General features: G+C 50.8%; 1 protein-coding gene across 1 annotated transcript; it reads left to right on the forward strand.

Moving 5' to 3' along the window:
* Positions 1-7,465: 7,465 nt before the first annotated feature.
* IRF8 (interferon regulatory factor 8) lies at positions 7,466-30,565 on the forward strand. The gene is made up of 9 exons (XM_028502163.2): positions 7,466-7,562; positions 11,147-11,321; positions 16,376-16,559; positions 19,319-19,407; positions 20,830-20,935; positions 22,153-22,200; positions 27,333-27,719; positions 28,463-28,578; positions 29,203-30,565. Exons 2-9 carry the CDS (start codon positions 11,148-11,150, stop codon positions 29,377-29,379), a joined length of 1,281 nt encoding a protein of 426 aa, XP_028357964.1. The 5' UTR covers positions 7,466-7,562; position 11,147; the 3' UTR covers positions 29,380-30,565.
* The last annotated feature ends 40,207 nt before the right edge of the window (positions 30,566-70,772 follow it).

Raw genomic sequence — 70,772 nt, forward strand, 5'->3', positions numbered from 1 at the left:
GGCTGTATGGCTCAGTTGGTTGGAGCATTGTCCCATACAGTAAAAGGATGAGGGTTCGATTACCAGTCAGGGCACATAGCTAGGCTGCAGGTCTGATCCTTGGTTGGGGAGTATATGGGAGGCAACCAATTAATTTCTCTCTCCCTCTCCCTCTCTCTCTCTCTCTCTCCCCCCTCTGTCTAAAATCAGGAAAAATATATCCTTGAGTGAGAATGAAAAAGAAAAGCCTCTTAGAATTCTCAAAATTTATTTTATTTAGAGGTAAATACATATTATTGCACTATTTTTTTCTGTGCTTAAGCCACACATTTGCTAGAGATTGATTGGCTGCATGTCTGCAAAGGTTACTGGAGATGGACATAGGTAAATTTATTCTGGATTTTTTGGCTTTGCTGTTAAGCACACAGATTTCTGAATCCTGCTGATTCAGATTTCTGAATAAGGGTCCTGAGTTACTTACACATATTAAAATTTAAAATATCTATGCTGCATATCAGAATTTACATTTTTGGTAAACTGGTATGTCCTAGCAGTAGCCCCAAATGTTGTAAATATCTTTGATCAATGCCTAGAATTTTACTCCAAGGAATTTTTCCCCTAGTAATAAATATGAATAAAAATGTACATTTTGAAAAGCCCAAAAAAAAAAAAAGGAAATTAACAAATGCTTAGGCAATTTTTCTTTTTTTTTCTTTTGTTTTGTGAAAAGGAAAGGAAATGTTTATTTAAAGCTATACAGACTTAAAGTAGTGACCCAATGTCTTCATTAAAATATTGAAGTCTTTTAAGATACCCACAGATGCACACAGTCCTTCCTTCTCCCTCTGCCCTTATCTGGGGTACTGTATCTCAGGAAAAATTGCAGAGCTGTGTCACTGTCAGGACCTCCAATTAATCCAAAGTCATGTGGCACCTTATCATGGCCCACCAGCAAAAGTCCTTGCACCCCTCTTCTTCTAGGCAAAGTCTCTCCTGCTTCCTAAGCCACGTGGCAAAAGGGAGCACCCCAAAGCCATGTGGTCCCCACCCTTGTCAAAGCCACGTGTTTCTCCAATTCTTTCTTGACATTAAAGTTTTACATGCTTGGGCCCTCCATGGAGGGCAGTAATGAGTTAGGTACATAGCACATTGCCAGGAATTTAATAAATATCCACTGAATGAATGAACAATGTGTTTTAAACAAAGTAGTGAACTTTAGTATATATACAAATGGAGACTTACCTCAGATTTTTAATTTATCTTTCTAGACTAGAGAAATAGATTAAGGCAATATTAACAGCTGGTAAATTATCATCTGAATCCACCTTGAACACCTAGAGCAATTACTTCAGTAAAAGAGAAACTATACCTTTGCAAATAGGTTCAAAGTCCACAGCGTTAGAATAGACAAGTTTTACCCAGTTTCTGAATATTCTCCTTTCCAAGGTTCTTGAGTCAGCCACAGTTCACCACCTTGAAGCAATCTCACTGGTGTCAGAATATAGCCTCTTAACGAGAAAAACTCGACACACTCACACCCATCCTGTGCGTTTAACTGCCTGATAAGCTGTAGCCATTTGTTCTGTGCTGAGTAAACTAATCAGTGGATCTTTTCCTTATCTGCCAAGTTAAACTGCCAACTTCCAAGTACAAAATGGTTCTCCCAGGTGAATCATATACCCTCCTGCCCCTGGGGGCCCCGGGCTGCCCATGTAGGTAATTGGGTTTTAGTTCCTGATCTGGTGAGGAGTATCAGGAGTCTCTGCTTGAGCCAACATCTTTCTCAGTTGCTTGCAAGTTGTCAGTTGTCTGCTGTCCTTGTACTGCAGGGCGCAGTTGCCACATACACACACCATGTATATATTTCCGGGTCAAGATGTAGAACTTTCCAGCCCTGGGAATACTCCCTGGTGGCTCATCCCAGTCAATTCCCACCGACCCCTGCCCCTGAAATGACCTCTACTGTGACCTTGGCCACCTCAGTTTTGCCTTCTTGAACTTGGTGTACACGAAGTCAGACTCCTACATGTTCTTTCGAGTCCACTTCCTTCACTCAGCACAATGTCTGTGAGCTTCAGCCTTGCGGTGGAGTGTGGCTCTGGTGTGCTTTGCATCGTTAAGGAGTGTTTCATTGTGTGCATGTAGCACAGTCGGTGGCCTCCAGGTGATTGATATCTGGGGCTATTTCCAGACCAACATTTGGGGTTATTAGGAATGAAGCTGCAATTATGTTTTCCGAGTATGTGTTTCAGGGGACTCCATGCACTCGCCTCTTTGCGGATGTGTTTAGGAGTGAAAGTTCTGGCTTAGGACAGGCATAGGGTTACCATACATTTTCTACAGCAATTGTACCAATTTGTACTCCTAGCAGCAGTGACTGAAAGTTCCCATTATTCTACATCTTTCCCAATACAGGGTATGGCCATTTTTTTTTACTTTCAGCCACTCCGTGGGTGCGTAGTGACATCTTACTGTGTCTTTTCTCTCTCTCTCTTTTTTACTATAGTTGGCATACAATATCATATTGGTTTCAGGTGTTGCTGCAGTTTTTAATTTGCATTTTCCTGACTAATGGTTTTCATTACCTTTTCATATGCTTTTTGGCTATCGGTTAGTGCAGTGACTGTTCAATCCTTCCCTTGTCCTTTTGTCTTGAAGCCTCACGATGTTTCTGGGTAGATACGAGTGCATGAAACAGGGCATGAGCGTAGCTCTGCAAGTTGAGCAGATTCAACTTCCACACTCTTGTAAGAGGGGCCACTAGAATTTGCCGTTTGTTCTGTACCCACAGAAAGCACTTTAAGGACATTCATGATCTCTCAAAACTACTCAGCTTTATGCTGGTAAACACATTCCTTTGAAAAAGCCTGAGGACCTCCTGGGCTCAAGATAGCACAAGAGATAGAAATACGGGCAATATACTCTTACGGCAATGCCCACCAAGGACTGTTGAGAACTTTTGTGAATGACCGAGTGGATAATTAGATACTGCAATGAGTCAAATATTACGGAGCAAAGTGCATTTCTATAGTAGTCATTGATCTTAGTGAATTTTCTAACTTAAAATGGTCTGTGATATCTGGCAGCGAAGAAGATCCATTTAATAAATTTTCTTTGCTTGAGAATTTAGGGTGGAATCTTGTTCTTCTTGATTCACAGGATTTCTTTCTAGGTTTCTGGATATGTCCTTTCTTGAAAATATATATTGTGAATATTTTCTCCCAGTCCTGGCTTGCTTTGCTCTCTTACTGCTATATTTTGAGGAATATAAACTCTTACTTTTGATGAAGTCCAACTTACCTATCTTTTCTTTTATGGTCAGTGCTCTCCCTGTCCAGTCTTACATCTTTGACCACCTACCCCCTTTATTGTGTTTTTTTTGATGGTTAGATTAATTCTTAGCAAATGTCCTGTTTTGTCTGCCCTGTACTTCTGATCTCTTACCTGCCCTGACTCTATCACGCTCTGTCCTCTTCAAAGCCTTTCTCATTCATCCAGGTTAGTGATCCGTGGACTGATAGATCTCTCATTATTTTCTGTGTCTTTAGTCTGCATATCCATTTTTTTTCCTGGTTTGCCCACTCAGTCCCAGCATTAGTACCACTTCCTACAATTAACTATCCTTTCTCTGATTTGGCATTCCTTTCTTGGAGGAAGACAATAGTGTCATTGTGTTGATGTGGTCTGGAGCCAAAGGTGTCTTGTGGAAATACACAGTCAGGAAAAATTTCAAAAATGTACAAATGTCCTTTGTCTGGAGTTGAACTGGAGTCAAGCTTGAGAAGAAGGAAAAACCAGAGAATCACTCTGGATTCCACGTGACTGGTGGAGCGGGGAGCCAGCAGGCACGCCGGAGTGTGGGCAATCCTGAGAGGAGATGCAATTGAGAACTTTAAAGCTGAAAAGAGGAAAAAGAGCTTTCATTCTACTTTTGGGGTTATTTGGTTAGGTTAGCATGAGCTCTGTGGCTGGGAAGAGCCGGGGTTTCCAGGTGGAGAGATCACTATGGAGGTGGCAAGCGGGTAGGGGGGTCCCTCCCTGGAAGACTCTGCCTCTCTCCCACCATCTTCATGCCTGTCCCCCTCTGAATGCTGGCATGTAGTGGTTTTGTCCTTAAGCATGGGTCCTTGGCCCCAGGGAAGCTGAGAAAACTCATCCTATCCCAGTTAATGACAGGCAAACATACCCACAGGCATTTTGGGGAGTGGCAGGTTTTGCAGGTAACCCTTCCTCCTGCCCCCCATAATTAGAAGCATGTGCAGAAAAGACTTAATATAGCAGGCCTGAGACTGTGGGCCCCAGGAAGGCTTCCTTCCAGGGTTGGCCCTAGGCTGGTGCCTGGGAACTTGGATTTTGGGGGGGGGGTCCCTACCACGCCCAGAGCTGATCAGAGCCCACACTGTTTGTGCAAACAGTGTGGATGATGCTGAACACCTGCTTTCCCCCTGGGATTCTGGGAATTTGGATTTGTGAAAGGCAGAGGGTGCTTATGTGGCGGTCCCCCAATAAAAACCCTGGGCACTGAGTTCCCTGGTGGGCACCATTTCACACACATGATTACGACTCACCGCTGGGGTTCAGAACATCCTGGGTGACTCTCCTGGGAGGGGACTCTGGGAGCATGTGCTTGGTTCCCCAGGACTTCACCTCCCACGCTGTTCCCTGTGCTGATCTCACTCTGTTATCTTCTCGCGGTAATAAATTGTGGCGGTGAGCACAGCTATGTGCTGGGTCCATGCATGAGTGCTGCCAGTGAATCACCAACCTGGGGTATTCTCAGAGAACCCCCAGCTCAGAGGAGTATAAAAAACAGCCCATCTCCTGGAGCACAGATTTCTTGGGAGTGAGTTGACACCCATCCCCTCAGCAAACACATTTCAGAGCTCCCTGGAAGCCCACTCAGGAAGCTTGGGTTAGGAAAGTGTGAAGGGAGAGGTGGGGACTCGGAAATGGGAAAGTCCTTCCCCAGAAATCTCTTCACCAATTTCCTCCCCTAGCCCCCAACCTCCCTACACATCTCACCGATCCTAAGAGGCAGGAATGATTAGGCTGAAGTACAATGAAACTGACCTTTCTGTACATCACAAACAATGACCTATTGGCAATTTCATATAATATTATCATCCACACCATTATGCAGGTGAGGAAACTGAGGCTTAGGGAGGTAAGTCATTTGTTGAAAGTCACACATTCTGTGAGTCAGAGAGGTTGGGTGTGAAGTCGGGTCTGACTCCACAACCTGCTATTCTTGCTGTGGGGGCAGAATGTTATCCTCAGAAACAGGGGTTTTTATTGGACGGAGGTGGAAGGTCAGGTTGGTAGAGTATGGCTTTGAGATGCCAGGGCAAGCATCTGGACCTGTTGGAGCAGCCATAGGGAGACCATTGCAGATGGAAAGGAATAACTGGAGGAGAAAGAGTAGGAAGAACAGGGACAGGATATAGAGGCAGGAAGGTGAGTAGGCTACTGTAGAAGTCAGCTGACATTTATCAGAGTTAGGAGATCCTGGCAAGTAGCTGGTGAGGAAGGAATGAATGACCAGAGAGACGTCTACTTTTCTGAGTCGCCTGTCCTTCACGCTGCATCTAGCACATAGTAATTGCTCAATAAATGTTGTGTAAGAACAGAACTAAACAGGTAAGACTAGAAATTGTTGCTAAGTGGTGAGGAATCACCACATTGAAAATACGGAGTTTCAGGATCAGTTTTAATGCAAGCCAGCGTATGTGAATGATTCCTGTAATGTATATAGTGACACCTACTGCCAATAACATATGCTGTGACCTGTCCAGAGCTCATGGCACTGTGAGCTTTGCTCCTGCCCTTTATCTAAGTGGTGTGTTACGTGGGGACTTGAGTGCCCATCTTTGTGCAGGGACAGCTGTAGGTATGGAAATCTGGGCAGGCTGAAGGGCACATTTGTGAACAGACACGAGCATAAACACACACAGCAGGCTGTTTTAAACACGTCTCATGTCCTAGGCACTCTCAGTTCTGAAAGCCCATCCCACAGCATAACAAATACATTAAACTACTCCCACATTAGCTAAATACTCTTAAAGAATTTGACCTTTAAAAAAACAGTTTTCATTTGAACTTATTTGGCGACAGGGAACTTAATTTATAATTGCTGTGACTTCCCGGCAATCACGGTATTAGGAAATTCTTACTAAGTGATTTCTAACTTACACGGGGTTATAATGAAATGTTTATCAACAAATAAATGACAATTATGAAGTTGACATGTTATGTTATGGGGATCTTTGAACACTTATGAATATCATATTTGCAATGAGCTTCTTGCAATTTGGGGCCAATAAAATTTTTTTTCAGCCTCAAACATTTTCATAGGTCCTTGAAAAGTCTATTGAATAAAATGGCCCAGTAAACATTGCTGCTTGTGTATGTATGATTGGCCAACTAGGCAATAAAAGTCAATCGTGACTCTCATTTGCCTGTACCCGAAGATACCCCAGAACAGAACAAGGGAAAGCGTGCCTCTCCCTTCTGCTTCCGGGACTTCTGTTTTCCTGGCTTCCAGCAGTGCTGTTTCACCACCCCCTCTCCCATACGCAGGATAAATGCCAGCCAGCGTTCAGGAGGGGCTGGAAGCTGAAGCCATACATGCACCGTGGATCCTTCCTCCACAAAACTGATGTTTTCTGGGGAAAAGAATTTATGATGAAAATTTTCCTAATTGGGCATTCTAGCACAAACATGCTAGACACTCCTGTTTTTTATTTCTGATCTTCAGAGGGCAGTGGTTTCAGACACATTTATTTATTTTTTATTTTTTATTTTTTAAAGCAAGGTATTTCTCTCCTGCCACTCTCGGTGGTCTAAGTGCAAGCAACTGGTTATCTAGAACCGGGTCTGTAAGTGGCCGGTCCTTTCCACATCTTAAATCGACTGTTTGTCACTGTCTGGATTTCACCAGGGGCTTCATCCAAATGGGGGATGCCTCCTAAACAGCTCTGGGAACTTTCGACATATTCCACGAGATGGCCTGGGTGGGTACTGGGGAGCACTCCGCGGGGACCACCGGCTGTCTGCAGAATTGACCTCCGCGCCCACACCATCCCAGCTTTGACCTCCACCTCCGACCGGACCCCTGCCATCTGACACCCACTCTCCAGCATCTGACTTCTGTTTCTGCCCTGACAGCCAGGCAGCGACTTGACCTCCACCTCAGACACCCACTATTCCCCTCCGACCCTGACCTGGGCCGGCGACTCCCCCGCGGCCCCTCGGGAATTCCAGCGGGCACGCAGGTCCCGCGCCGCCCCCGGACCCTCCGAGCAGAGCCCGGAAGACGCCAGGACCTGTTAAGTCGCAGTGTACTTTCATCAAAGTGATTTCTCGGAAGAAGGCCAGCCAGGCGGGTCACGCCCATTGGGTGGCTCTGGCGACCTTCCCGCGACCATTGGCGGAACGACCAGCACTAGCCTCGCGGGACACGCCCCACCCTTAAAAGGCTCCCGAGGGCAGGAGCCCTCAGCCGAAGCTCGGAGCGCGGCGGCGAGCGTGGGAACGCGGACGGCGGCACCGAAGGCAGGCGGCAGGTCGGGCGCGCACGGCGGCGGGTAGGAGGCCTCCGCGGGCGGGCGGGCGAGGGCCCGGCGGGCCGAGACAGCGGGCGAGTGGGACGGCAGCTGCTGCTGGTCTCGGGGCCAGCGCGATGGCAGCACGCCCCTCTGTTTTCCTGAATATAAACCGAAGGTTCAAGTTGTGTGGTTGATCATTGTGTGGTTGCCCCTAAAGATTGGCTGTCGCTTAAAAAAAATCTTATTTTCCTTCAAATCTGGTTTGCAGGAGCTTGACTTTAGAATGGCTCATATAATGAAGGGAAATATTTACTCTTTATTGTAAGACCTCCTCCTATCCCACTCAAATCCTGCTGCGTGGGATAATACTTGAGGCTCATTACGGTGAAACTGCCCCATAACTGGCAGTGCTTGTGTGGGGCGGCTTGTGGAAGGGGCAGACTGCAGTTTTTAATTCTGATTGATAATCATTAGGATTTCTGAGTGGGGTTTGAGGGTCTTTGCTTCCATCACAGCCTTGGCAAAGAAGTCTGTATGGGGTCACAGCTAACAGGACATTTTGGTGTAAAGTAACATATCTAAGGTGAGGTAGGTCACTTACCCAGAGCTCTGAAGTGCTTCATGAATGTAGACCGAATTTTCTAGGATTTTCAACTATTCCCCTACCATATGGGAGGAGGAGGTACAGCACAATTCTTTAAATCTAAGTTAGGAGCTGGCCCTTAAAGGACGGCTCTGAGAGTGTCCTTTGGCCTGTGGCAGGCTCCCCCATGAAAAGAATCAGGGCTGGTTTAGCCATTTTAGCAGGACTGGGCCAGAGGGAGAAAGGCTTTGATGCTTTTGGGTCTCGGGGCGATGGGGGTTTGTGGTGGCCAGGGCAAGTGCCCAGAGGCCCTGAGAGTTGTGGGAGAAGGTGAGTTCGGTGCCACCTCCCTGGCACATCCTGGACTCTTATCACCCGCCACCTGCGAAGCCTGACCCCCGGACCCATTTATAGGGTGCGAATCAGCTCCAGATAGGGTTTGGCCCATAAAGAGAATTATTACCTAAAAATCAAGGAAGAGGAAGTTATAAACATGTGACTGGGCTTATAAATTTTTCCTGGCTCAGCATTTGGTGGAATTAATTTGTTAGTGTTTAATGGATAATTATGGATCTCCATCGTATTAGACTCGTAGGCCCTCAGTGCTGCTTAGACTCTGGCGGGTGATCTCATTGAAAATTCAGGTGGGGCTGTCCATGTGCAAAATCTTACAACTTGACCATGTTTTCTACCTGCAGAGTGAGTAAAGAATGACCCCCCTGCTGGGTGTCTGGGGGTTGGGCTGCCTTCTGGGCCTCGGTTTTTTTCATTTTATAACAAAGAGGGGCTGGATTAGATGATTCCTAAAGTTTTTCCAGCTTTTATCTTCTATGACTTTACTCTTCCTCTTAATGCCATCTCTTTTACTTTTTTCTCTCCTCTTTCCCTTGTAAATCACCAAGATAGTTGTTCTTAACAATTTTGGGGTTACAAATCCATTAAAAATCCCCACAAGAAGGTGTTGATCACTTTCTTAAAAAATGCCCATACAAACAAAATATTGCTTTTCATTTCAGGATGCCCCTAGAACATGGACTCTAGTTCATGAGCCTTGTACCAAGGGGGTGAGCAAAATGCTAATGAGCAGGAACATGTCCTTTAGTTGACAGACCCACAGACACCCACTTTCTCTGGGGTTCTGGCCCCCTCTCCTTGTCCCCCACACAGCTCTTTCCTCAAGGGAGGGGAGTCTCCTGCTTTTCCAACAGGAAGGGCCCATAGGAGTCTCTGCCCTGCCAAGTTATTTCCTGGGGGGAGCTTGGTGGTGTCATTTCATTCCCCTCATTAGGTGCTCCTCCCAAATCTGTCCCATATCTATAAACACAAGGGGCTGTTTCAGAATTCTGGGACACTTGAGATCCATTCACTTTGCAGGTGAGGAGAGCCTCACAGAGAGGCTCAAGTGACCTAACCAAGGTCTACTGAGAGACCAGCCTCCGCTGGAGTCTACAGCTTTCAAATCCAAGTCCAATCCCCACTCCGCACACTTCACTCCTTGTAAATCCACAACTGGGCAGCTGGGGTTATGGGGTGAAAAGATTATTACATTTGGCACTCCCGGGCCCTTCTCTCTTTCTCCCCAGGACCCAGCTGCCCTCTCTGACCCCAGAGCCACCTGCAGGGTAGTTGGAGTTTTCATAACACCTACTTCTTGCTTTATGGACCTGCATGGCTCTGGATGTGACCATATTCCTGGGCATGTTATGTCTTGTCACTGCTGATTGTTTCAAATTTTTTTTTGCTCAAAGAGGTCACACTTTAATCAGAAGAGTAGAAACGCTGTCTTTTTTCTTTCTGGGTGGGCGTCTGTCCAACTGCCTAGGGGATTTCCACCCGGTTCTTGTAAATGTGAGCTGTGAGTCGGTATGGCACGGCTGCTTTCTCTTTTTCTCTGCGCTGCCGGGACAGCTGCCTGCTGTGGTGAGAGTGTTCTTCGGAAGGATGTCTCTGGGCGCCCTGGGATGGTGAGGTCCCCGATTTGGGTGCATTCTGGAGGAGTCTATCCGGACTGACTTTGTGGCCACAGTCGATTTCCTCATGCTAGTCTGCTACCTCTCAATTGGTTGTAAGAGTCCCCAGGTGGAAAGTTGGGATAATAACAACAACATCTGCTATTTAGAGGAAATCTTTGAAGGTGCAGGCACTGTCATGGATGATTTATACGTACTGTCTGAACCCGCAGTGGCAGTGGTAATTTTCCCAGCGTGGCAGCCAATGTGGCTGACACTTCAGAGTTACATGATGCTCCCAGGTCACCCAGCTGAGAGATGGCAGGATTTGAAGGGGATCCCCGCTCTGTCCTCCCCAAACTCATGCTGTCATCCCTCAACCAGCTGCGAAGGGGTAATCTAGGATGGCACTTTTCAACCTGTTTCATCTCATGGCACACGTGGACTAAGTACTGAAATTCTGTGGCACACCAAAATTGTACAAATGAAATAGGTACCATTTTGATTCATTCACACCCGACGGCTATTGTTGCGTTGGCTGCTGTCAGTTTTTATTTGACGGTCTAAGGGAAAAGAGGTTAGTGCCCCTGACTACACAGTCAGGTACTGTGTGTTTTAAGAAATCTTGCGGCACACCGGTTGAAAGTTGCTGACACAGGAGGATAGTCTGAGACTTTCCTCCTCCTTGGAGATCACAACTGTCCTGTGTGCTCACAGACATCGGTCAGGACCTGAAAATGTGACAGTGATTTTTCCCCATCTCATGTGAAAAATGGAATGGTGCCATTAGATGTGCCTGAAGGGGAACATGCTGTGAAAGCTGGAAAGGGCATAGCCAGGACCAAAGGTGGGGCCAACAGCTGGGTGCCGGCAGCTGCAAAGCCCCGGGCGTCTGAGGTCCTGGAGGTGGCATCGTCTCCTCTCGGCAGGTGGCCCGGGGGTCCTGGACCCCAGGGTTTCCCCCAGCTGGCGCCTGTGCTGCCGCCCTCTGATTTTCCTGTTAGCGTTTCTTGGCTATTAAGTACCTGGAATGCTGTGATGAATGAGACTGTATTTGTAATGTCTTAGAATACTCTTTTTTTCTTTCCAAGGATGTGTGACCGGAATGGCGGCCGGCGGCTCCGGCAGTGGCTGATTGAACAAATTGACAGCAACATGTACCCAGGGCTGATTTGGGAAAACGATGAGAAGAGCATGTTCCGAATCCCCTGGAAGCACGCTGGCAAACAAGATTATAACCAGGAAGTGGATGCTTCCATTTTCAAGGTAAAGACTGGACTTCCTTCCCCCTGGCCAGGAGTGGAGTTTCTGTCTTCCCTCACTGGCCGGTGGAGCTGTGGAGTGACAACTTTCTTACTTTCTTGAAAATTAACCCAATTTTTAAAAACAAACATTGACTGAGTGCAGAATGTGTCTAAAAAACACACTAGGTGATTTCATACCTATTATGTGATTTAATCACCGTGAGGTCCATTGTATAGCGGTGGCACCTTTTTTGATGAGATGGGGGGCCCTTCGTTCTGGCAAAGTTATTACTTCTGTTTGGCAATGCGGGCCAGCTCAGTGAGAGAGACACCAGCTGTCATTACTTCCGGGCTGGGTCCTATGGGATGTCCTGCAGCAGGTGTCTGCAAATAGTCTGACTTCCCTTGAGAATAGTGAGTATCTAAAGCATTGAGGGACTTGCTGTTTGGTTCTGCCATTTGCACTGTAGCTGCCCGTGTTGACTGAAAGTTTGCTCTGTGGCAGGCCTGGGCCCACAGGGTCTGTGTTTTCCTCTCACGCAGTCTTAAACAGGAGGCGCTGTCCTTGTCCTTTCTCTGCAGAGGCACTGAGAAGAGGAGTGACATGTCTAAGATTTCACAGCTCTTGGAGGACAGAGCCAGGGTTTGAACCCAGGCAGCCCAACCCAGAGCCCATGCTCTTGACCCCTAACAGTGCTGACAAACAGAGGTTTCTCGCCATTGCTCCTAGATTCGAGCAGGAGCTGGGGCAATGCAGCTCTGCAGCCCAGCGGGTCAGCAGGGTCTCCTGTGGGCTTTTCCAAGGCTCCAGAAGTACAGGCTCCACTCCCTGAGAGATCTGTAGCCCTAGGTCAGGGGGAGCCCAGGCTTCCAATTTTGCAAACAGGTGCACCCCGGGTGGTCTGACTTAGAGCCCAGGTTGCAAACTGCTGCTACGTGTGTGTACCAGTTCTGGGGGCATCTGGGGGCCCGGGACAGGGAGGGGAGAGTGAGTGGGCAGAGAGGAGGAGTGGGGAGGCTGAGCTGTGGAGGGCCAGGATCAGACCTGAGACCTTGGATGCATGAGTGGAGCCAAGCCCTGTGGGACCTCAGTGCAACAGGACCCTTAGCCAGGGATGACTGTCCTCTGACACAAAAAAACCCCAAAATGACAAAAGATCATATCTTTGCCTCAGAGTGGAGCGTGAGTAGGTCAGAGTTGGCTTATGAGGCATTAACCTCCTTCAGGTCTGTCTGACATTTGTGGTCAGGCTGTACCTGTAGCAGTTTTGTCAAATCTGTCACCTGGGGTCACAGATGTCTTTGAGAATCTGATGCCAGTGACTGGCCCTCTCCAAGAAGAGTAAACATTTGTGGGTGTTTTGCACTGACCTTCTAGGGGCCCCACGTGGCCTGAATGTCCAGCAGATTTTTCCCATCAAGGACCCCAGGTCAGAAGCCAGGACTGTGCCAGGTTTGTGAGCTGCTAGTGCCTCCTTTCTCATCCTTGGAGGAGTGCCGATTCCTCTCTTGTAGAGTTTTTTACCTTGAACATTATGGTGAGCTTCGTTTGGGAAGGACTCTAGCTAAATTTAAACAGTGCCCAAGGTCCATCCAGCCAGCTGGGAATTCTAGGTTACAGATGGCTGTGGGCCAGGGCGCCTCAGCCTTGGCACGGCTGACGTCTAGGCCAGGTGGTTCCTTGTTTGGGGTCGTCCTTTGCATTATAGGGTAGTCAGCAGCATCCTGGACCTCGATTGACTAGATGCCAGCAGCACCTGCCCCCAAAATGTGACAACCAAACGTGCCTCTGACATTGCCAGATGCCTTCTGGGGGTGTGCGCTCCCCTGCCACATTGAGAACCCCTCTGGGAGCTGACCAGGGCTGGATGAACAGATTTAGGCTGAAGTGTGGGGTGCTGAGGGCACAGATACAGGCTGTCCATCAGTAAAACCTCTTCAGGAGGAGTGTGGGTAGAGGGACCTGGGCCAGCAGGCTGCATGACCCTGGTTCGTGGCTTGCTGGTAGAGATGCAAATCCTCTCCCTTCACGCTGCTCCCTGCTTCTTATGCTCTGGGGGTAATGAAATAAAGCCCCAGATTTATACGTCTTATGCAATGTTCTTCATGGCCGTTTCAACAGCGTTGAGAAAAATGTGCAAGATTCCCAATGTTTCCGTTGATTACGCAGTCGCTCAATGTGGCAATCTGAAACTCGGGTACAATCTCAGCAGGAATGGGGGTGGGAGGGAGGCATGGCGCCCACCCTGAGCTGGGCAGCCCCTGGGAGGGCGACAGCCCCAGGCTGGCGAAATGCCGGTGGGAAGAAGCCACGTGGCAGTCTCTTGACCACAGCGAGCCCACGGCACCCTCTGAAAGCTGGAGCTCCTCCGCATCCACCAGACCGTCTGCCATGCTCACCAGACCGTCTGCTGCGGGAAGAAGTCTCTAGGCAGGCCTGGGTTAGAGGGAGCCGCCTCAGGGATTTTCTGGTGAAGTCAAGAACCTTTTTGTTTCACACATTCCAAGAAAACCTTTTAAAAATGTATGAGTTAAGAGAAATAATAGTGTGTTTTCTTGACTTAATAGGTGGATCTTAAGCAGCAGCTTCTTATACGAGAGACTCCTTCATGGTCTATAGGCACCACGCTGAGGTCAGCTTCGTGGTATGGACCAGAGACGGGAGAGTGAAAATGACATTTAGCTCACGTTGTACCATCCCTGATATACTGATGAGGCCCTGATATAGGCTCATATTTATTTTTAAAAACATATTCTGCCTCCTTTTGAAAATGTTGACGGGTGGGGGGAAGTTGAGTTAAAGTGGGGGTGTAGTTTATGATTCATTGGTTATTCTCTCGTTGACCAGGCATTGTGATAATCTTAAATGGGTTAGAAGTTACTCAATAGCACAGATACTTCAGATTCAGTAGGCCTTTGAGAAAAAAATAGCATTTGAGTTTTAAACTACAAGATGAGACAGTGATGGTGCATCAGGAAGAGGTCGCCTTCCTGGGTTTAATGCTGGCTGCCGAGGAGCATGGAGCACCTTGCAGACAGAGACATCAGTTATGGTGGGGGCTGGGCTGCCGTGGTAGCTCCAGGGGCTCAGAATCACTCTGTTCTGCCCAGGGATAGCTCCAGGGTCTTGACAGATCGGCCGGCCAGGTGATATTTGAGAGGTACCCTGAGAACACTCAAAAGGACTCAGTGGAGGCTGGGAGCGGGGTACCTGATGCCAGCCCCGGGCACCTTCTACCCATGGGCCCTGGAGAGTCTGAGCCTTGAATGACCCGGTGACCGTGACAGTGCCCCCTAGACGGTGCAGTTCTGCGTAAGTGCAGCTCATCCTAACATTGTCCCCAAAACCGTGCTCTTCACGATCCATGTGTAATATGGGTTCGCTGAATGGTTCTCCAAGTGTGTGTATCATGATTTTACCTCCCTGGGGACGCTTGGCAATGTCTGGAGACATTTTTGGTTGTCACAGTGGGGATGTGGGTCCTGAAGGCATCTAGTGGGCGGAGGCCAGGGTCACTGCTAGACATCTGACCATGCACTGACTGATCCGACCCCAAATGTCAATAGTGCTGCAGTAGAGATGCTCTGATTTAATGTAATAAATATGTGAAATTACTGTTCAGTGTGTACATAGTTTGCTCTTATATTTCTCCGAAAAAAGAAATCCAGGCATGGTCTGTCATGCAGTTAATAAAGGATTGAAGTCCACTCACTTTTAAGCAAAAAGGTGTTTTTCATTTATGTCAGAAAAGGAGGTGACTGCTCATGCCCACTTGTAGGAATGTTCTAACAGTTTCTTTGCCTCGGGCAGAGATGCACACTCTGAGCTCTGGACATCCACACCTTGGCAGTGAACTATGAGGTCGTGCCTACTGCGAGGAGAAAAAAAGCCATGACTATTTTCAGTGGAGCTGTGATTTGTGGGGAGCTTTGGGTTTCTGGGGTTCTGGTCTCCTGGCCTCCTAAGCCAGAATTACTGGGATGCTGGCTAAAGATGCAGGTTTGCAGGCTCAACCCCCACCAATGAATGAGAATCTTGAGGGGCGGGCCCAGGACTCTGCCCTCCAGGAGCGCCCAGGGGACTGGCCTTAAGCTGGAGAGTGCACGCTGCAGTGGGGACTCACTGGGTCGGAAGTCAGGGCGGCTGGCATTTAATCCCAGACAGGGTCACCTTGGGAACGTTAGCCCTTGGAATTGCATTTTCCTGAGTGGGGGTGAGAACTCCCTCTCAATCTGGTGTTCTTCTAGGTTGGAAGGTGTGTCTGAATACGCTCAACACCAAAAGTTATCTTCACCTGATGGTAACGGCCTCCTCATTGATGTGGCTGTCCCGTATTCCAATTCTGAAATTAAAACTCTGCCCGTTCACATGTTTGGTTTTTTTTAATGATGCCCCATTCTACATTTTGACTTTAAGTGTCCAGCTTTAAGTCTCTGTTTCCAGTCCAGAGTCTAAGGTTTGGAGAGGTCAGCAGACAGAGCTGTGGAAAACAAAAACCAATGGAGAGGGAAAACATTTCATTGTGTATTAAACAGTGCCCTGGGGAGGTGGGGGGAAGGGTAGAATAAATGCCAAAATGCAAAACAAAATTTCTGTTAAAAGTAGCAGGGCAGTGGACCACCACACTCAGAATTTTTTGCAAATGTTTCCTTTTCATGCTAAATGTTCAGGCTAGGGGTTGATTAAAGAAAAAAAAAAGCAAATTGTTCTTTGTTTTGAACATTCTAGTGAAACCAAGTGCACTCACTTCCTCCTTGTGCTGCTCGACCTCAGGCTCCTCCTGGCTCTCTGGTCCAGGGAAGGATTTGGGGGGGAGGGAGGAGCCTTGGGCTGAGTTCCAGTTTCAGCTCAGTTGGGAGTTCTTGGGGGACCCCTTCCTGGCCTGGGTCTTTTTACATTTATCGGAGAAAGTGGCTGGATGGAGGTCCCTGAGCCCTGAAATTCCTTGAATGAGGGTCGATGGCCAAAAAGGGACTCTCAGAAGGGTGAGAGTGTACCAGTCCGGACTGCAGCTGTGGAGGTCTGTGGTCGGGGGGCCGGCTGTGTGTTTCACACGCTTCTTTCTCTTCCTTCAGGCCTGGGCAGTTTTCAAAGGGAAATTTAAGGAAGGGGACAAAGCTGAACCAGCTACATGGAAGACCAGGCTACGCTGTGCCTTGAACAAGAGTCCAGATTTTGAGGAAGTGACAGACCGGTCCCAGCTGGACATTTCCGAGCCATACAAAGTTTACCGCATCGTCCCAGAGGAAGAGCAAAAATGTAACTATCCTCAGTGGGCACTCAGCCCAACAGAGGCTGCCCAGCTTGCAGCCGCCAAGGGAGAGCCTGGGCCTGGGGAGGAGCGGGAGCCCGCAGGATCTGCGACGAGTGGTTTTAGATAAACAAAATAGTTCTCTTCTTTGCATAAGCAGAGATGGAGCTCTCTCCCCACCTACCTCACCCACTGACCAAATGGCAGCTTCCAGCTGAGTGGGAGGTGGGTCTGAGGGGAGGAAAGGGCGGGGAGATTGGGTGGCAGGCAGCTCTGCTGCCCTTGGACCTGGAGCCTCTGGGGCTCAGGGATGAGGTTGGGCAGGAGCAGAGATCCTCTGACAGTGCGGAAGGAGTTCCTGTTGTTTTTTGCACTGCTCAGCACAGGCCAGGGAAGGTCAGGGGGACAGAAGGGATGGCTGATTAGGGTCCAGGGGAGAGTTCTTGAGTGGATTTGCAGATGGCAGTGCTGTTAGTTTCATTGCTGTAACTCCGTGTATTGTTAGGTCCTAATCATTGTTTGGGAACTCAGGATGTGATCGCTCCTGGAGTTTCTTCCCACTCTAAAATCCCAGGAAAGCATCTCTGAAGAATTTAAAGTGGGGATAGCAACCACTGCTGCACACCTGCCAAGACCAGACTCCCCACTCTACGCAGACATCACTAATCAATCAGGAAGCATGGAGCTCAGATCCAGCCCAGAACCCTTTTCAGAGTAGTGTCCTATGCAGCTGCTATGAATCAGAGTCCGCCCATGAGACACAATCTAATTGCCATCTCTGGTTTAAAACATTCTGTTAACACATTGATTTTCTTAGCCATCAGATGTAGCAATTCGAATGTTGTCACAGCATCCTTTTCTCCTTCGAAGAAGTCTGTTAGCCTGGTAAGGCCTGAAAGGAATAGAACCCCCTTCAACTATTTAGGGCCATGCAGTAATTCTGAGTTTGAGCTCCTCACTCTGTGGGAAGGTTAAAAATGTTGACGCATAATTTTTAAAAAGTTACAGTTGTAACCCTGACAAATGTATAGTGAGCCTGAGTCAGAGAGTGATTTGAGTCATTAATTCATGGGGGCGACTGGCAAGATGATGAAGGTTGTTGGGCAGACTGTGACTCGCTGGTGTGTGTGGGCAGTGCAGGATGGAAGGCTGAGCTGAACCGATGGGCATCTGACCTGGCAGTGCAACCCTAGTTCAGTTGTTACCTTTTCCACCGGTCAGTTGTAGCTTAATTGGCTATAAATTAACACCTGGGTTTACTGAGGCTGAAGCCTAGTCGATAGTCAGCATTAAGTCAAACAAACTCATCTTGCCCTGGAAAATCAGATAACCCTCCAGGGAGCCCTCTTAGATGATCCACTGGAATGGTTTTGAAAGGCCAAACAGTCAGCTTTCTGCTTTATCTCTCAGTTTTTGGATTTTTTTTTGCATTATCACAGAATAAATTGTGATTGGAAGGAATAGAGAAGTTTCCCTTACTCCCCTGCCCCCAGGATCAGCCAAGCTTGAACTGACAGGTGACCCTAACTTGTTTATAGCTTGGAGCGCAGCCAGCATCACCTGCAAGGGTGGGTGTTAAAGAAGCAGGTTCTCAGGGGGGCAAAGAAACGTTGCATTTGCATAGTGCCTACATGGACCCATTCCCCTCTGTACTTCAGTGGTTTGCAAGCTACATGGGGAGTGCCCCACCTGTCCCCTACTTCCCCCGTCAACAGCTTCTAAGTGAATTCTTGAATCTATCAAAATGGAATCAAAATTCAGCGAGGATGAAACAACAGGCCACCTCTATAGATCACTGGGACTAATGAATTCCAGCAAACGAGTGTTTGTGGCTTATAATACATCTCACTGATAAACAAGGCGGGTTTCTGGCCAGGGAACAGGCATTAGGGCGAGGAAGACAGCCGCCTGCTCCAGAGTGCCTGTGGTGGGAATAAATGCTCTCGCACGTTCAGTGGCTCTTGATGAAGGCGGGTTCGAGCCGCGCATGGGCCCGTCTTTGTGGTGCGCTGCGCATGTGCATGGTGTGTGTGTGTGTGCAGATGCACATGTGTATATTTGGAAAGGCCAAAAAGAGATATCCTGCCAATTAACTTAAAAAAAAAAGAGAGAGAGAGAGAGAGACTCTAACCTGCAAACATGTTTGCTAGGAAACCTTCGAGTGTCTTCAAATAACAGGCTTGTAAATTTAACCTTAACCTATGTATGGTGGAAAATGCCTGGTATGAAGAAGGATACTTTTTAAAAAGATTGTATTTATTTATTTTTAGAGACAGGGGAAGGGAGGGAGAAAGAGAGGGAAAAAAACATTAATAATCCGTTGCCTCTTGCACTTGCCCCAACTGGGGATTGAACCCACAACCCAGGCATGTGCTCTGCCCCGCAGTCGAACTGGCGACCTTTCACTTTGTTGGGTCATGCTCAGCCAACTGAGCTGCACCGGTCAGGATGTGATGTAAAGGGTCTTTGTTAGGAATTCATCTTAGATTCCAGCAAACAGAAGGAAGAGACCAAAGTGCTGCCTTTGTCTTCTAAGTGGACAACAACACCCCACTTCTCTCTTTTGGCTCTGCTGGTCAGGTGACTGGAGAAGCATGGGAAAGTAATTTCTAGGCCTTTCACAAACCAGGGAAGACACTTACTGACTTTTATTTCCTTCAACTCAGCATTAAAAAAAACCCCACCGCTGGTTATGGCCCCAGTGACGGCCGTGATGATGTGTCAGTGCTGTGGTCACGTTTGGTCTGGTTTGTCTGCTCTTCCATAGGCAAATTAGGCGTGGTGACTCCCGGCTGTGTGAACGAAGTCACGGAGATGGAGTGCGGTCACTCCGAAATTGAGGAGCTGATCAAGGAGGTAAGTGGGGACAGTGTTCTCAGGGGTCTGGCCTGACAGCAGGAGCCACACGTGTTTCGGGGAGCAGTGGCGTCCATCTCGCCCTGCCAAGGCACCCAGAGCCTCGGGTGCTCCCGGCAGACCGCGTCTCCACCCTGACGGGGGCAGAGGACTGGGCCACCTGTGTGAGGCCGGCCTCTGCCAATGGGTCAGCCCTTCCACCTGATGTCCCCTTCCTAATCCCCAGCGCTGGGGCGGAGCTGCTGCTCTGTGTCAGTGACATGCCCTGGAGATCTAGCCTTTGTGTTTAAGCATTCTGAATGGCAGTCTTTTGGAATGCACCTTGCCCATTCTTGCCTTCTTAGCAGGCAATAGTAAACAAAATGTAACTGTTCCTTCCTGCTTGGGGTTGGCCCTCTGGCAAGATTGTTGTACTAGCTCTTCTGGCTGGTGGGCAGCCTGTCCTCCAGTACACAGCTTTTCATCCTCAGAGGGCTGGAAATCCATCTAACCAAACCCCGGAGAGCTGCATGGAAAGGCATAGTTAATAGGCTGTAAGTAAAGACTTCATAGGGTCTCCTGCTGTGGGCTTTTGTATACCACTTTTAGCTATTTGGATGTCATTTTCTTCTACTTTTAGCCTTTTAAGCATGTTTTTTATGGCTACTACAAGGTGGACACTGCACAGCTAAAATAATCCCATAGAGCCCCTGCCAGGTGGTGTGGCTGCTATATAAATTCTCAATTAACGCAGCAATGCTGGAATCCTTGGGAGTCGCTTGGCAGTCAGAAAATGCAGATAACAAAATATAATCTACTCTACGCTGCCTGGCTTTTCTGCACAGGGCAGCCATTAAATTTCTGGATGGTCTTTGGCAGCAGACCCACTGAATCCCTGGTTTCTGGTCTCTAACGTGGTCCCGTTTTGCATAGTCCTGTTTTGCATACGAGGCTTTTCTGCCCACTCAGCTAAGAGAGTGAGATAATCAGATTGGCGCACCGGGATCACGGGAAAAACAGATTTCAGAAACGTTTCCTAACTGGATTTACCAACTCCGTTAAGAAATGGGTCAGAGATGGAAAATCTAGACGTGGCACCTGGAGTGAGATTTGCTAGAACCTCGGCAGAGTTTGTTCGCGAGTCTGTTCAGTGTCCGGGCAAGGTGCTGTCCCAGAAGTGGCAACGGGCAGTTTCCAGTAAAAGCCAATAATCTTATCACGGGCCCTGAAGAGGCTAGTAATTCAGTCACGTGGTTTGATCCCTAAGCCTGCTGGATTGTCTTGGACCTTTCAGGATGAAAAGTGAAACTTCCCTTTCGTTTTATGAGCTAAAGGTGACAGTATCGTTTTAGCTAAGCATCAGCCATTGTCTTTGTGACATCGGGGTCCTGCTTTGGAAGCCTGGTGACTGCACTGTCTTCTCTCTTGTCCCGGGTCCCACAGCCTTCTGTGGACGAGTACATGGGGATGGTCAAAAGGAGCCCGTCGCCGCCCGAGGCCTGCAGGAATCAGCTCCTCCCAGACTGGTGGATGCAGCAGCCCAGCGCAGGTGAGGATGGGGGCCCAGAACCGCTGGCAAGTGCTGTGGGGGCTGGACTTGCGGGAATGGTTTTAGCCCAGTAGCCACTGTGGTGGGGCGGGGCGGGGCAGGGTGGGGTGGGGCTGGGCACTGTAAAGTTTTATTGAAGGTACCTGAGCCCAGAGAGGTGGCCCTTGAGGCAGAGCCACACCCTGTGCCCCATCTGCCACTGCCTCCCAGGAAACTGTAGCTGTCCTTCCCGGAGGAGGTATCTGCTTCCCACAGTCCCGGCCCCGCCCCCAAGCTTGGAGGGGAGGGAGGCAGCGAACTTCCCCAAGACCAGAGGGGACTCAGAGCTGTGGGCCAGGTTAGGTCTGTCAGGCCGACCACCCCGTGTCCTCAGACAGGGACGCTTGGAGCCAAGCACAGCCCGGAGCGGCTGGAGAGCAGGAGAGCTCAGGGACGGGCAGTTGCTCACACAGGGCCCTGGGTTTTCACCCCCTGACAGAAGTTGCATATCTTACATGAGGCTCACCTTACTCACCTCAAAAATGGAGACCCCAGGACCGGCCCTGTGGGGTCTTGAAGCGAAATGAGCCATTCACGCTCTTATTAGCTTCTGATGACTGCCTGCCTCCCCACCCTGCCCCCACCACTGCTGAAAACGACCCTCCGACCCCCGTCCAGGACCAGGAGGGCCTTGCTTCCTCCCTTGGCCTCTCTCCCACCGGCCCCTGTGGGAGACCAGGAGGTGGTAACTGGCCTAGTGGGCCTCAAAGCTTGTCAGGGTGTGGGGTGCTACCAATGCAGGGGTGCCGGGAGAGCCCTCTGTCCCTGTGCCAGGCAGCACCTCTCGGAAAGCTAGCTCGGGCCTGGGCTCCCTTGGAGCCCAGCCCTGGAAGGTGGGCACGCAGTCCGGTGGTATTTTGGGAGCAGGCCCTCAGGGGGAAGGAAATGTGGCCCCACAATGTCACATTGACACATGGTCAGAAATCCCACAGCACAGAGGAAGTCTCCCCCCTCCATGCTGGTGGGGTTGAGGTCTGGTTTTCTGCGTTTATGAAACACGGGTCGCCACACCGAGAGGGAAAAACACCGAATTCGGCGGAAGCCTGTGGCAGGGCCTCAGGAGCACGCCATATGCGGCTTTTGAAGAAACTTTGGGAGAGGGGGAGCGTTTGGACTGCTTCCCCTGCACACGACTGGGTCGGGCTGCGTCTGATTCGGCTCTTCTCTCCCTCCCCCAGGGTTGCCGCTGGTGACGGGGTACACGGCCTACGACTCGCACCAGGCAGGTAAGATGTGACCTGAGCTGGGTGAGGTGTGGGGATACCCTTGGAAGACAAAACTCAAAGGACCTGTGTGGGTTCCTCAGGGCCCCTGGATGAGCACGATCTGGGGGCGGAAGCTGGCACCCTATTCCTCCCTTTTACCCTTTGGTTTGGGAGTGAGCAAGTGGCTGGCCTTTTGAGTCTCGTCTTGAACTGGACCAGCAAATATATCCAAAGAACTCTTCACAGGGAGAGAGAACATGGGGACAGACACATGCAAGGCCCAGCTCTGCCCCCTCCTGTGACCCCAGGCAGGGTAACCGAACCACTCGGAACCTCAGGCTTCTCGTCTATAAAGTGGGAACAGCAGTAACAACCACCTCATGGGAGTGTTGTGAGGGTTACCCATTGCATTAGTAAAACTTTCTGGTAGGGACATACTGGTCGATGGATGTCACCAGTGTCAGCATCTTTAGTCTCTCCCACACCTAAGTTTGTAACAATAACAATATTAATACCGATAATCGTGGCGATACTGTCGGCAGTGATGGTGATATCATGGCTATTGTGGTGATGATGGTGAGGATGGTGGTGAGGATGGTGGTAAGGATGGTGATGAGGATGAGGACGGTGAGGGTGGTGAGGATGGTGGTGAACGTTAGTGAATGCTAACTGGTCCAAGATCATTGGTGAGTCTCTCATCGCCCAGTCTCATTATTCCTTCCCACCACTCCTAGGTAGGTGCTGTTACTGTTCCCCCTGCACCAGCTCAGAAGCCCTGTCCCGTAACTTGTGGGCTGCAGAGCTGGGGTGTGGCACCAGGCTGTCCCATACATGCTCCTGCTCCCAGCAGAGAGAGGTGGCCTTTGTGTCACGTCGTTGTCTAATTGTGCTGAGGACTCGGACTGTGGTCCTGCCACGGCCCCTGGTGTGTACATTCAGGCTCACTGAGGGAGTCTTCAGAGCAAAGGGAGCTGGTGTCTTCCCCAGCAGCTGTGGCGGGAGCAGTCTGACTCATCCAGATGGACCGTGTAACGTTAGGGCCGGGGACCTGAGGCCTGGCGCAGAGGAGGGAATGAGGCTCCGAAAGAAGTGTCTGGACTGCGGCCCTCATGGATGAGTGTTTTGGGAGGTAGAAGCAGGTTCTCATCCTGGCAAGAAAGTTTTAAAGCAAACACTGCTTCCGCTCATCGGGCCCTTAGCTACTGCACAGCAGCCCTGTGAGCTGGAGCCCGTCATGACTCTGGCTTCACAGACCAGTAAGCTGAGGCTCAGCCAGGACCACACAGTGGGTAGGCGGGGTTGCCGAGTTCGAGCCCAGACGAGTCTGCTTTTAGATTTACACTGGGCAGCGCCTTGCTCACCAGAGGTGCAGCTCCTGGAGGCCCTGGGTCATGGGACTAGGCCTTTGACCTGCTTAGCTCTGGGCTGTGGCCCAGGGAGTCTGCTGACCATTGCTTTCTTGGGGCAGGAGAGTACCCGGACACTGGCTGCAGTGTCTGGGTGAGAAGACAGGGTCTGAGGAGGAAGCTCCCTCAAGTTATTCTGGATCTGTCCTAGCACGCAGCAGGCAGAGCAGCTCGTGGCCACTGCCTCATGCAGAGAATACCCTGTAGCATTCCGCTAGAAGCTGTGGACCTTGGTACCTCTGGTCAGTTCACACAGCTCCTTTCCCCATGTAAATAAGTTGTCAGGGGTCATCAGTTCTTCACCCTCAGGGACAGGTAATATAATGAGTAAAATGTCAGGTGAAAGACAATAGGGAGTGGCAGAGAGTGTGGCAAAATGGAGGGACCCAAACCCACATTCCTCCCGGGCTGCGTGTGGTGGTTCCTGCCCTGGGGATTTGCAGACCCAGCCAGGCTCGATTTTTTCATGTTTCTAGGGGACCCAAAAGTGTGGATTCTTAGGTGAAATTTTCCCATACAAAAAGTTGGCAGCAAATTCAAGTTCACAACACCACACTGTGCAGATGTACCCAAACATGGCTGTGGCTGCCTGTTTGTGCTCTCAACTGTATGTATTTGAAGTAATTGGGGTGCACGGTGATGTTGGAAACTGACAGTGTGGCTAGGTGCTTGAGAACACAGATGCGGAGCCAGCCTGCTGGGGAGGGAGTCCACCCAGGCCTCTGGTAGCAATAGTGCCATCGACAACAAGCACCTTGACCTGTCTACGACTCAGTTTTTCTCACCTGGAAAATGGGTATAATTCTTAATAGTCTCCACCTCAGGGGTTGTTATGAGGATGAAATGTGCTAATTGGTCCAAAGCACCTGGAACAGCACTTGGGATGTGTGTGTAGACCGGGGACTGTGGCTTATAATTTCAGGAGTCTTGTCTACGTATTGTAGCTAACCCTTGGTATATTACCCCAACTTATTTAACAACTGCTTATGTGGTGCTGACGTCTGCTGAACCAGATGCAAGCTCCATCGGTCCTCACAGCCACGCAGTGAGGCGGGTGTGTTCTTCTCCTCACTTGGTTAACAGGGAAGCTGGGGCACAGAGTGGGGGAGCTGCGGCCCCAGGTCACACAGCTGGGATAGTGCACCAGGCCGTGGGCCCCGGAGTGGGTGCCTTGCTGCTGCTGTGGTCGGACCGCCCCCAGCAGGGCCGTCGTGGAGGGCCGGTGGCTATAACGGGAGCAGGACAGGGTTGTAGTGCGGCCCTTAGAATTTCGAAGGGCTGGTCTCAGTAACTGGGGAGACTTGACGAGTGGCTTCTGCGGTGTGGTCCCCACTGCTCACTGGTTGGGTGTGGCCAGTCACGGCTCAGGTCCTTCTAGCTGGAACCTTCTCTGAGCCCAAGCTGTCCGGTAGCTTTGGGGTCACTAGGATAGCCCCACCTGGGCATCTCTGTGACGCCTTTTCTGCTGCTCCCTCTGATGCGGTCAGTTCACAGGGTCGAGAGGCACTGGTGTGAAATAAGGCCACAGCAATAGCAGAGCACAGGGGCAGAGTGGTGACCGAGTCGTCTGGAGTGTTTCGGTCATCTGGGACAAAGTTCAGAGTTGTTTCGGAGTGAAGGAAGTGGAATGTGTCGTCGTTAGGCGATGTGGACGTTGTGGACTTGGCGGGTAGGAGGAGGGTGAATAGGGGTTCGTGACACACGGGGTCGGGTGCTGGTGCTGCTACTTACCTACCGGGTGACCCCACCTGGGCCTTAATTTCCTCAAATGTCAAATGAATTGGACGGGAGCACTTTCGGCTCTGACTCCTGACCCTGCATGGTTCTAGAATGCCATTGAACTCCAACATGGGAGAGAGTGGAGCCTGTGGACGGCAGTGAGGTGTTTCGGTATTTGACTGAGCAAGTGTTTCTTGAGCAAAGCCCACGGGGAGGGTCCAAGGAGCTGGAAGCGCACAGCAGCATTAGCCCAGGTGAGGTGGGTGGCCACGCACAGGGCTCCTCTTACAGCTGTGCAGGTGTGTGCCGTGCAAGTCTAGGGCCCGTGGAATCTGTCGGCTCGCTGCTTATGTGGCTCCAGGGGTCAGCCCCGAGTTGGTCTTAAAAGCGCATGTAATTCTTAGAGTTTAAGACTATTGAAATGTAGATTTCTCTAGGCATGCCCCTGGATTTAGCTATTGTCTTTGTTCCTGTCTCAGTTGAGAAGTTCCCAAACTTTAGACATTTGAGCCCCGCCTTCACAGTTGATTTTCATGTCTGGGTACTGCCCAGACTGTTATTAATATCCTAGTTTTCTCTAAATCTTACATTTTACAATTTAAGTTTATTTTAAATGGGGGCCATCTCTCAGTGCCTGGAAAAGGAGAACCTGTGTTGCTTATTATCAGTAGGAATTCAGAGGTCAAAGCGGGTTCACTGAAAACCAGCTGTACACTGTTCAGAAATTCCAGCCAGGTATCACACCCACCCCGGCACCCACCCAGGCTTAGAGCCCCGACGCCTGCCCCTTTGTTAAAAGGGGGGGGGCCTTCAGGCTTAGGTGTTAAAGGTGTATCGGCACAAAGTGGGGCTGTTTTCTTCTTTAGCTGATGAGGGACTGGGAGCATGTGCACACCCGCACCATACAGTGTTACCTGGACAGATGGCTGTGTCTACTCTAGAATGATGTAGCCTGTTGCCTGCAGTGTAATGCAAGGAAATGCTAGATCTGAATTCAAGGTTTAATGAAAATAAAGATATAATCTTTTCTTGCCAAGTTCACGGTTCCCTGGAGGCTCCCTCTTATGTGTAGTGTGGCATTGCATAACAGCATTACAGCGGTGCCTGGGAGGTGGGGCTCGTCTCCTGAGAAATGAAGTTGTCACAGCCTCCTCACTCCCAGGGCAACTGGTAATCTGAAGCAGCTTTCAGCCCTTCCCAGAAGTACAGAGAGCACTATTGTAACAGGGTGCAGCCAAGAGGGGGAACCCCAAATAGGGATTTGGAATGGGGTCCAGAACTCAGGGTGTCCAGGAAATATTAAGATCTCCTCACCCCCTTCCCCAGGTGTGGGTTGGGGGAAGGGACAAATGGAGCAGGGCCATTGAGAGCTGTATTGCATAGCAACAGCTTTGCAGCTACCCTCTGGTGTGGTCATTTAACATATCTATAACCTTTGACTGGTTAGATAGATATGTTAAATAGCTGTGGCCCTGTTCTGAGCCAAGGGACTGGAAGTAACTTCTCCATCAAGATGTAACTGGGGGGGCAGGTCCCCTGAGTTACAGCACCTGCTTGGGAGCTTGGAGATGATTGGCTCCATGACATGGGGCCATACCTGCCCAGACCCACAATGGCAGCCCAGTAAAGACGGAAGGATATGGGAGTGCTGGCAGGTGTAACTGAGTGTGGGAGGAGTCGGAGATGTCTTTCCTCTGGTGGTGGACATAATGAACCCGAGGGGTACCTTTTGGGTAATAGTATATCGCCCTCAGGCCCCCCCTTGGCCCCTTGTTGTTCTGTAACACTATGGTAGTTTTTATATTTGGAATCATTGGTTTCCCTAGTAATTCTGTGTATCTACTCATGCTTACAAAATCACTATTTCTAGAAGAGGTGCACGAACTTCCCAGAACACCAAAACAGCCCTAGACACACAAAGAGTTAAGCCCCCAGTTTGAGAGAAAGAAAGGCTCTGGGTGTTTGCACAGGAAGGAACAGGGAGCCCCCTTTCTCTCGGTGCCTGATCTGTCCCCCTCTTTGCCGCAGCCTTCTCCCAGATGGTTATCAGCTTCTACTATGGGGGCAAGCTGGTAGGCCAGACCACCACCACCTGCCCTGAGGGCTGCCGCCTGTCTCTGAGCCAGCCGGGACTGCCCAGCACCAAGATGTATGGGGCCGAGGGCCTGGAGCTGGTGCGCTTCCCGCCCGCGGACACCATCCCCAGCGAGCGGCAGAGGCAGGTGACGCGTAAGCTGTTCGGGCACCTGGAGCGCGGTGTGCTGCTGCACAGCAGCCGGCAGGGCGTGCTGGTCAAGCGGCTGTGCCAGGGCCGGGTGTTCTACAGCGGCAACGCCGTGCTGTGCAAGGACCGGCCCAACAAGCTGGAGCGCGACGAGGTGGTCAAGGTCTTCGACACCAGCCAGTTCTTCCGAGGTCAGTACCGTGTCACCTTGCTGCTGTAATCTTAAAAGACCATACCTCCTTCCCAGGACCATTTGCCACCTGCAGTCCCCGTGGGGACCTGTGGGGCCAGTGGCACAGCTGCAGCTGGGGCACCCCTTACATTTGAATTCTGCTCTGCACTTTTGTACTGAGGGATCCTGGGGAACCCTGAGGGATCCTGTGGATAGACTGGGAGGTGCAGTGCAGTGCCTTCCTCGCAGGGCTGTTGAGACAATGAAGGGACTTAGCACCTTGCTGCTCTGTTATGGACCACAGCTCCAGCCTGGGAGCTGATTAGAATGCATTTCTTTCCATTGTGCCCCGGGGTCAGAATTTGCATGCTGGCCAGGCCCTGGGGGTTTGGTATGTGCTGCCCTGGCAAACACTGAGCCCCGGTACAACACCTCCACACAGCAGAGCTGCACGTCAGCTCTTCTTATTCGTGAGGCATGTAGTTAGGACCCTGCTGTGTGTGTGTGTCCCTTCTAGAAGGCCAGGGTGTCTGAAATCAGTCGGGCTGCCAGCAGGACTGTGTGGGAACCTTCCGCTCTGCTCCCAAAGCTCTCTGCTTCTCTCCCAGTCACAGCCAGGAGCTAGTGTCACATCTCTCCAGCCACCTGGCCTGAGAAATCCGGGAGGCTTCCGGGAGAAGGGGTGCTGGGAAGGTGGACGAGGTGGCGTGTTCGAGCTCAGGTGTGAAAGTAACCCTGCCTCTTTCCCTCGTGTCTTCCCAGAGCTGCAGCACTTCTATAACACCCAGAGCCGGCTCCCCGACAGCAGGGTGGTGCTGTGCTTCGGGGAGGAGTTTCCAGATATGACTCCCTTGCGCTCCAAACTCATTCTTGTGCAGGTAAGAACGGGAAGCTTTGGGGCTTGTGGCCAGGTCTCCCGGCCCGCACGTCAGGGCCCAGTTTGCCCTTGGGCTGCAAAACAGAGAGCAAGGACTGGGGTACCTCGCTTGTGTGCAGAAGCAGGCCTGGGCGAGACCTTCAAGGGTCAAAAGTGGACTCTTGCCACCTCTGAACTATCTTCTCATGTTCTAGGGCTCTCACGGTCTGTGTGTCCCCCCAGCCTCTGTCCCCCTTTTTTGGTTTGGTTTGTTTTTCAAAGCCAAAACCTCCTTTCCAGAAAGATTCCCCCTTGCCTTAAGGTCTAAGCGACAGATTAGGGTTTTGCAAGCCCTTATGTAACTCTAGCCAAAGGTAGGAAGCTCTAATAGTGGAATTCTGGACATTGGCTAGTCAGGTTGGGACCCTATTGAGAAAACACATCTAAGAGTCTTTGTAGGAATACTTTCCTACAAAGTATTGTCCTTTCTTTGCATTTTCCTATTCTGGGTTCATTCATTTGGGACTCACGAGGAGGCTCTAAATCCTAGCTGTGGGCTGGGGTCATCAAAGAATCTGGCGAGGGTCAAAGGAAGCCCCACCTCACTTCCCACCTCCATCTCTGACCGCGTGCGCCGTCCCTCCAGGTGGAGCAGCTCTACGTGCGGCAGCTGATGGAAGAGGCCGGGAAGAGCTGCGCGGCGGGGTCCGTGATGCCGTCTCCCGAGGAGCCCCAGCCGGACCAGGTCTTCCGGATGTTTCCAGACATTTGTGCCTCCCACCAGAGACCCTTCTTCAGAGAAAACCAACAGATCACAGTTTAAGTCTCTCTCTCTCGGGCACCCCACGCTGCCCGCATCTCACATTTCTTTATTACAATTACTGTTGTAATTATCTAAGGATGTAGATCCCTCTGACCTGGGGTGGGACTCCTACCTCTGCTCTTAATTTAGTAAGGGCATCCTCGGGGGCCCTGCTCTGATGCGAACGTGGAGACTCGTCCTACCTGGTCTGGGGGCTGCGACTACAACCTCCAATTAGAGCACTTACTTCCTAATTATCATCTGTTGCTATGATCTTTGCAGCATTTTTTGATAATTGATATTTCCGAAGACATTTGGAGATCAATGCTGCTTTTCTTTCCGTCTTTATTTGTTCGATTTCATGGGGCTGATTCAACCGGAAGTGTCTTTCTGCCTTTAAGCATGTTAACAGGATTTGAAAATACTTAAGATACCAGCCTCCCTTTAAGAAGGGAGAGCAAAGCTCTGGGCTTGTTTGGAGAATGTGCGGTTCCCAGGATCCGGTGCTAGAGGAGCACTTCCAACACCAAGTGTTCTGATGTATTTCTATCTTCAGACCATGACGATTCTCCCTTTGGCGCGTTGTCGCCAGCCGGCTTGGGCAAATTCGTTTCCTCATTTTTGTATTTGTCAGCCCCGATATCTCTCTGTTTTCTCCTTTCTAAGTGCTTTTGCCCTGTTTAAGGAATATTTGTAATTTTAATTATCCCATTGTAAACTACTTCGAAGCGTTTTTCTTCTTTTTATAAAGTGGGTAAGCTATAAACCACGAGTTCAAAAAATAATTGTGGATCGTACCAGCCTTTTGATTGTGCCTCAGGTTCAGTTACTCCCCTCACCAGCCCGTGGCGCCGGGTGGGTAGGCGGGCTCACAGGCCCTGGGGGCTGTGGATGGCGTGCAAGCCGTCACCATTCGGCGGGCCACGGGGCGGGCTGTGGCCAGGAGTGTGCCTTCCCCCATCCCTGCCTCGCCCTGAGGTTTGAGATGGCCCCACTGCACGCTGAATTCTTCAACAGAGTCCTCTAGTGGGATTTCAGTGGTGAAGTTCCAGTTTTAGTGATGGAAGAACTTACCCTATGTACTAGCAATAAGATGCATTTGCTACCCAAAATGTGTCAAAATGTTTATCCTAAATCATGATGCTAATCGAGAGCCGGGGTCAGACCACTGAAAACGATGGCTTGGCTTAAGGGTGAGGGCAGTTCATGACACCTCTCTGCCGCCTAGCTGACCCTCCGGTATGCAGAGGACAGCATCTCCACGGCCACTTTCAGGTTTAAAAAGCACGTGGGCATTTGTCCCCCTACGTAGATGTGTTTTGCTAGATTGGGGTGCCTCTCATTTCTCTGTGTGTCCTGCGCGGTGCACCAGGACGGGCAGAGGCTGGCGTCCACGGCGCGTGCCGAGCACCTGCCCCACTTCTTGGTGGTGCAGAGATCATTCATCTGGCCACGTCGGTCCCACCGTGGGGGCAGCCACCAGGCTGGTTTGGGGGTCGGGAGGGTGCTTTTACTTTGCTTCCACACTCTTGGGGGTGGGGAGAACAGCCCGGCTCCCTCCCACCCTGGAATCAGAATCTCACAATGAAAGAGCAAGAAGGGAGCTCAGTTGCCAGCCCTCATTTTAAGACATGGGAGAAGGAGTTGGGATTTGGGGGACAGACTGCCCTAGCTCAACCAGGCTACCGGCCTCATAACCATGGAAGTCTGACAAGACCTGAGAAGCCCAGAAATGCCCTTTACTTTTCCCTCATGCCTGCCCGGAGGGCGGTGCAGGCGCTGCAGGCGCAGCCGGACCAAGTGACTGTGGGCCTGTGGGGGCGTCTGAGGTCGCCCGAGGCTGTGGGAGAGCTCCCATCTGGCGGCCTTTCTCCTTTGGCTGCCAAGCGAGTGTTACATTTTGGGGGATAACAGAGTGGCTTTCTGAAATTGTGTAAGACAGCAAATTTGCTTTAGGCTGTAGCTCAAATGAATGTTAAAGCACACATCTTTAACATGCTAAATGAATATTTATTTATTTATTCCCCCCCATGTTTGGTTGTTTGATTTTTTTAAAAATATGTTTTATTGATTATGCTATTACAGTTGTCCCTGCATAACCCCTCCCACCTACATTCCCCCACTTTAGTTCATGTCCATCGGTCATATATATAAGTTCTTTGGCTTCTACATTTCTTATACTCTTCTTACCCTCCCCCTGTCTATTTTCTACCTACCATCTATGCTACTTATTATCTGTGCCTTTCCCCCTCTCTCCTCCTCTCATCCCCCTGTTGCTAACCCTCCATGTGATCTCCATTTCTGTGGTTCTGTTCCTGTTCTAGTTGTTTGCTTAATTTGCTTTTGTTTTTGTTTTAGATGTGGTTGTTAGTAATTGCGAGTTTGCTGTCATTTTACTGTTCATATTTTTTATCTTTTTCTTAGATAAGTCCCTTTGACATTTCATGTAATAAGGGCTTGGTGATAATGAACTCCTTTAACTTGACCTTGTTTGAGAAGTATTTTATCTGCCCTTCCATTCTAAATGAAAGCTTTGCCTGATAGAGTAATGTTGGATGTAGGTCCTTGCCTTTCATGACTTGGAATGCTTCTTTCCAGCCCCTTCTTGCCTGTAAGGTGTCTTTTGAGAAATCAGTTGACAGTCTGATGGGAATTCCTTTGTAGGTAACTGTCTCCTTTTCTCTTTCTGCTTCTAAGATTCTCTCCTTAATTTTAATCTTGGGTAGTATAATTATGATGTGCCTTGGTGTGTTCCTCCTTGGGTCGAACTTCTTTGGGACTCTCTGAGCTTCCTGGACTTCTTAGAAGTCTATTTCCTTTGCCAGATTGGGGAAGTTCTCCTTCATTATTTGTTCAAATAAGTTTTCAATTTCTTGCTCTTCCTCTTCTCCTTCTGGCACCCATATGATTTGGATGTTGGAGTGTTTAAAGATGTCCTGGAGGTTCCTAAGCCTCTCCTCACTTTTTGAAATCTTGTTTCTTCATTCTTTTCTGGTTGAATGTTTCTTTCCTCCTTCTGGTCCACAGCATTGATTTGAGTCCCAGTTTCCTTCCCATCACTATTGGTTCCCTGTACATTTTCCTTTATTTCACTTAGCATAGCCTTCATTCTTCCATCTAATTTGTGACCAAATTCAATCAATTCTGTGAGCATCCTGATTACCAGTGTTTTGAATTATGCATCTGATAGGCTGGCTATTTCTTCATCGCTTAGTAGTATTTTTTTCTGGAGCTTTGATCTTCATTTGGGCCATTTTTTTTTTGTCTTGATGAGCCTGTTACATAGTGAGGGGCAGAGCCTTAGGTGTTCACCAGGGTGGGGCAACCCAGTCGTTGCGTTGTAATGCTATATGTGGGTAAGGGGTCCAAGAGGGAACAATGCCGCTTGCTTCGCTTTCTGCTGGATTTCAGTCACTTCCCCTGCTACCCTCAAGCAAAGTGGGCCCTTCTGGTATTGATTTCTGGGTGGGTAGGCTTGTGTACATCCTGGGACCCTGTGGGTCTCTCCAACAAACTGTCCTGTGAGGCTGGGAGCCTCTCCTGGCACCTCAACCCCCACAGGTGTTTTCAATCAGTGGTTTCCCCATGCTGGGACCCTGGGTTTTGAGGTCTGTCTCACTCTCCAATTGTTTCTCCTGGTTTATTTGCACACGAATGTGGGACTGCCCGATCCACTAGCCACTGCTTTGCTGGGTCCTCCAGCTACCGCTGCCTTGCCATGAGTCCTCTCCATCCGGCTGCCTGTCTCTGCCCCTCCTACCAGTCTGGATGAATGTGTCTTCTTTTACTCCTTGGTTGTTGGACTTCCATACAGCTTGATTTTCTGTCAGTTCTGTTTTTTAATTTTTAAATTGTTGTTGTCTTTCTTTTGGTTATGCGAGAAGGCAGTGTGTCCACCTACACCTCTATCTTGGTTGGAAGTCCAGTTCTGAATATTTATTTTTGTATGCATTTAAAAATATATTGACCTCCTTTATTCATTATTAAAATAAAGTGCTCTTTTTTTTAAAGCTCACGTGTGCTTTGTTTTTTTTTTTAGGTCACTGTTAAATATTTTATCATTTTTACCAGATTCTGGGTACTTTAAAGGGGGGATGAAACAATAATATCACACTGTGACTTTAAGAAATTTTTTGCTTGTTTGTTTTTTACTCATCCCCAGGACAGTAGGAATGGGACTTACAGTTCATACAGAATTTCCTGGAGAAAATGTGGGCACAGCATGTTTTTATTAGAATTCGAGGGCCTGTTTGGATTTCTGTACAGGAGTTTGGTGTCGATAGCACTATCCTGGAAGCTGCTGGAAATGATTCATAGGAGAGCCATCGGGGTTGGGTCACCCACAGGAGACTGGCTGTGTGACCTCCCATTCACACACGGGCTAGGTCCTCAGAGTAGAGTGGGGACACGAGGGACCCAGTTTGGCAAACGGGGAGAGTGGTCCCAGGTTAATGGGACGTGCCTGTTGAACAACCCAGTACAAATGATTAATTTCAGGGAGGCACAGGCTTTGGCCAGGTGGAGAGGTGTTACCCAGCTCACTCGTCTCCATGGCAACAGGCATTCTCTTTCCAGCCTCAGATGAGCCCAGTGGCGTGGGGCTGTTCTTATCCCCAGCTTGTAGACTAGGAAACGGAGGCACAGGGCCATGCTTGACTGACTGGGGGCCATTCGTGCCTGGGCAGACAGCTCAATGTGAGAGGCTTTCTGACAGCGTCGTGCAGCTGTGCTGGAGCTGGCCAGCATGTGGGAAACATGGCAGCTGCACAAATCACTGACTTTCTCAGAAATCTTTGCAGGGAGTCACATCATTCCCACAGGCTGCCAGTAGGAATTTTGTTTATAAGCAAGCCTGTGGATTCACCCGTCCTGTGATTCAGGGCCAACTTGATAGTCTGCCCCTCCCCAGAGTTCAACACTCTCGTGCAGATAGCCGACAAATTCTTCCCGCTCAGCTACTTACGGCAACCTTGGAGGCCGAGGAGGGAGTTCAGAGACAAGATGCTTCGGGGATAATTAGAAGTTCTTGGAAACCCTGTTGGGACCGCAGATGTAAACTAGCTTTTGAGATGTTGACTGTTCTCTGGGACCCAGGGGGAAGCTGGTGGGAATGGGCTGGGAAGACATTTTGGGAAACAAACTGCCTTCACTCTTCGTAACTTAAAACATTTTAAGAAATTGAGATATTTCAGCAATTGCTTTCTGAGTTCCACTTAGTGCACTAACTTTGGCAAAATGCACCTGGAATGCAAAAGTTTTGCTTTCCTCAGCAATGTCCAGCTGGATTGAGATGACGACCCCAGGGGTAAGCATCCACAGGCTCTCCTGGGCCCTGGGAATCCTGGGAGAATCCTGCCGAAGGGCAGGCATCGTTGTGTGCAAGGGGAGAAATTCTCTCCACAAAGAAACATTTGTGGGAACTTATTCATGCAAGTGATTCAGAATCTCCATAATAGAAAGTTTTGCAACTCGATTACTCAGAAATATTTAGAAATTCTTTCTAAAGAATGATCTATAATTAATGACTGCAATTGTGACAGCTTAGTGGGTGGAGAACAGGGGACGGGTAGTTTCTCAGTGGAAAGACTGGCTGCTTTTACTAAAAAGGAAGGAAGCAGCAAACATCTTGACCCACTCATAACACATACCTCCATCTCGGACATGTGCCCTCTGCCCGGGCACGTTAAGATCTCTTGCTTGTGGTCAGAAACCCATTTAATCCAATGTTCCCTGAAGTTATTTGCTCTGATGGTATGCCTTACAACGTGTCGTATGAGTGGCACCTAAGGGAGCATATTTCTTTCCTGCCTTCACTGGCCTGTCTTTCAGTCTAGATGGAGTCTGCCCCGGTGGGGATGGCCTCACTCATTTCTTCTTGTGTAACAAACTACCCCCACACTTAGTGGCACAAAAATGTTTTATTTTGCTCATGGATTTTGAGGGCCAGAATTCGGACAGGGTCCCATGGGGTTGGCTTTTCTCTGTTCTACGAGGTCTGCAGCCTTCTCCGGGAACATGTGAACAGCGGGTGGTGGGGGGGTGACTTCGGTGTCTGGGGATGGGATCACCTGAATGTCTTTTCATCCATCGGTCTGGCGCCTGGGTTGAAGGGACTGGAAGGCTGCACACAGCTGGAATGCTGACGCGTGGTCTCTCCATGCAGTTTGGGCTTCCTCACAATGTGGCGGCCTTGGGGAAGCCCGACGGACAAAGGGGAGGCTGAAAGGCTGTTTCTGACCCAGCCTCAGACTCCATTTAGCATCATCACGTGTGCCACACTCTTTTGGTTGAAGCAATTACAAGGCTGCCCAGATTCAAAACAGGCAGAAACCTCACCTTCTGAGGATAGGAGTGTTTAGGAATTTGCAGCGTGTTTTAAAACTGCCTTGGGGGCCCAGAAGCGTCTTCTCTTTTGTGCCTCATCCCACATACTTTTTAAATGCCTGCTGCCCTCTCCCTGCAAGCCCTGGCTCCTTTCTGCCCCGAATCCTTGAGTCCCGGACAGGTAGACCTTCTCCTCACTCCAACCTGGGACCTTCCTTGGAATGTAGCCCTTCTCTTCAGGGTGCTGATCCCCGCTCAGCACATGACTCATACATGTTATTGTGTGAGAAAGCTCCCCTTCCTGCCCAGGGTGAAGAGGGGGCATACGGGGAACTTTCCACTCAGGCTCAGGGTTAACTTCGGTTGCTACCGAGAAAGCCACTAATGGAGTTTTCCCGTTTCCTCCCACCCTTCTGTTCACTACTCCTCAGGGTGAGACAGGACCACCTTTCCTCCCTCTTATCCCTAAATCTATGGCTCTTCCAAAGATAATTTTTTTCCATAATCACCCAAGGATACATTCACTGATTTCAGAGAGAGAGAGAGAGAGAGAGAGAGAGATTGGTTGCCTCCCATATGTTTCCTGACTGGGGACTGAACCTGAAACCTAGTTATGTGCCCTGACCGGGGATAGAACCTGCAAACTTTTGGTATATGGGGCAGTGCTCTAACTAAGCGAGCCATCCAGCCAGGGCTCTATCAAAATTTTGAAAGATCATGCCATTGGTTATGGTTATTGTGGGGCCCAGGTTGAATTCACCTGTACCTGAGTGAAAGAGAGCAAGCTGGTAATAAAATCCTCCATGTCTCAGTTTCCCTACCTGTAGGCTTATTGTGAGGGTTAAGTGAACTAGTATATTAAAACAACTTAGAACAGTGCTTTGCAAAGAATCAGCAATTCATTCACATGAGCTGTCATTACTGAGAAGCTGTGCACAGTCCTGGTTTAGAATCCCCCAGAGGCATTGCCAGAGCAAGGGTTCCAGCGTAGCCTATGAGGCAAGTGAAGAGAGGCTGGCAGAGGAAGTGGGTGAGTTGATGAAGGTGCATCATCAAGCTGGTGATGCTGCGGCCGCTGGAGCGGGATCCTGCTGGACTCTGGAAAATGATGAGTCACAGCCTGCAGAGCCAGCCCCCAGGGACGAGAGAGCAGGGGTGAGGATGTTCATCCTCTTATCTCCATCAGAAGTGGGGTGAGGGCTTTTAAAAAGCCTCCTAGAGGGCATTGATTACTTGGTGCTTTCGGCTCGCCTTGCTGGCAGGAGCAGTGGGCTCTGGAGGCCGAAAAGCCGCAGCTGCAGCCGCAGCTGGAGTTGTCTGCGCCTCAAGTGCTGTCTCCACTCTCAAGAGGGAGGGCGTGCCGCACCAGAGAGCAGCCGACAGCCCTCAGTTCAAGTTCCAGCTCAGTGTTTATTTGCTGTGTGTCCTTGAAAACATCACTTAAGCTTTCTGTTCCTCACTTTCCTTATCTATAACATGAAGGTGATAATACTACCTATTGCTGGAATTAAATGGCTAAATAAGTATAAAGAGCTTAAAACAGTACCTGGTATAGAGTATTAAGAAAAGCCTACAGTATTTACATTTATTATTTATGTTATTAAATTGCTTTATTATAAAATATCGATGTCCTATGAATAATTACATTTTTATAGTTATTTACAATGGTAAATAATTATACAATTATTTAATAATTGTGAGTTATTAAATATTTAATAATATATATTACATACTTATATAATTATTTGGTTATCTTTCCTTATAATTATATTAATAATTGAACTGATTGTATAGTTATTAAATGACTTATATTGTAATTATTTAAATTGTAACGATCTAAATATGAAATACGGTAGTCCCCATTACTTTAGGGGATAAGTTCCAAGACCCCCAGAGGACGGGTGAACCCCTGGAGAGTGCCAAATCCTGCCCGTGCCTGTGTTTTCCTAGGCGGACATCTGATGACAGTGCGGTGCATACGCTGGACACGGTAAGAGATCACGGCACTAACACAACAGAAAAGTTACAACAACGCGCCGAAACAGAGGTTATGTGAACGTGGCCTTTCCCTGGTGGCTGGGATGGCCACGAAGGGACCTCAGGCGGGGGGCGCCCTGGGCACGGACACAGCGGGGCAGAGAGAGGTTTTACCACGCCACTCAGGTCAGTACACAATTGAAAGCTTCCAAACTGTTTATTTCTGGAATTTTCCATTTAATATTTTCGGACCACGGCAGACTGCAGGTAACGGAAACCACGGAAAGGGAAGCTGTGGGAGCGGGTGGGGGGCCGACTGTAATTGTAATGTAGTTGTGAAATCATCACAATGTCCCTTCTCACTTGTCGTCTGCTCTGGCGCAGCCTGAGGGCTGTCTGCCCTGCTGCCACTCTGACCCTGGCCCTCCGACTGGTGCCGGCCTGCAGTGGTGCTGGGCTGCCGCTCGCTGCCACGTGAGTGGCGGGTGAGCGTGCACAGGCCAGGGCTCTCCCTGGCGGTGGAAGCAGTGCTGGGTGGGAGAAGCCACCCCGGGACACGAAGGAATACGGGGCTACAGGAAACAGCGTTATCACAGGTCTCTGCCTTCCTTCTGGTTTTCCAAAGAGAAAATTCCAATTATTTGCTCTGCCTTCCTAGACAATTTGCTTTTTTTCTTTTTCTGGAAAGAGAATAAGTTAATATCTAGGATAAAGAAAGTTAGGGTGTGCACGATGCTGTAGAGGAGAGGAGAAGGCTTTTCACAGCTACTGTGACGGGTTAGCTGTATGATCTACCTGCTGGTCCTTAAGACGTGAAAGTACAGGTTTGAGCTGATCCGGGAGCACCCCTGGTTGTGAGCTGTGTTTTATCAAGAGGGGCATTTCTCAGACCGAGCCCCATGGATCCTGGCTTTATAAGGGTTATGCACATACATCAAGTGCCTGGTACCAAGTAGTCACCCACTGCTTCACCTTCTAATAAATCATAAGGACCACAGGGCGACAGAAAGAATAAAGAATCTTGAAACTAAAAATCTCTCAGAGAAACCTAAGAGGGAGGGATGCTGGCTGTTTTCTTGAGCTTTGGGGGAAAAAAAATCACAGAGCCTTTAGCAGACTCGGCCGTTCTCTCTCCATCCGGCCTTTCCCCTCCTGCAGCATCCTCAGCGGCCTTTCTTTCGCCCTCCTCCCCGCTCCCTCTGTCTGAAACGAGGCATTGAGCAATCCAGCCAGTTAGAAACCCTGAGCCCAGAAATAAAGTGACTGTTGCTTTGCTGCTCATGCGTGTTTGCTCCGGGTCCCAGCAGAGGCAGAAGGCAGTGTCTGGAGGAAGCAGATGGCCGGGTCTACTGTACATTTCAGAGTGTTTCAACTGCAAGGCTGGCTGGAGCTATTGCATCATGGGCACGACAGGACAGGCCAGGACCCCTGGGGGCTCTGGGCGGCAGGTTCCGTGGTCCAAAAGCAGGCCTAGAGGGGTGGGGAGGGTCTTGTTTGGACAGGAGAAGGAGAAAGGGGAACTCATTGGGAAAAGCACCTGAATTCTTACCCAGCTCCAGCGTGGGCCGAAGCAAAGGGCATACGTGTGGGCTGAGAAGTCAGTGAGACCTGGGACCTAGTCTAGACCCGGTTGCTGATTGGTTAGCTGTGGGACACTGGGGAAATGGCTTCCCGTCTCTGAATTTCAGTATCCTTGGCTATAAATGACCCATTATTCCTCTTTCACATGGCTGCGTGAGGACTGGTTGCCCTGACCCCCTGGGACAGTTAAGAGGATTAAATGAACTCATCTATGTCAAGTGCTTCCGGGGGTGTCCAGCCCTTTGGCGTCTCCGGGCCACACTGGAAGGAGAGCTGTCTTGGGCCACACATTCAACACACAACCACTGGCCAAAACTGATGAGCAAAAAATGGTTTTAAGGAAATTTACAATTCTGTGTTGGGCCGCGGGTTGGATAGCCCTGGAGCCCAGGCACACGGTAAATGCTGGGGAAACATCAGCTCTCAGGACGCTCCCAGGGGCACCATTCCAGTGACGCGGTGGTGGGGGGAAGGGGGAACGCAGCCTAGCATCCAAGACAGAGTGTCCGCGTCAGCCTCTCCCTGCAGGCAGGCGACGTGGGCAGAAATCTGGGAGACTGCTTTGTGGGTGTGGAACTGAAAAGGGGGTGCTAAGAGATTTTCAAGGAGTCTGTCCATGGAAAGTGTTTAGTGTGGTCGGGCATCTATTATATACTTGAGCAAATGTTGTTCTAAGTTTGTCATGCTGATGTCTTCAGTGTCCTCAATAACCACCCTGCTTGTTCCCTGGAGGCTGACCTCCGTGGACCACTACCAGGCTCCTCTGCCCTCTGGGGCTTCCAGCAGCGCGCAGGCAGTGGAGCCCCTGCAGGGGATCAGCGGGAAGGAAGAGAGAGAGGTCAGTGTTGCTCACGCCCCAGGTTCCTCCCACAGTCTCCCTAAGTCGTCTGTATTCCTCTCAAGGCCGTGGGCTCTACCTGGGCTCCAGTAACCACCCCCTCCCCTTGTCCCTTTGGGCACCACCACTTTTGCCGGGTGACAGTCCAGGTTCCTGTGCTGTGTTTTCTGGTCCCCTTAGACCAGGTGTCAGCCAGTCTGGCAAATCTGGCCCACCGCCTATTATTGTCAATAAAGTTTTATTGAAATGCAGCCATGCTCATTCATTTACATATTGTCTGCAGCTGCTTCTGTGCTATAGTGACAGAGCTGAGTAGATGGAAAGAGATCACCTGACCACTAGAGCCTAAAATACTTGCTATCTTGTCCTTGACAACTTTCCATTCATCTTTACAGAGGGAGAGGGTCTGTTTTGCTATTAAGTTCCACACTGAGCATGCACTCAGAAGATAGTTTCCGATGAATGAGCGGACGAGTACTGCCCTGGAGGAGCCGTGCTTCCTAAGGCACCGTACGAGCCACGTGGCAGGGTGTGACGAGGACATGGGCCGAGGGGACGGAGACAGAGGCACTGAGTGTGTGTGTGCAGGGGGCGCTGATGGAGCCCTGATGGGGAAGGAGGGTGGAGGGGGTGCCAGGGGGGTTTTCTGAGTCTGGGGACTGCAGACTAGGCTCGGTGTGGGTAGGAGGCGGGGGCGAGATGCCCCTGAGGTTGCAGATGAGGGCCAGTCTGCCGGTCCCCGCCAGCAACCAGGGCCTTAGTACACGGGCGGCTCTTGGAAAACAGCGGATTCCCAGCAGCTGCACTTGCCCGGCCCAGTCAGAGCTGTAAGACTTCCAGTCACGGCAGAGTTGTACTCAAGACGAACCTGATTTTTCGGAAGTCTTGGTAAAGGTGTGGGATGCCGGCGGTTCTGAAACTCAAGGTAATTCCTTCAAGTGTGCCTTTCATTTCCTGAGGGTGACATTGGCGGGGAGCACTTCCCTCCCCTCAGACATCGGCGGCAGCCGCCCCTTCAGACCCCACCCACGGCCCAGGCCGGCGGGGGGCGGGGGGTGTGGGGGTGTGGGGGGTGGGGGGGGGTGGGCAGTGCGCTCGCCACACTTGCGCCAGTGTGACCTCTCTGCCACTCAGTTTCCTCTCCTGGCAGATTGGGTCAGATAATGTTTAAAATGTAAAAGAAATGTTTCAGTTACAGTTGCCATGTCATATTATGGTAGTTTCAGGTGGACCGCACATTGATGAGACATTTGTGCAACTCACGAAGTGATCACCCCTGCCAGCACTCATCTGAGACCATGCATAGTTATTACCATATTCTCCTAATTCCCTCCCCTTCTTCATCTGCACCCCCACCCCTCCTCCCCTCTGGCATCATCATGTTTTGTGAGAGGACCTTGGGGGCTGCACAGGAGGCCCAGGGTCCATGTGCACCCTGCTCCTTGTGCTCACGGGCTCCCGACCTCATGTGTCGGGAAGGCCCAGGGGGAAGGTGTTGGTCGGCAGGACAGCACTCTTGTGACTTTTAGGGTGGCCACCTCCCTGCTGTTCCTTATGCTTCCCTCGCCACGTAGCAGCCCCTTACCACACACCTGCTTTGGGGAAGTCACACATGCAGGGTTACACGCATGTGTTCCTTTGAGTGTGGCTTCCCTCGCTCTCGTGTACGGGGTGACGCCCTCGCTGTCGTGTGCCGCGAAGACGTGCACTCCTGTCTGTGGCTGTGTTGTGTTCCGTGGTGGGACTACGTCATGATTGTTCCCGTCTTCCGTGCATGGGTGCTTGGTTTGTCTCCAGTTTTCGGCTGCTACTGATGGTCTTGTTGAAAGTTCTAGTCTATGTGTGTCTTTCCTAGAAACTGGTTTCCAAGCCGCAGGTGCGCCTTTGCGCAGCTTGGCTGCTTGCAGTCCCCCATCGCCCACCTTCCCGAGGGAGTGTGAGCATTCCTGGGGCCTCATGTCCTCACCGACATTTGGTACTTTCCTTCCAGCCATTTCCATGGTAGCCATGCTGGTGGGTGTCCGGATGCCTCATTTTGGCCTTACTTGACATGGCTCTGATGGCTCAGGGATCGGGGCTCCTTGTCTAGTTATTCGACAAGCTCTTCGGTGAAGCGCTGTGAATTTCAGCTGTTGCCCACTCTTTCATCAGGCCATCTGCCTTTTCCTTATGGGCTGGTAGATATTCTCATGGTTTCTGTCTTTGACTCATCGTGATTCAACGAGCTAAGTGTAATTCCAGCTTCTGACCCCAGAGTGGCCGTGTGTCCACGTGGTCAAGGGCTCAGGTTCTGGCTAGATGTGGATTCAGTGTTCCACATTTGCTGATTCACTTCACTGTGAATGTGGACAGGTCATTACCACCCCTTCCCCCAAGCCTTACTCTCCTCCTCTGTGGACGAGAGAGAAGGATGGGACCTAAGTTGTGGGGATGCAGATAGGTTAGATTGGACACCGTGTAATGGGGAGAAAGGGGCAGCCTCAATGGACATAAGCCACTGTTGTAACTCTTAGCGAGTCTTGTAGGAGACCCATCTCTCTCACCCAGACTCTGAGATAGTCCCAGAGGAAAGGGACTTGCGGTAGACAGGATAATGGTTCCCAAGGTGTCCATAACCTAGTGCCCAGAAAGAACCTGTGAGTGAGTGAACTTCATGGCAAAAGGGGCTTTGCAGATGTGAATAAGTTAAAGACCTTGAGATGGGAAACGATCCTCCATTACCCGCAGACCCATGTGTCCTCACAATGATCCCAATAGGGAAGGGGCAGGAGGGCCAGAGAGAGACTAGAAGATGCTACCTTGCTGCCTGTGAAGATGGAGGAAGGGGCCATGAGCTAAGGAATGCAGTGTCTCTAGAAACTGGGAAAGACATGGAAACAGATGCCCTGGCTGGTGTGGTTCAGTGGACTGAGCGCTGGCCTGTGAACTGAAGGGTCACCACTTTGATTCCCAGTCCGGGCACATGGGATGCAGGCCAGGCCCCCAGCTGGGGGTGTGTGAGAGGCAACCGACTGATGTTTCTCTCACACATTGATGTTTCTCTCCCTCTCTTTCTCCTTCCCTTCCCCTCTCTCTAAAAACAAATGCACATAAAATCTTAAAAAGGAAGAAAGTAGTGTCGCAGGTTCGATTCCCAGTCAGGGTACATGCCTGGGTTGCAGGCCATTACCCCCAGCAACCGCACATTGATGTTTCTCTCTCTCTCTTTCTCCCTCCCTTCCTTCTCTAAAAATAAATAAATAAAATCTTTTAAAAAAGGAAGAAATAAAGGAAGAGAGGAAGAAAGAAAGAAAGAAAGAATGAAAGAAAGAAAGAAAGAAAGAAAGAAAGAAAGAGAGAAAGAAAGAAAGCCATCTCCCTTGGAGCCCCCAGAGGGAACCAGCCCCGCTGACACAGTGAGACCTGTGTCAGGCTTCTGACTAAGAATAAATGTGCGTTGTTTCAAGGCACCAAGTTTGCGGTCATGTGTTGCAGCAGCAAGAGGAAACCTATACAGAACCTTAATGAGCCAATGAAGAAATTGAGGCCCATTGGGCCCCACGTGGCCAAGGTTCCACAGGGGGGGACGCCACCACATACACCCTTCTCTCTCCTTTTCAGATCTGCCTTCTCCTCAGTCCCAAAACTATCATGCAGGAGCCATGCTGGCCCAGAGTACTTTGGGGACATGGGGTAAAAACCCCGAGGATGAAAATAGCTCTGTGCCCTGGGTAGTTAAGTTTCTGCTTCTCAGCCTGCTGTGAGGTCGACGACTCACAAAGCCACTTCCTCCAGACTCGCTTCTGCCAGCCACGCCTTCACCGGCTTTTTCCTTCCCTCCTTCCCCTCCCATCTCGGGTCCCTGTGTGCCAGACTCTCTGCCGCCCCCGGCTTGTATCTCTCCTTGGGAAAAATCTCTGACATGTTCCCAGGCCAGACAGTGAAGAGCAGCTAGGGGTTTCTGGTTTAGAAGATCGCTTTTTTATTTATTTATTTATTTTGGCGACTATGATGGTCTTCCTCGTTTTGAGGTTAAAGTCAGTGCTTCCTTTCTCTGGTGTAAAAATTCAACCACGATGCTGTCACAGTCAGGAAGATAGTTCCACTCAAAACCACCGTTAGCGTAGTGAATTAAGAAATTTTCCTTGGCTTCCACTGAGTTCCTGGCCTTGACCTAAAGGCGATTTGTAGTTGGAAAATCTGAACAACATTATCTCACTCATTGTGTTAGTTTGTGTGGGAGGAAGGGAATTATTTTCTCAATGAGGCTTCCAATTTCTGTTTCATTTCAGATAGGAGTGCTTCGAAATGCCAAAGATATTTTTAAAAAGCCTGTGCTTACTACAAAAACTCCAGCTAACAGTTGCCAACAAGGTGTCTAGTTTACTGCTAGGCACAGTCATTCATTTGGTTGAGTGAACAACCAGAGGAATAAATGGGTGAGTGGGCAAGCTATAAATTCTGAGGCAGCTGGAACGTTCCGGAACTGACCCTTGTGCTTTTCCTCTCATCTAGACTCTGTGTTCTCACTCTGAACTGTTTATCAGGTGAGGTCTAATTACCTCAAATGTCACGGTGGCCATAACATTTAGCAAATGACATGCATTTCTCTGGGCCTGAGGCTGAGCCAGAGGCCCGGCTGGAGCAAGTTTCCAGCATGAGTGACCTTTCTGAGTCTAGAGAAAACAGATGCACGACTGTGGTTCACTCGGTGTGCCCATGACTGCGGAGGCTCGGCGGGGCCATGGGGGGTGTTTGTGTGAAGGGAAATGGATGGCTATCATATTGACGGTAGGGTGTCTTCCCGAGTTTTAGGAGATACAGCTTCTTTGCTCCCATTCTATGTCTTGTAGCAAATTTCATCATGTGCCACTACAGAACACTTGTTTTAGCTTGCAGATATTTGGTTAATTACTGAACAGTCCCTTGGATGTTGACTAAATACCCAGGTGCCAAGCCTGCCTGTATCACTGAGTAAAAACCTCGGTCCTGGCCAGTGGAGTCTGTGGGCTCGTGAACTACAGTTTTTGGAGCATTTCCTGTATCATCGCTAGTCGCACAACGACCCTGTGAGGTCATTGTTATCATCAATCCCCTTTTGCTGATGAGAAACTGAGGCGCAGAGAGGTCAGGCAGCTTCCTCAAGGTCACACAGCTTGTGGGTCAGCGGCACAGCCATCAGGATGTAGGGTTCCTGTACGAAATCTTCATTCTCCTCCGGTGATCACCACAGAACATACTGCTGTTAGAGCAAAGCATGAAACTTACCCTTGGCCAAAATTCGGCAGCCCACCCGGGAGGGGCGTGCTGTGTGCTGGCCTGTCGTGATGCTCTGCTCGAGGAGCACAACTTTTAGTGTGCAAATCTAGGGCCCTGTCTTCACATGTGGAAACCAGAGCCCAGACTTTCCTAAGCTGAGGACACGTTCCCTACACTAGAGTGCACGTTCCCTGAACCTGGCAGTCTTTTCCTTCCAGAGCCATGGATCTTGTGATTGACAGGAACCTCGTAGCATCGAGCTTCGTTTTCCCAGCTGTGGTGAGGATCCCACTCACAGCGCTGTGACCGATGGTTACTCACAGTCTTTGAGGGCCCGCGCCGTGGGCCTCAGCCCATGGACCACTGCAGCTCAGGGCAGCTGCACTTTCTCCCGAGGCTGGACCCTGTGGCACGTGGCCACTGACTGGCTGCTGGGGGAAGGGAGCTTCAAGAAGACCAATCCCTGCGCCCCATCTAGGCCAGAGTCACTCTCTCAAGATAGGGCTGGGACATCCAAATTAAAACAACAACAACAATTTGATTTTTTTTAGAACTGTTGTAGATTCACAGAAATATTGCAAAGAGAGCTGGGGCGCTCCCATAAACTCCACCCCCAGTTTTTCCTGTTATTAGCGCCTTCCTTGAGTCTGGTGCAGTTGTTATAAAGAATGAACCAGTGTTGATGCATTGTTGTTAACTCAAGTTCATACTTGATTCAGATTTCCTCAGTTTTTACCTCGAGTCCTTTTTCCATTCCAGGGTCCTGGCCAGGATCCCATGTTACACATTTGTCGTCACGTCTCCTCAGGCCCCTCTGGGCTGTGACAGTGTCTCAGATGGGCTTGTACACCGTGAAGGGGTGCCGGTCAGGTATTCTGTAGCGTGTCCTGCAGTTTGGGTGCACCGGATATTTTTGTCACCGTGAGTCTGCAGTTACGGGTTTTGGGAGAAAGATTGCCTTCTCCTCACATCGTATCAAGGGTGCATGCCCTCCCCATGACTTCTTACTGTTGGTGTTGACCTTGATCACTGGCTGAAGCATGCTTGTCAGGCTTTTCCTCTGTGCGGTTCTTGTCCCCCCTTCTATCCTGTACTCTGGAAGAAAGCCGAGGCCCAGATGCACTAAGGGACTCTCCCGGGGTAACAGAGACAGCGAGCCGTGGTCAGGCTCAGGCCCTGGTCTCCCCGCTTGGGAACCTGTGGTCTGGTCTACACGGGAGAGCCGTGCCTGAGGCAGTCTTCTATGGCCCTTGCAACGCTGGCTGACCGGGGGTTTTGACACAGGCAAGATGCCCTTCATTTAGCAGCTATTTAAGGTGTTATTAGACAGTTGAGTCAAGTGATCTTTCCCAAAGCCAAAGAGCATGGTGCTCCATTATTCAAATCCCTTCCATGGTGCCCCATTATCCCTGAGAGAAAAACTAAAGCCCTTTGTGTTGCCTGTAAAGCTCTGATTGCTCTGGTTGCACCAACCTCTCAGACCTTATCTCCCTCCGTGTTCACCCTTGACAACCAACTTCCGGTTGTCCTGGCCTTTCCCCAGCCTATCCCAGCCCCACCCATCAACCCCAGGGCTTTTGCACAGGCCAAGGCCTCTGCCTGGAATCTGCTCCCTTTCCTCCTGGACGGGTTATTCTATCTAAAGACCACTTCTTTAGGAAAACCTCTCCTCACCACCCTCCAGATTAGGACTCTTCCCCCAAAGACACTTGCAAAGCACACCCTCTCTGTTAGCACTTACACACTCACGTGTGAGTTTTTCTTCTTCATTAGCATGTGTCCTCTACAAGACACGAAGTTCAAGGAGAACATGACTATGTCTGTCTGTGTTCACTCCAGCGCCTGTATCACAGGGAAACTGGCATACAGCAGGCGCTCAGCTCAGTGAATATCTGTTGGATGAACTGAATGAATGAGGAAAACCTGGGCATTACACATCTTGCACACCACAGAGGGACAAGTCTTATCCTGGTCTTATCCCATGGAAGGGATTTCCTTTCAGAGCAAGTGATAGAGCTCCTATTAGCCTTTTCCCTCACTCCCTTTTCTTCCCAAAGGGGGCATTTAAGAGTGCATTTCAAGTAGGACAAAATGAAATTTTTGATTCAACTAATTTGGGATTTCCAATCTCTGGACTATATCCCAGTCTGTTCAGTCTGGATTTTATCAAACCAAAGTGGGAGTGAAATTCAAAGGTCTGACCCTATTGATCTTGCAGCCACATAATACATACAAGTTCACAGCATCTCATGGACCATGCAGACCACATCCTCTTTGCCAGACCTCCCCTCAATGGCATTTCTGACAGCAACTGGTATACCAGTTCTCCATTACTGCAAAATACCCTGCTCTGGGCTCAGTGGTATAAAGCAACAACCCCTTTAATTGTGATTTATAATGGTGGGTCTGGAGCTCAGGCAGGGCTCAGCAGGCTGGTTCTTCTGCTTCACATGGCTTTGACTGGGGTCCCTCAGTGGGACTCAGCTGGCTGTTGGGCTGCTGTGGAGGGCCCAAGGTGGCTTCATTCACTTGCTTGCCTCACTGATACAGGAAAGCTGGCTCAAGTTCCTTGTAGCTTCAGGGCTTCTCCAGCAGGGTAGACGGACTTTTTGCATGGTGGTTCTAGAACACTAAGAGCCAGTGTTCTGAGAGACAGGAAGTGGAAGCTGCCAGAACTGAGGTTCTGCAAGTGGACAGAGTGTCATCTCTTTCTATTCGACTGGTCAGAAAGGCAGCGTACTCACTAGATTGAAGGAGAGGACATGGACCCCAACACTTACTAGGGTGGATGTCAGAGAATCTGTGGTCATCTCGAGTCTACCGCAGTTGGCCATTCACGGCTTCAAATATGTGAAGTGATGGGGAGCTTACTGTTTTATACAGCACCTATTCCATTGCAGGGAGACTTGGATGTTGCAACGTTTGTGTTTTCTATTGACTAGATTTCCAATTCCCTCTGTTCCACATATTTGTCTTGGCCTCCTTCCTGAATCCCACGGAAGCTGCTTCCTCTTCCCCGGGACAGCTATGTGGAATACTGCCTCACCTGATGACTTTTCCAGCTAATTACAGTCTTTATGTGCACACAGGGCCCCTGTGCTCTCTGGTCGCACACATTATCTCAGCTTTATGGGGCAGGAACTAGCAGGGTCAGCGATTCCATTCAGCAGACTGAGCCCTTTCCTAAGGTCACCCTGCCAGTGAGGTCAGAGTGGGGGGCCATGTCTGGGTCTGAGTCTGCATGAGTCCCAAATCTGAAATCGTAAGCATTTGGCTGTGTTTCCTTTCAGAGCAAGTGATGGAGTTTTCGGACTGTAGATTGTTCACTCACACATTCATCCACCTATTCATCCATCCATGCATTAACTACCCATCAATCCATCTGTCCATCCATCCATTCATCATCCATCAATCTACCCACCGCCTATCTGTCCATGCATCTACCCATCATTCACTCACCCATCCACCCATCCATCCATCTGTTGAGCTAAGCATGGTGCCAAGCTCAGAACACAGGGTCACAAGTCGCCCCTGCCCTGGAGCCTTGGTGACTCTCAAAACTCTAGCCAGCTCCCATTCGTAGCTTCTGTGGCTCTCTCTCTCCTGGGTCTGTCTGTGGCTTCCTGGGCTGGGTACAGAAGATGATTGATCAAGGTTGGCCCATCACATTTACATTTCTTACCCTTTTGGTCTCAGTTTTACAGAGGAAATTTTCTGGAAGTCTTAAAAAAACTGAAGAAAAAAAAACCCACAGGAAGCTGTGTCTTGTGTTCTTTGTAGCGAGCCTTGAACCAAGACTAATTTTGAACCAGGCTTTATTTTTCTTTATTTTTAAACCCTGATTCTAGGGTGTGAAGAGAGAGGCTTCCTCCAGTGAAGCGTCCACCCCAGCCCCGGACCTGAGGTGGGAGATGGAAATGAGGGGACCCTCTAGAGGCGGAGCAGCGTGCAGAGAGCGTGGGGCGAAGACTGGAAGCAGCAGGTCAAAACTCGCAGGTGTTGCTATCTTGAGAGTCAAACGTCAAAGCAGGCAAGTCACGTGGGTCTGTTGCTGGTGTCAAGATTGAGGTGCAACCCTCAGGAGGCAGGGGCATGCTGACGATGAGAGCTACTCAGGGACAGGGTCCTGGCTGGACCCTGGTGCTGCCACCCACGAGCTGTGTGGCTTTGAGCGAGGGGCTCCTTCTCTGTGCTCCAGCCTCCTGTCTGTAAACTAGGGGCAATACGGACAACACCTGTTTCTCAGGGGGATTGTGAGGGTAAGGAGCGTGAACGCATATTTGGGTGCTGTTCCCAGGGGCCGTGGTTTCCCTGGCACTTCTGGCCCGGACAGCAAAGCAGACGCAGGTTGTCAAAGAAAGCCCTCAGGTGAAGAAATGCAGGTTATCCACTGGCACTGAGGGGCTAAGCTGAGAAGTATGGGGGCTCGCAGTGACCGCTACACAGGTGTCTGGGAAAGCGCCCCCATGGTCAAGGGGATCTCCCCTTCTTGGTGCTTGAACATTTCTCAGGGGTGTTTGTGGCAGCGTCGAGTGGGGGTTACCATCTCTCAGGATCTTCCCATGGGAGCACACCTACTCCCATGACAGAGCCCCTGCCATTGGCTGATGACTTCTGAGTCACTGTCTTCAGCGCCAAAATGATAGATTTCAGATGCGTCCAGGGAACATGCCCTTGACTTCTCTGCCAAGATGGCCCACAGGCCCTCGCTCAAAATGTCTTAACTCAAATTCCTTATTTTGGCCATTGCCCTCGCCCCCAAAGCTGGCTCCACCTCCTGGCTTCTGCGTCTCAGTCAAGGACAGGTGTAGAAACTAGAACACCGAGTGTCCCCTTTGCTGCTTTCCTCCCTCCAGGCCACCGTCATCTGTTGTCTGCATTACTGCCCTGGTGTGGTAGCCACTTTCCCTGCAGAGCCCTGGCCACCCTTCGAGACAGTCGTCACTTAGCCACACAAACCTGATCACGTTACAACCCCACTCAAAGCCTATAATGATTTAGTGCTGTGCTGTCCACATACAGGATCCGGGACAAATAACGCTCCCTTTTTTTTTTAAATTACAAAATCATAAGCATGTAATTCTGTAATAAACAATGTCACACTCAGGCACACCATGTGACATTTTAGGTGAAATGTTCAAATTAAAACTATAAATTATTACACCCATATTATTACCCTACCAACCACACTCAAGCAGGCGTTACTTCTGTTGGACTGTGTATATAGAGACCAAGAGTCCCGTGTGGCTAATTAAATTTAAATTAATTAAAACTAAGTTATGACAACCTCCCAACTAGTCTCCAGGCTGCCTGCATTTCCCCATCTTTCATACAAGAGCCAGAGAGAATATTCTAGAATCTGTCTCTCATAGGGCCAGTGCCCAACTCCTACCCTCTGCTTATCCAGTGTGGCTGCCAAACTGTATGGCTCGCACTCCTGGCTGCCCCTCACCCACCCATCTGAACTCCTTCTCCCTGCCTCCCTGCCCCGTACCTCACTCTCAGCCCCATGCTCCTGCCTGCATCGTCCCTTGGCACCTCCATACTTCCATGTCTGTTCTCCTCCTTCCTTGGTCCTACTCTACTCCTCCTGCAAGACCCCAGGATGACATGTTTATTTGCTGGCTGCCCCAGGAAGATGCACTCGGTGCATCTTGGACACTGCTGGAGATCCCTGCATGTGGAGGAGGTCGAGGCCCGGGCACAGGGATCGCCCAGTGTTGAGGGGATCTGGCTCAGCTGCAGATGCCCCACAGGGCTAAGGAAGCTTAAGCTCCTGCACTGCTTTCTCGCACTGGTTCTTTGCTGGGCTGGGTGTGGAATTCTGTACTCTATCTTAAAGAGGGACCCAAAGTTGTTTAAGCAGCAAGCTACAAACGTAGGTCCAATTTGGGCTGGCCACTTGGCCCAAATAACCTCTGTTTTCTCATCTTTAAAGTAGAAATAATAAGATCTCTCTCACTGGATGGATCGCTGTAACGATCACATAAGGAAATGCCCTGAGCAAGATAGGGGTAGAATTCCTAATTGTTGGATCATATTGTTGGAATGATAGAATAAATAGGTGCTCGATAGATCATAATTATTATTAGAATTAATAGTACCAATTTATGGGCAGGCATGCTGACTCAATCCCTTATAACTTGGTGGATGGGGTGCTATTGTTGCCCCATTTTACAGGTGGGGAAACTGAGGCTCAGGGAGGAGAAGCAGTTTTGTGTCAGGTAGCCATCCACCGGTGGAGCCGGGTCCGTGTGGCTCAGAAGCTGGGACATACCTGGGATGGTGCCATTCCCCAGGGGGGCCCCTGAGGTGGGTTCTGCTTCTAGAATGTCCCCCTCTCGTGTGGAGACCCCACTGGGAGGGGACAGCCTCAGCTTTGGAGCCATGTGATGGGCTCCTGTCCCAACTCTTCTCGTTTCTATTTCAGGTCTTCTCATTCTGAATTTCGTTTTGTCTCAGGCCCCCACCTTGACACACACACGAGAGATGGGCGAAGTTTCGGGGACCGTGCACATCAAGGTAGTTCCACAGTGACAAGGTGCCCGGCTCGCGAGATTAGTCACACACCTTTCTGATAAGAAAAGTGAAAACGCGAAGTTGAAAACTGAAGACTTCCTGAATCCCGCGCTCCATGTCCTGCGCTAAGGAACAAGCGACTCGCAAAAAGGAATCGTTGGTGGAAGTCCCATGTTTCACTGCGATGGAAGGGGAACTGGTCGGGGAGGTTGGTTTCAGGATCTCACCTCGCTACCGGTGGGGGGGCCGGGGGGCTCCCCCCTCCCCGCCGTGGGAGGTCTTGCCACCCTGGGCTCTGAGGCCGGAGTCCACGCTGCACTTTGCTGGGGCGGCCTGTCCCTGCCCCGAGCACCTGTGTTGGGCAGCCAGGGCCTGCGTCTTCCTGAGCAGCTGCCAGCACTGCCGCGTGGCAGGGCCACACTCTTGCAACATGGGCTGCTGAGGTTTCTGTGGCCCTTCCAGTCAGAAGGCAGCCCAGGTGCTGTGGGCAAGACATGTGTGAGAGACTGAATTAGACCCCCTTAAAAAAACACCAGGGTTGGTCTCTGGACCCACACTCCATAACCGACATCTATGCCTGAAGCTGGTGCTTGGGTCTGGCCAGCTCAGTAGCAAAGAGCCTGGACCCTTCAGCCAGGCATCCCGTGTGTGGCTCTGCCTCCTCTCCTTACCTGCTGGTTATCTCGGCAAGCTGCTGCCCTCAGTGGGCCTCAGTTTTCTTATCTTTGCAATGGATAAATGAACAGGCCCTCCTTCACAGGCAGCCTGCTGGGCTGAGCGAGTTCAGGCTTGTAAAGTGCTTGTCATAGTGGCAAGCGCGGCACAGGATGAATGCGAAGAGAACACTCATTGAATGAGGGAGGGAAAGAGGGATTCCCAAATCCTGTGCACTAGGGACAGAGGGAGCTGATACACCCACTTAAAAACTTACTGGGAAGTAATTTGAAACATGCAGGAAATTTATCATAGTGCAAAGAACAGACTCATCTATTTTTTTGTAATGGCTGTATTAAGACATAATTCACATGGTGTACAAGTCACTTACTGAACACATACAATTCAATGACCTTTTTTCACAGACTTGTGAAACCATCATCACAGCCAATTTTAGGACATTTTCATCACTCCCTTCCCCCAAAGCCCCATTCCCCTTGGCTGCTGCCCATTCTGCCCACCCCGCCCCCCTGCCCCACAAATGTTACTAACCCCCTTTCTTCTATTAATACTTTCATGCATCCTTTTAACCTGGGGTTTCCATTTTGAGTCTTGGGACCCTTTAAGTATTAAAAAATGCTGCAGAGGCCTCACAGGATTTATTCACTGAACACGTATTTATTTATTGTGCTGTGTGCTGAGCAGGGTGCTTGGAGCTGCAGACGCAACAGAGAGCGAACAGGCGTGGCGCTCTTTCTACGGGGGGGAAAGAGACCTATTCAGATGCTGAGAGGAGTCCAGTGTGGAAGGTGCTAGAAAAGAAACTAGGAAAGGCCCCTAGAGAAGGCAGCAGGGGACCGCCCTGCACCCGGGAGTGAGGGTAGGCACCTGCGGGGGAGTGGGGATGGGAGGGCCTGTGGAAAGGCTGTGCTGGGAAAGGACCTGCTCTGATGGCCGAATGAGCAAAAAGCCTGTTGTTAGCAGGAGGGTGGGCGAGGGAGGGCCAGGAGCAGCACTGGACGCCCGGGGACGAGATCAGACCTTGCAGGGCTCCAGGAGCGCTGAGCACTTTTTGTCTCTAAGCGTCGGAAGCTCCACATTTGTCAGAGGCTGCACTGACTTCTCTTACACACTTCAGCCAACAGAGTTGTCCCCAGTTAATCGCAGCGACTTCCCGCCCGTCTTCACAGCAGCCCTGTCGAGCGTGGGAGAAAGAGCACTCGCGGTGGGAACTGCCGATCCCCGGGATCGCCTGCCTTGCCAGTGGGACAGCGTTGTTTCCGTTTCCCCTTCATCTCAGCATTTCATGAACTCTGTCCCAGAGGACACTGCTCCACCCTGCTGCCCCTCACCCCTGCCAACCCAAGGCTTTGTAGTCAAACAAGTGTGGAAACTACTCCAGTTCTCTCTGTGCATTTTATAACGTACGGGAGCATATTAAGGGCTCTGGGAAGCCCAACAGCAAAGAATCCCTGCTTCCAAACTCGATAGTCCAGGGAACCCCTGTATTCCAATCACTCCCATGAAACTCTGGAAACCAGTGTCATGTGGGAAACACTTTGGAGAACATGGCTTAGTTCTGCAAATGGTTTGACCGAGGTGTGCACTGGGAAAGGTCTAAGACACCCGGCCACAGCCTGCACTGAGGGAAGGCCAATGTGAAAAGCAGGAGTTGTAGGATATTTGAAAAAAAGTTCATTCCACTCTTACTATTCTTTCAAGAGGCTCCCTGGCCCCTGGGCACTGTCCTGGCTCCCAGTGGGCTGGGCTGTCCCCCTGTTGGGCACAAGCACCAGCCCTCAGGCAAGGGCAGCTGAGACCTGGATGAAGGGAGAGGAAACAGGTGACCGGGCACACATCCAGCAGCAAAACACGCCCCCTCTCGGCTACAGTGACCGTGGTCACAGCTTCATCGGTGTTGATCCTTGCTGCAGAGGAGACTGAGGGGATCCCCACCAGAGAACTGCCCCCCTCTCTCCGAGAGCACATTGCTGAGAGTGACCCCCGCGTCCCTCAGACCCTCCCCAAAACCATCCACCCCCCAGCCAGTCCCCACCCAGCTCTTCTAGCACCCTCTCTCCACGATCCCCTGGGGAGGGTGCGATCCCTGGGGAGGGGCCGGCCTCTCTGCAGCAAGGACGAAACTTGACTGTGCCACCCCAGGTGAGCTCCTCGGTCTCGGCTGGAGAGTTTCCACACTCAAAATCACACAGCCCTCTGGCCCTGGTCGGGTGGCTCAGTTGGTTGGAGCATCATTCTGTACACGGAAAAAGCTTATGGGTTGCACCCTGGTCAGGGCACGCACCTGGGTTGCGGGTTTATTCCCCGTTAGGGGCATGTACAGGTGGCAACCAAGTGATATTTCTCTCTCTCCGTCCCTCACTTCCTCTCTCTCTAAAATCAATAGGTATGTCCTTGGTTGAGGATTAAAACAGCAACAACATACAGCTCTCTGAACCAAACACCATTGCTTTATACCTGAAACATCTTTTTGCAAACATGAAATTTATTTTTTCTTTCTTTTTTTTTAAATCAACCGTTTTTTTTAAAGATTTTATTTATTTATTTATTTTAGAGAGGGAAGGGAGGAGGGAGAGTGAGAGAGAGAGAGAGAGAGAGAGACATCAATGTGCGATTGCTGGGGGTTATGGCCTGCAACCCAGGAATGTACCCTGGCTGGGAATCGAACCTGGGACACTTTGGTTCCCAGCCCACGTTCAATCCACTGAGCTACGCCAGCCAGGGCTGAAATTTATTTTTTCTAAGGTGTTCATAGTGATAAGGCTGGACTCAGGCTGACTGCATCTATCCCAGCCAAGACATAATACGTATTGAATACGAAGTCACATTTTATTGCCTTTTCCCCAGGTCCCAGTGTAAACCTCCCTCTCTGAGCAGGGGGGAGGTCTATCCCTGCAGCCCACGGCTGCCCCTCAGGGTGCTGGAGGAGCTGAGGGTGGGCCAGCAGCTGCAGAGCTGGGTGAGGATTCACGCACTCTTGCCGGAGGGAAAGGCGTGGCCCTCCAGCAGTCTGAAGTTCAGGCTCCCTCCCTTGATAACTGAGTGACCTTGGGCAAGTTTCTCCAAGTTCCGGAGCCTCAGCTTTCTCTGCAAAGTGGGGATGTTCACCTCTGACTCCCGTTTAAGGGCTTCAGAAATAGCAAAGATGAGCTGTGTAGCCCAGGGCGCCGTCCACAAGCGGTGGCCACCGCTGTTATCATTGTGATTATTATCTGAATAATAAAGGTCAGCTGTGCAGATCTTTGGTCAGCGTTCTTTCTAGATCAGATTAAATTCTCAGCCCTGGCTGCCCACGGAAACCACTCGGGGAGCTTTAAGAACTACTGAGATCCCCTGCCACTCAAGGTTCGGAATAAGCCGGTGCCACCAGGGTTGAGGGTGGCTGTTCTGGGTCTGGTGCTGGGAGAAGAGGCGCGTGGCTTCCCTCCCGCCTCCGTCTGTGTGGTTCTGCTGAATGAGCAAGAATGGCCGGGTCGGGTGGTCTGTTCACGGGGTGGCAGGGCCCAGTTTTGCCACCTCCCAGGGCCATCTTTGGTAAGTGTACCCCACTGGCTGCCTCCTGGCCTCTGGAGGCCTCAGAAGTGGGGCATCATGGGGAGGCGGGTGCCACCCAACCCGGAATCACTCTCAGAGTGATGGAAATAGCTAACATTCCCTGAGGACTTCCAGAGTGCTGAGCGCTGCCTACACACACACCCGTTTGATACCCACAGCCCTTTGAGGTGTGTGAATTCGTTTCTGGTTGCTTCTGTAACATTAGTACCCAGTTGGTGGTTTAGAACAACACATATGCATTATCTCACGTTTCTGGAGAGCAGAACCGGATGGGTTTTGCCGATGGTCTCACTGAGCTACATTTAAGGTGTTGGCAGAGCTGTGTTCCTTCCGAAGGCTCTAGGGGAGAAGCCACTCTCTTGCCCTTTCCAGCTTCTCCAGGCACCCGCATCCCGTGGCTCATGGCTCCTTCCTCCGCCTTCGAAGCCAGTGACGGCCTGTGAGTCCTTGCATGCACCACTCGGGCTGTCTCTTCTGCCTCCCTCTCCCACTTTTGAGGACTCTGATGATTACACTGGACTGGCCCAGGTAATCCAGGAGGATCCAGTGTATTTTCCACCAGCTGCTTAGCAAGGTTAGTTCTGTCTTCAACAGAAACTCCCCTTTGCCACGTGACTTAGTGTACGCATGTGTACTGGGGGTTAGGGTGTGGGTGTCTTTGGGGGGACCACTGCTGACCACTCTACATTCTGCTCATCGTTCCTATTACATAGATGAAGAAACTGAGGCTCAGAGTGGCTAAGGGGCCTAAGACCACCCTGCGTTTGCGAGTGGGGGCCTCGTGAGATCCTGGATGGGCGGAGGTCAGGGACCACCCTCCGCTACGTTCAGCCCCCACAGGCCTAACTCGGGCTACGTACTTCCACATTTCATTCTCCACGCACGGAGGCTCATGCCATCCCTGTAGCCTGAGCAGATGCAGAAACCACACACGCGGAGTGGGGGAGGGGCCCACTCTCTCCCCACACCATTCCCAGCCCCCTTGCTTCGCAGATGGGCTTCAACCAAATAGCTCACCACACCCTTTCCGAGCCAGTTTCTGTTCGTTTAATTGGACCCATGGTGTGCTGAGTGGAGAGCAGCTGGGAACATAGAAGGGACAAAAATAAGAAACCGTTGAGACTCCGGAACTCAAACGAAACAGTTCTCCAAGCATCTTATTTTTAATTTTGGAGATTCATGCATTAGAAGCCCCTCACCTCTGTGATGTTGGTTTTGCATCTGAGGGTCCATTTGGGGCGGCCTTGGGAGTGGACACTCACTCAGCGTTTGGGTGGGATGGAGGGTCTGGAGGGAGCCGGATGAAGTTATCGAACGAGACCTTCCATGAGGTGGTGTTTGCGCCAGGGGTGATGGCCATTGTGCCGCCTCAACACCTAAGGAATCAGGAGAGTCATGTGTGAGGCGGAGTCGCAGGGCTGCAAAGTCCCTCAGAGGCAGACACTGGGGCTCACTCGCCTGCACGAGTCGGGAAGGACACGGGCCCCAGGGCCCTGCCTGGCTGGGCCCTGTAGACAGGGAGTGGAATGCTGATACCCCGACCAGGCTTGTGACATGTCTTGAAAAATTCGCCTTGACATGTCTTGTGTCATTCGGCTTGTGACATGTCTTGAAAAAGGGGAGCCTTCCCGTCTCCCCTTTTCTGTCTTTCATGGTCCCCTCTCCTGAAGCCATGCTCCCCTTCGGAATGTTCTGGTAGGAGCCTGAGAGCAAACACCCGAAGGTGGAGACTCAGGGTTACCTGGCCGTGGAGCCAGCCTGCGGGCCTCGCTGGGAACGTGCACCTGGGAGCCCACCCTGCCTCCCAGACCCGCGGAACCAGCAGCTGTGAGGTCCAGACGCCGAGCTTCATCTACGGTCTGCAGTAGGGCCCAGGCATCTGTCCTTAAAAGCTCCCCAGGTGATTCGGTTGTATAGCCGTGGCTGAGAATCCCCCTTTGAAGTCATCTTTCCGATTTCCAGGCCCTTCTGAGGGTGGGCGTAGAAACCAGTCCAATTTTAGATTTCATCTTCATACCATACGTTCTGAATTTACATTTGCAATGAGCATTTTTTAAAAAATAACAGGAGGACACAGTGTATGTACTCCTTCCATTTTGGAAGAAATAAAAGTCAAGACTCTCATCATGTGGAATCCTGTGGGCGAGGGCTGGTCCAGGAAACTCAGTCTTTCCTGCAGCCGCTGGACAGGTCCCTCCGTGCCCAGAGCACAGGCCCCAGAGGAGTCCCCGGTCAGCTGGTGCAGAATCGGATAGTGTCCTTGTAGGGGAGCCTCACTCAGCAAACGCTAGGCCCCTTCCCTGCTGATGGGGTCATGCCCCACGACCTTGTGGAGGCAAAGGAACTACAGGTAGCCAGGCTTGGGGTGTGGCCTGGCTCACCCCTCCCAGTGACTTCTGGTGCTGATGGCTGCCAGCCAGAGGGGCTTCTCCCCACCAAGCCTGGGCTTATGACCCTTGCCTTCCTCTGCAGGGACCCACTCAGGGGCTCCACATCCTTTTGGGCCCTCATTTGTCCCCAGGCTCACATGAGCACCACCCCTCGCCACTCCATCTGGGCTCCCTTCTCTTCTGTGCTCATCCGACCCACAGTCCTTAGGCCTCACACCTCTGTGCTGGCCCTCCCAGGAGAGTGGGTGTGAGCAGGGGGACCCAGGATAGGCTCCCGATCCACGCCAGGACTCTTCTCGGTCAAGGAGGGCTGCTCCGAGGAGGGACATCTGAGGGAAGTGTCATGTGCTCTGAGCTGAGCGGGCAGGATGCCCAGTGCCCAAGGGAGCAGCCCGGCCAGAAGCAGGAGGGAGTCCAGTGTCACTTAAGAAACATCAGCCAGCTGGGGCAGTGGCCCCGGGGAAGGGGAATTTTGGAAAGGACACAGGCAAGGCTGAAGGAACGCAGAGCGTGGCACGAGGGCTGCTTGACTCAGCGGGGCCAGAGGCAGGAGTTCTGGATGCGCAGCAGGCGGGCCTGGCCTTAAGTTGGATCGAGTGTGGGCGTGAGGGAGAGGTGGTTCTTTCTCTCCACGGGGCTGAGGAGGGAACCCCTGGGGACCGAATGGTGGGATTTCAGGCAGAAGCCAGGGAGGCTTTTTCAACTGTCCTGTGAGAACGAGTGACACCCCTCACCCCCATTCTGGAAATCTAGTTATGCTTTGGACAAGACAGCGACCTAGGGCAGGGTTCTCACGTCCCTGAGAATCAATCTGCGTGGCCCTCTGGGGTGGGCTGCGGCGCTCCCTGGGCTGGCTGGGCTCCAGAAGGTGGTGGCTAGAAAACCCAAAACATGAGCGGAGGGGCCGGTATCATGAGGAAGGGAAACCAGTCTGTTTTGTTGCCTTCCTCTCACTCTGCCATTGGTTTGGTTTGAACACATTTTCCCCCTTGAATTTTTTTAAATTATAAAAATAATGCAGCAACCGCATTATATAAAAGTTGAAAAAGGGAAAAAAAAGAACCGTTCCTCCTCGTTCTCCCTGCCCCGTCCCCAGCCTGACAACTCTCGGTCTTTGCTCGGGCACGAGATCACGTTTTGCACTTGTTATATCATCCGCGTCACCCTCATCGCTACAAAGTCCCCGACTCTCTTCGCAGGGTTCGGTCGCGCCGACGGAGCCGGTGTGCCGTCCTCCATTAAACCATCCCCCGCGGGCAGTCGTTTGAGTGCTCTGGAAATTTTTGATCCTTGGGGATGATGGCACGAATGCTGTGTGTGTGTGTATTTCTGCTTCTGTGTAATGACTGTCTCAGGATACTGTCCAGGGGTGGCTCTACTGGGTGGCCAGCAGGATCTCGATGCTGGTCACTTTCCGGTTCGTCCCCTTTGCCTTCACTCCAGGGCAGCCATGCAGGGCCCTTGCTGTCCTCAGATGTGCTGACCTTGGCCCTGCCTCGGGGCGTGCACCGCCTGCTGCTCCGTCCTTCCAGGTGTTCCCAGGGCTCGTCTGTTGCTTCATCCAGGGGTTTGCTCAGAGGCCACTTCCCAGAGAGGGCTGTCTTCACTCTCTCTGTTCTCGTCCACCTTTGTTTTTCTCGGGGCACTTGTCACCGCGTGACACTGAGGCAGTGGTGGCTTCCTGCTCAGATGGTAAGTGCCATGAGCACTCCGGCCTGTACGTCGGTGCCTTTCCAGCTGCCTGCAGGTACCCGGCACTTGCTGACTGACCACTCCACCGTGGGGAGGGCAGCGAATGTTCTCGGGCTCCGTGACGCGGGCGGCCGTGTTGTTTGCGGAAGGGGCTCGTTGATGGCTGGCTCCTGTGAGGGTGCTCAGGGTCAGGGGCCACTTGGTTTGGGGATTTTCCCCAGTGAGTGGTTTTGACACATTCACGCCTGTGAAAACACCTTCACAAAAATGTTCTGGGTGTAAATTTGGTAGCACTAGGGCGGGCCCGGATGGGGCAGTAGTGTTCAACTTTTAGACTCGACATTTTAGACACTGTTTGGTCAATCGAGTCATGGAGATTTCAGGCTAAAGATGCAGGGCCAAACTGAAATGCAGGACCCCTCACAGGGGTCCTCCCCTGGGAGGACCCACTCACCCCATCATGGCTGGATGGCCCCTCGTTAGAAGCCAGAACACACATGGTCTGGGTGACCCTGACCTGCCCAGGGTGGCCTGAACCGAACTCACCCAGATCCAGACTCTGGTGCCTCAGCTCCATAGCCTTGACCCTGAATCTGACACAGAGCAGAAAGTAAAGAAGTGGATCGGCTCGTACTGCCCCAGAGCTGGAGGACAGCTTCTCTGGGAAAGGGGCTCACCTCCTGTGTTGGGCTTGGCTCCTGTCCCTGGAATCTGGTTGGATGGACAGGGTGTAACCTAGGGGCGGAGCAGAAGAAAGTACCAGCTTGTGTCCTACGAGACACCCTGCCACCAACTTGGTGTGTGACCTCGGGCAAACCCCTCACTCTCCTTGAGTTTCGGCGCCCTCCTGTCTAGACCTCCCAGGGGGGAAAAAGGTTGGATCGGAGGGGAGAGTCGAGGAAGGCCTGATGCTCGGCACCACCTCGGTCTCCTGCCCCTCCGCTGACGCCGGTCTCCACCGAGCCAGACAACCCCCGGAAACCCTCGCACACGGCGGACCCTCGCTGTTGGCAGGCGCTAGTTCCCTTGTGAAACAGTGTCTTGGGGTTTATTTCAACAATTCTATCCACTCGGCCCCCCAGCACTTGGGGGGCAAGCCACGGTAGCACGATGATTTAGGGCTTGCCCGGGGTCCCAGTCCCAGCGCAGCCCCTTCCAATCTGGGCAGCCTTGGGCCTGTGGCTTAAACCTCTTGAGAGGAGTGTTCACACCTCCACAATGGACACAGTGGGAACTCCTCTCTCCGAGGGTCATGTGTTTAAAGAAAGATGAACGGAAATGCCTGAGTTTAGTGCCTGGTGCATGGGAAGCCCCTTGGTATTAGCAATGATTAATATTATTAATATGGGAAAGGCCCTTTCAAGAGGGTGAGGGGAGGTACTTCTCACTGCATTTTAGTTTGCATGGGAGGCCGTTGGGTGGGGTGAAGGGTCCATTCCGACTGAGTCACTCTCGGCTCCATCAAAAAAGGGAGCCGACTTGGTCCCCGCCATTGACCAAAGCCCCGCCAATGACGGCAGGGCTTCTGTCCCACCGCTGAGCGCAGAGGGCAGATGCCTGCCCGAAGTCGCAGGCCAGGCTGGCGTGAGGTCAAAGGAGACACAGGTGGAAAGTTCGGGGCCTCATGTGTGCAAGGTGGTGAGATGTCCTGGAGAGCACGCCCATGTTCCAAGGGTTCACGGCTTGCTGAGTGCTTCCCCACCCTGGGCGTCGTTTAATTCTCCTAACAAGCCCAGGAGGTGAACACCACCCCCATTTACAGCTGAGGTCACAGACCCTAAAGAAATGCGTGATTACTCAGTAAGCAGCAGAGGGGCATTTGGCCGCCAGGGCTGCGTGAGTCAGGGGCTGGCAGATTTACCATGAGCTGAGATGGAAAGTACCCAGTGTCCAGCTCTCGGGGCAGCCCCACCCACCACCTGGGTCTCTGAGCTGTGGAACTGTCCATTGCGAAGAGGGATCTTAATAAAGCTCTCACTCCTGGCCCTCATCCCCAGTGGGTCTAATTCTGAAGGTCTCAGGAGGGCAGGGAAATCTGCATTTACATAAACTCAGCAGGTGATCGTGACACAGGCAGCCACAGATACTTGGAGAAACCACTGCCCTGGGAGAATCAAGCCCCCCCAGCCTCATTTGCCCTGATGCTGCTCATGCGGGGAAGACATCTGATGGTGAATGCCCGGCCACCTGTGTGAGCCACAGAGCTTACCCCCAACCAGGGGGAGGAACCCCTGCTTTCACTGGTGCTAATTAAAGACAGGAGACAAAACCCTGTGGATGCTTCGATCTGGAAGGACACCTGGAAATCATGCAACGCTGTTTCTTTTTTCAGTTTTGACTTTTTAAAACATTGATTTTACTTTTAGAGCAGTTTCAGGTTCACAGCAAGATTGAATGGAAAGTACAGAGATTTCCCATATTCCCCTGCCCTCGTCCCCAGCCTCTCCACAGTCTCCCTAACCATCGCCGTCCCCAACCAGAGCGCTGCCTTCATTACAGCCGAGGAACCCTCGCCGACATACCGCTGCCGCCCGAAGTCCACGCTTCACATGAGGGCTCACCCTTGTCCGCACACGTTCTGTGGGTTTGGTCAAACGTATAATGCTAGGTGTCCACCATTGTAACATCGTTTCATGGCTCTCAAAGTTCTCTCTGCTCCACCTATCCATCCCCCTGTACCCCCACCCCCGGAATGCTCTGTCGTTTTAACTGGCGAATCCAGTCGCGGGCAGATGTTTCAAGCCACAGGATAAACATGGCAGCTTTCTGGGAGCATTCATTTTAATAAAAGATTTGGGAGGAGGGAATAAAGTCATAAAACTTGTCATTAAAATGTTTTTTTTTTAAGTCAAAAATAATGTTTTGTGAAATCACTGCAAAATAAACAGGAATTTTAAAGACCGGGTACTTCAAAGAAAGTTGGGCCTTTTAATGCAGCAGAAATTTAACAATGGACTATCCAGGAAAAACAATAGCGTTTGCCAACTCCCATGGTGTAAACACTCCTACCGTGGCTGAACGGAGCTACCAATGTGATGTCACTGAACTAGGAAGAGATGCACAAAGTTGGCTCCAGGACATCACTAGCCTTGTAAACGTTTGAGGGGACTGCATTCCGATTTCTCTGCAGAAAGCAAAAAGCTTGGGTCTAATGAGGCTGGAGACAGGGAAAAAGTGGTCGTCAGTCTCTCAGGAAACCAGAAGCACAGCCAGTTTTAGAACCCAGACCCTGACCTGCAGGCGAGTTAAGTTCTGTGTCCATGCATTGAATCCTAAGTTCTGAGTAGTGGCTTGAAAACTTACCCGTCCTGGGTAAATAGAGATGGTTGTAAATAAAATGGCAGCATGGGCTCCAGAAACCAACCAGATCCCACAGAAAGCAACAGGCTCTACGCTCCAGCATTATACCCATGGATTCCCTCATCCGCATACTCATTCAATGATTCCTGAGCTAATTAAGAAAGTCTTTAGGACACCAACTTCATGCCAGGTGTTATTTTAGGCACTAGTGATGCAGAAGAAGCGAGACAGCCATTGACACTACCCGGACGGGGCTCAGATGTAGTGAACTCACGAGGAGAACACGCAGGGAAGCTGCAGGGGGAAGCAGGATGTGATGGAGCTTTCTGGGCTTTTCCTGGCGCTTTGTCACACTGCAGTTGTGTGGCAGCTTCCGGCGTTCTTGACTGGACAGTGAGCTTCTCGGGGCAGGACGAGTCTGGGTTCTCTTGTGTGCGACTACACCGCCAGCACGGGACCCACACAGAGCAGGTGGGTGTTCATGGAATGAGTGGGTGCTGGGTTCAGAGAGGCGCCCCACCCCACCGCCCACCCCGTGGGAAATCCTGCTGTTTCCACCCTCAGGTGTGGTCTTCCTTATATCACCCACACCACACAATTCCAAGCTGGTTGGCCACAGGAAAGCCTGGATTGACAAACAGCTAACCTGGCCACAGAGGGACTGACAGAGGGTGGCACTGTGGTAAAACGCTGTTTGGAATCTGACCCACATGGGGTCAGATCCCACCTCTACCACTCACGGTCAGTGTGGCCTGGCCTCTCTGAGCCTCAGTCTACCCATCGTACAAGGGGGATAACATGGCTTACTTCCCAAGGTTTGCTATGAGACTGAAATCATGTACTGAAAGTGCCTAGCCTATGTTGGACACAGAGGGAGACCACAGTCAGTATTAAAAACAGGATTCAGGCAACAGACCTCAATTCTAGCAGCAAATCTCAGCATGTGGAAGGTAAGGGGCCCTGGAGCCGATCCACATTTTGACTTTTCAAATGAAGAAACTGGGAACAGAAAGGGGAAGCAATGTACCCAAAGTTACCCAGCACGTTAACATCAACACTGGAGCTCAGCCCGTGGTGACTGTCAGACTTTTGGGGTGCTGTGTCAGGGAGTTGGGGTTTCTAGGGGCAGCAGGAGTGTGGAGGGGGGTGGCAAGGAGTATGGGGTCAGAGAGCATCCAAATTGCTGCTTCCGGATGGGTTTGCTTTGCTTTTTAAGCCAGAGCGGCGGTTCTTTAGGGTGACAGGATACGCGCCATGAAGGTGCTTTGCAAACTGTAGGAATCTGTGCATTCTCACCAGTAACTAGACACAGTTACTGATGCTCAGTGTGCGCCAGGGAGCATGTTAAGTGCTTACGTGTATGAACTCCTGCCAAAAGCCCCAAGAAGGAGCTATTGATAACAGTCCCATTTTGTAGAAAGGAAAACAGGGCCAGAGAGGTGAAGTTGTTTGCTGAAGGTCATAGAGCAGAGCTGATACTTGAACATGGATCTAACTGTCTCCACTTTGACCACTATAGTGAGGTAGTTTCTCCTGGAACTGAGAGAGGGTCAGCACGTGTTTGTGGCTGGAGGAAGTGGCCAGCGAGTGTGCCTGCCGATGCAGGTGGATTTTCCTGGCTGCCACTACTGGCTGGTCCACACCTGGATCTTCTAGAAGCTCAGGTAGGGCCCTCCATGGTCCAGCACATGCCAGCAGTGGAATTCGCCTCACGTCGGAAGAGGAAGCTAACAACATCTCTTTTTTGACTGAGAAACAGAAGTCAAGGACCTGGTCACCTCTTGCATGGGGCCTCAGGGGTGAAGACCAAAATACTCTCCTGGCCCTCGGATTCCATCCTGCTCCCTACCCACTTGGCCCCACCAATGCCCCCTCATTCCCCAGATGAGGCAGAGGCTTGGGTCCACTTTGGAAATATCTGGCTCCTGAAGACGTTTCTTGGGAAACTTGTATCTACCTGCCCTTTGGTCCTCACTGAGCCAAGAGCCAGTGGGATCCCAGAAACTGTGAGCCAGCTTCCCGGGTTCCCCCAGTGTTCTTGGGTTGGGGGAGGGCAAGAGCATAGTTGGAGGTGCTCATGCCGCAGCCACAACTCTGGGATTTCCATCCAGTAGTGCTCAGGGGTCACTGCTTAGAAAGGAAGCTGGGTGGGGCTTAAACTTACCCGTAAATAGCACTTTGAATAGGAATCAAGGAAAGGTGAATTCAGAACAAATAGACAGGAAGGGTCGGTTGGGTTGGAAGAGGGGCTGCACCCACCCCTCGGCACCACCCTGAGCTTCTCAAAGGCCAGAATCATCCAGAAACAGAGGGAGGAAGCTCTCAGTTCCTGCAGATGTACCAGCTTGGCAGGTGGGACCTGGGGGTTTCACCAGATGTCTTCTATGACCACTGTGGGGGATGTTCACTGGGTGGGGGTTTCTGGGGTTGAGGCTGTGCGAGGGCCGAGAGCCTGCTGCATCCTATCCCACAGGCTGGGTGTCTTCTGGGAGGAAGGGACACCTTTCTGACCTCAGGCAAAGGCACCTGATCAGGCAGCACTGGGTCTGCATCCTGGTCTCCTGTCAGTGACTGAAATGGAATCCAGCAGACTTGCAGAATAAGAACTTTTATTACTTTGCATGATAGGAAGTTCTGGGTGGGCTTCCATGTTGGCTGGCCTCATGGCTCACAGATATCCTCCAAGACCCAGCTGCCATCTCCCTATTCTGCCACCTTGATGCTGGCTTCGTCCTCTTACCGGTCACAACATGGCTCCAGGCATCCCATGTAGGTGACAGGATCCAGAGGAAGAAGAGAGACCATCTTTTCATGGCACCCTCCTGGAAGCCAGGAGTCTTTTTCCAGAGTCCCCCTGGCCAATATGGCCTTCCATTTCATTGGCCAAAACTGGGTCACATGCCCATTCCTGAACCAATCACTGTGGAGGGATGGGACTGACGATTGGATTAGACTCATTATAGAGATAGAAGGAAGGCTCAGGGCCATCAACCTCAATGTCCATTGCAGCCTGAAAGTCCATGATTCTTTGAGTCTTATGGGGTTCTTTCCTCTGGAAACCCAGAACTCCTAATTCTTCTGTATTAAATGGACAATCAAAAAATGGAGTCCTAAACATAGTAGACTCAGAGCAGCTATGGTTGAGACTCCAAGTCTCGGAAGCCCCATCCCTACCCTTGTCCCTGATAATGACCGACCTTTAACACAGCCCTTGGCTGACGTCTGACTGCCAGAGCTGTACCCAGCCATGCGCCGGGACATACCCAGGTCCCCATGGCTGCACGGGGGTTTTGGCTTTGGTTCTGCTAATGTCCTGATGCTCAGAAAGCACCTCCACCACAGGTTTCTCTCCCTTTCCATTCTCCTTCTTGGATCTCTGGTCTCTGAGGCTTTCCCCTCAACTGCACCTTCAGCCTGTGAAGTTGAATCCCGGAACAAGAATCTGTAGAACTCTCTGGTTCACTTAACCACCTTTACTTTCTCCTCAACCTACAACTTTTTATTATGAAAACTTTTCAAGCACACAGAGACATTAAGAGTGTTGGACATCAGTATTGACCCACTGCCCACATTCAACAGCTGTTGCCATTTTGCCACATTTGCTTTATAGATCTGTGTTTGTGAGTGTGTTGACCCAGTTGAAAGTAAGTTGCAGGCATGCTGACAGATCACACACAGATACTTTGTGAGGTCCACTAAGGCTAAAGACTTCCTCCTTCAGAACCCCAATGCTGTGATCACGTCAGAGACACTTAGTATCATCTTTAATATCCAGCCCATATTAAAGTTGCCTAGTGATGCACCATCATTGGTATTTATTTAAATTTGTATAAAAACTAAATTTCTTTCAGCCTCTGAGATTAATATAGTTGCTCTAAAGTGACCAAAATATATTGAAAAACATGTGCCATTTTCCCATTTATTCTTTTCTCTATCCTCCCCTACACCTCTCAAAGTGATTTTTTTTTTAGGTCACATGTAGGGCAGAAACCAGACAGCATTTTAATCTGCAACTCAAGCCCGTTGTCCTGGGTGGGCTCCTGGGTGTCGGCCGGAGACGATGGGTCTCGGCGTCCAGCAGCTGGCTTGCCAGTGGGTTCTGTTCCTCCCTCTGAGCGTCTGCTGATTTAGATTCCCGTGACCTTTAATAACGCCACGATGACTGGCGGCCTTCTGCTTTGTCTGCACTCCAACGCTGAACAGTCATTCCTCCGAACTAGGTTTCTCAGTGAGCTGTGTTGACTAACCCTTTTCAGGAAAGTGGCCACAGAGCCTGCGGCCGTGAGAAAGCGAAGGCCCGTGCTGAGCAGCAGATGCATCTGTTTTCCAAAGAAATGAGTGAGGCAGTGACGGTTCCGTTTCCTAGGCTCACAGAATGAGCAACACTTTCTTTTCTCTTCTCTACGCTCACAAGCACCTCCAGTACAGTGCTGAATAATTGTTATCACCGAGATAGATGATATTTGTAGAGCAGTTGCTGTGTACGGGGCATGACCTAATCTACCCCACGGGGTAGCGTGGTGACTGATAACAGCCCCCAAAGAGGTCCATGTCCTAATCCTCAGAACCTGTGACTGCTACTTTTATGACCAAAAAAGCAGATGTGATTAAATTAAAAATTGTGAGCTGGGGAGATTTTGTCGAATTAGCTGGGCAGACCATAAATGCAATTTCAGGTGTGTTATGAGAGGGCGGGAGAGGGAGACTGTACAGAGAAGGGGTAAGAGCCACGTGACTGTGGAGGCAGAGGGTGAATGGTGCGACCACCAGCCGAGAGCAGACGGCAGTGCCAGAACCTGGGAGAAGACGAGCATTCTGCTCTGGACCCAGGGGAGCACAGCCCTGCTGACCCCTTCCGATTGGCCCAGCAAACCTGATTTCAGATTTTTGGCCTCCAGAAATATGAGAAGATAAATTTCTGTTGTTATAAGCCACCACATTCGTGGTCATTTGTTACAGCAGCCGCAGGAAACACACACAGGTGGGTACACAGAGCATTGTCGTCCCCACCTCACAGAGAAGGAGCCATCCCGGCAGGGACCTTGCCCGTCCTGGAAGCATTGGCTGTGCCCAGGGGCTGGTCAGCATGGCTGTGGTCTGTCTGTCCGGCTCCCACGGGAGACTGGGAGTTGGGGACTTTGAGTGCCACGAGGGCAGGGGCCATCTCTCATTCCTCTCTGCAGACCCTGGTTCTAGGCACACTGGTAAGCTTTCCAGAAACCCCTTTGGGTTGATCTAGTAACTTCTGCTGCAGGTGTGTTGGACTTTCAGGACTGAGGTAGTTCAGTGGATTTATTCTATTATCTATCTATCTCTCTACCCATTTTCCTACCACTCCACCTCTCCAACCATTCATTTATCCATCTGTCCATGTGTCTATCCATCTTCCACTCATCTTCCATTCTTTTAACTACCCATCCATTCACCCATTCAACCACCATTCATCCACCCATCCATGTGTCTTCTCATTCACTAATGAATAGCTGCTGAGGTCAAGGACAGGATACTTAAACATGGGACCTTAAATCTGGGCTTGAGAAGTACAGGGGAGAGGAACACCAACACAGCTGCGATGCTGGGGAGCAGGGGAAACCCGGGCTGGGAGGCCAGAGTCTGTGTGGGACGGTTATCCTAGGCTAAAGGGCAGCCAGTCAAGGGGAAGTCAAGAGCTTAAAGGAGTTTGGGAACAGAGGATACTTGGAGGTCAGTGCAGGCAGCTCTGATGGCAGGAGATAGGGTTCTAGGATGCCAGGGAACAGCTGCACCTACTCGTGAATGGGGAGCTTTGGGACAGCTAAGGAGAAGAAACAGGGGCCCCAGACAAGGGGATCAGGTGTGACAGGCAAGCAAGAAACTCAAGTCGCCATCAACTGAAGCACAGGGTAGGCAGAAAAGGCTCAGAAACAAGGAAGAAAAAAACCCAGGTGCCCAATGTCAATCTAAAGACAAAGTCATGGTGCCCAAGGTCAGTCTGACAATCAAGGTCGTGGCTGTTATTCAAGGTCAGCCTGATGAGCTGCCCAAGCATGAGTGCTGAGACACCCGAGGCCTGGGCTGGAGTACCTGTCCTGGGTGTGATGGGCGGGGTCGGCCCTACGAAGGGGGTTCAGTGGTGCCGGCTGTGGACAGACAAGGGCGGAGAGGTTGGGGACCAGACTGGGCAGAACAGGGACTAGTGTTGAAGAAGCATGGATTGGTTCCAGCTGCTCACAATGAACCGTGGCTGTTTAATTCAGTTGCACACATATCCAATTCAGTTGCACAGATATTCTGGGCTCTTGCGTCACATGCATATGAGACACGGCTCCTGACCTCGGGGGATGGCAGTCTATGGGGGAGACAGAGTAACAGAAAGTCCTACCAAACGGCTAAGAACTGGGTGCTGTGGGAGATCATTGGAGGTGTCTGACCTGGTGGGGTGGGTGGGTTAGACTTCCCCTCAGTGCCCTGTCCTTCTCACCCTCCAGCGCTGTGGCACTCAGCAGAGGTTGGCAGGGCTGGGTATCTGCTCTCTCCAGGGCGGCGGGCACCTGAGGGCAGGCACAGTACCTTTTGCATCCTTCCTGGGAAACGGGCAGGCACTTGGAAAACAGCAAGGGTTCGAACAGCTGCTGTGCAAATGGAGAAATGGCCAGTGATGTCAAGCAGTGCTCCCGCTCGTGGCGCCCCGGGTGCTGGAGTGCAAGTTCTGGTTCGGTAGGTCTGGGCTGAGCCCTGAGATGGTGTGTTTTGGACCCGCTCCCAGGGCACCCGAGGGTGCTGGTTGCAGCGTGAGTAGCCAGAATGCAAAATAGTCTTATCACCATTTGGTGGGCATTATGTTGGAAGTATTGGGTAGGCCTTAAAAAAAAAGATGGCTCCTGAGGTTGGCTGGTCCCTGAAATGTGTGAAAGACCAAAAGCAAACACTCAAGTGGGGAAAAAAAATGCTAGGGTGTCCCAATTGCGACCCAAGGTTCACCCCTGCTTAATCTCAGCCACTCGCCCATCACAGCGCAGCACTGCCGGTGACCCCGGCCGCTGGCAGGTCAGCTCTGTGGACATGAGACTAAGGTTCAAGAGCAGCACCGGTTTTAAAAAATTATGTCTGAGTTTCTCTTACACGTTCAGTGGAATTCTACTGGGGATTTATGTTTCAAACACGATGCAAAATATAGTCAGAATAGAGTGTTGAGACATTTTTTTCAGAATAAATGAGTGAGGTTTTATGGAGTTTCACAGAAGAGGAGGGTCCGCAGAGGGCACCTGGCTTTAAGCTTATGGCAACGATGATGTGGGTGGGGGTGGGGGTTGGGGGGGATCAAAGGAGGTGAGAGGACTGGACCG

The sequence above is a fragment of the Phyllostomus discolor genome, chromosome 12 (genome assembly GCF_004126475.2).
Source record: "Phyllostomus discolor isolate MPI-MPIP mPhyDis1 chromosome 12, mPhyDis1.pri.v3, whole genome shotgun sequence".
NCBI classification, from domain to species: domain Eukaryota; kingdom Metazoa; phylum Chordata; class Mammalia; order Chiroptera; family Phyllostomidae; genus Phyllostomus; species Phyllostomus discolor.

Excerpts from the sequence above, each read along its gene's own strand:
- IRF8 (XM_028502163.2), top strand. The coding sequence starts at position 11,148 with ATGTGTGACCGGAATGGCGGCCGGCGGCTCCGGCAGTGGCTGATTGAA. Across the intron at positions 11,322-16,375 it reads TGGATGCTTCCATTTTCAAG|GCCTGGGCAGTTTTCAAAGG; the intron begins GTAAAGACTGGA and ends CTCTTCCTTCAG. Across the intron at positions 16,560-19,318 it reads CCCAGAGGAAGAGCAAAAAT|GCAAATTAGGCGTGGTGACT; the intron begins GTAACTATCCTC and ends GCTCTTCCATAG.